Source organism: Lithobates pipiens, unplaced genomic scaffold (genome assembly GCF_037356315.1).
Source record: "Lithobates pipiens isolate NorthernLeopardFrog02 unplaced genomic scaffold, aLitPip1_a1.2 Scaffold_16, whole genome shotgun sequence".
NCBI classification, from domain to species: Eukaryota; Metazoa; Chordata; class Amphibia; order Anura; family Ranidae; genus Lithobates; species Lithobates pipiens.
Genome location: NW_027507748.1, coordinates 41,547,694 through 41,619,782, shown reverse-complemented (window position 1 = coordinate 41,619,782; position 72,089 = coordinate 41,547,694). Strand labels below are relative to the sequence as shown.

The following is a 72,089-nucleotide window of genomic DNA, read 5'->3' as shown; positions in this document are numbered from 1 at the left end:
ATACAGGTGTGGGTGCATGGCCCCAAACGCACCCTGGGTATGTTTGGGCCCTATCCCCAGCACCCACACAGATGTGATATTGAGACACAGTGGCTGTGTCTGTGCAGCTGCTGTGTCCCTATAGATTGGAGACTGCTGGCACAGGGATGCCCGAAACATTTGTGCATCCTTGTGCAAATAAACACAGCAATGCACATGGCAGGGATGTGATCACACAGTGTGAATGAAGCCTAAAAATTACATGGATTTAATGATCATGAAACCAAAAGGATACAGTCCCTTGAAAAATAATCACACCCCTTGAAAATTTCCACATTTTGTCATGTTACAGCCAAAAACATAAATGTATTTTATTGGGATTTTATGTGATAGACCAACACAAGGTGGCACATAATTGTGAAGTGGAAGGAAAATGATAAATGGTTTTAAACATTTGGTACAAATAAATATGTGAAAAGTGTGGGGTACATTTGTATGGCGCCCCCCGGAGTCAATACTTTGTAGAACCTCCTTTCTCTGCAATTACAGCTGCAAGTCTTTTTGGGGATGTCTCTACCAGCTTTCCACATCTAGAGAGGGACATTTTTGCCCAGCCTTTTTTGTAAAATATCTCAAGCTCTGTCAGATTGGATGGAGAGTGTCTGTGAACAGAAATTTTCAAGTCTTGCCACAGATTCTCAATTGGATTTAACTCTATTTGCCCGTCCGTCCTCTCTCGCAGGGGATGAGAGAGAACACACGGCTGATCTAACTGCTCCCCCTTCTCCCCTCTCCCCTCTCCTGTGTGCTCTGTGGGCAGTCAAGTGTGAAGCTAACAAGCTCACATTTCCCATGGAGTACACAGGGGAGGGGAGGGGGGAGAAGGGGGAGCAGTGAGATCAGCTGTGTGTCCTCTCTCATCCCCTGCGTGAGAGGACGGACGGGCAAATAGAACGTTAATGCCATTGCCTCTGTACTACTGTTCCATGACACACACGACCTCCGCTCAGAGCCGTGCTGTCCTGAGAAGGCAGACGGCGCTGATGGACATTAATAGCATTCACTGATGAGCACTTATGGAAGGCACCGATGGGCACAGATAGGCACTGATAGAAGGCACTGATGGTCACTGAAAAAAGGCACTGATAGAAGGCACTAATGGACACTGATAGGAGGCACTGATGAACACTGATAGAAGGCACTAATGGGCACTGATAGAAGGCACTAATGGGCACCGACAGAAGTCACTAATGGGCACTGATAGAAGGCACTAATGGGCACTGATATGAGGCACTAATTGTCACTGATAGAAGGCACTCATGGTAACTGATATAAGGCACCAATGGACACTGATAGAAGGCACTAATGGGCACTGATAGGAGGCACTGATGGGCACTGATAGGAGGCACTGATGAGCACTGATAAGCCACATTGATGAGCACTGATAGGAGGCACTAATGTGCACTGATAGGCAGAACTCAGGCAGAATTGATGGGCTTTGATGGGCAGAATTGAAGAGTGCTGATAGGTGGCACTGATGGATGCTGTTAGGCAGCATTAATGAGCACTGATAGGTGGTGCTGATAGGCAGAATTGATGGGCACTAATAGGCAGCATTAATGAGCACTGATAGGTGGTGTTAATAGACAGAATTGATGGGCACTAATAGGCAGCATTAATGAGCGCTAATAGGTAACACTTGTAGGTGCAAGTGATGGGCACTGATAGGTGGCATTGATGAGCACTGATAGATGGCACTGATGATTGGGGTGCTGGTTATCAGTGTATACAATTTACTGACATTCTTGACAGTTGATGGCAGTCCTTTCCTCACACAGACACAGCGTGGGAGGAAAGGGCTGCGGATAACCTTCAAGTCTGTTCACATGCGATCAGCTGATCACATGGTAAAGGGCCGCTATGATTGCGCTGGATGCATGTCCCAGGGGTCATGCGGGAAGCATGGTTTTGGGAGGATGTCCATGGACACCCTCCTAAAATTGGAAGCCCGGGGCTGGGATGGAAGAGGGGCAGGGGGGCCAATCATGGTTTCTTACATCAGGGCCCTGAAGGTTCTAGTTACGCCTCTGCATGGGGGAATAGAAAACTTGATTTAAGGAAACGGGAAGTCTATTGGATTAATCAATTAGAAACTCTATACCCCTAGGGACTCTGAGTCTGATTTGTATTTATTTCTTTGAAAAATATTTTTGTTTGTTTATTTTTTTTATTTTCATTTATTTTAGCATTAACTCCAGATTATGATATGTATGTATCTTGTGATGTTGTAGATATACATACAGTATAAAGGTTTATTTTTTTCTTGATAATAGGTCCCCAGCGGACAATATCCTCATGAGATATGGGGAACCTGATACACCTGGTGCCCCTCTCGTTTCAACATTATGTTATGTTGGATGTTAATAGTTTTTTGATTAATCAGTTATCTAATTGTTAATTGGTTCCATATTGTCTAATTGATATATATATCAAGCCGGAAACTGTTAATCTTAAAAAATTATGTAATTTCTTGGTTTTTAATTTTTCATGAAATACTTCTTGTGCAGAAATCCCATTGTTTTTTTTTGTTTTATATATATATATATATATATATATATATATATATTTTTTTTTTTTTTTTTTCATATACATTTATATAAAGTATGGATTTATTAACATATTTGTTATTATGACTTCTTACCAAGCAATTTTTTCTTAAATCTCCCTTCAAGCCAACAAGGACTATCAGACCGATCACAGGTATCACAAAGGGCAGAAGTAACAGAATATGTGAAGAGGCTTCTCTTTGGTCTGGCGGGTCATTATCTCTTATCTGTTATTGATGTAAGAAAACAAACAATTATACCAGTTATAAGCACATTTACTTGTAGTAAGAAATTATAAAAAAAAATGATCTTCCACTCTAACGTTCCAACACAGTTCACAATGTGAGATAGAGGATACACTCTAAGTAGACACCTTTCCTTTCAAATCGCTTAAGGACCACCCCATGTACATATACTGCGGCAGGGCAGCCTTTTAGCGCAAAATCACGTACCTTTACGTGATTCTTGTGATCAGCTCTTGTGCACGCGCCGTGGAGCCCCACTCCCACGGTGATTGGACACAGCGGGAGGCAATCAGTGGGGCCGGTGGCTGTGATGGCCACTAGCCACCTGTGACCGTTCAGGGGAATGACAGAAACAAGGCAGACCTTCGTTCTGTCAAGGAGGGAGAGACAGATCTGTGATTCCTGCTAATAAAGAACACAAATGTGTCTCTTCCTCGAGTCAGTCCATCCCCCACACAGTAATAAAACACACCAAGTGATCACAGTTAAAGTGTTTGTTAACCCCCCAAAAAAAAAAATCATTCAGAGACCTGGTCCCTTAAAGCTGTTTAAACAGCACAGTGCTTGTGCTGTGTAATCTGCCCCCCTCTAAACTGTAAAAAAAACCTCCCTGAACTTGCCACTTCCTGTATCCCCTCTCTGTACTGACCACAAAAATCAGGACTGCTGAGCCCTGGCCACTGTGGTCAGAGTGCGTCCCTCTGCTCTCCTCTCTCCCCTCCCTTCCTCCCTCCTCTTTGCCTGTTAGCTCCCTCTCTGTGTCTCCGTCCCGCCACTATTATTAAAAATTAACTGCCAGCCCCTCTGTTAGAGCCTGGCATACCACACTGGGAGACATAGGTGCGCGCAGCCTATTGCATTAGGGTGTGCACCCCAAAGCTCCAACACACATGCGTTTAACATATTTACTGGCCTCTTCCCTGCTCTCCATCCTGAAACAATGGGTGGAAGGGGGTGCAAGGGAGTGCATGGAGGGCCCGGGCAACAGAAGGAAGAGGAACAGGGAACAGAGGGGTGGCATATATTAGTAACGATCCCCTATATTTTTCTGCTGTGGCAGCTGCATATTGACAAAAAGGGAGAGGAGGAGAAGCATACTTTCAGCTGCTGCAGGAGGAAAATACAGATTGGTTCCACTAAATTCCACCTCCGCCACCTTTCCTGTCCAGGTTCTGAGGCTCGGTATGGTTGCCAACCCCAGGAAAAGGGTGTGCCCAGGCATATGGGCACTATGCTGTGAGACTCATTTCTAAAAAAGAGCGTTGTAAATACCTCTTAGAGCTATCTTCAGGCCGGTCACGTGGCCGCTTTAGAGCTATCTTCAGGCCGGTCACGTAACCGCTTTAGAGCTCCAAGACAGGGCTTCTGTGGGGGGCCAAGTAATCTCCCTGACGTCAGAGGGAGAGCTCAGCCTCCCGCAGAAGCTGTAAAGTGGCTGCGAGTCACGTGACTGGCCTGAAGATAGCTCTAAAGAGGTATTTACAATGCTTCTTTTTAGAAATGACCTTCATAGTATGGTATGCCAGAATCTAATAGAGAATCTGGCAGGAATTTATAATTTAGACTTTAAAAACACTTTAACCCTTTCATTGCCCCTGATGTTAACCCCTTCCCTGCCAGTGCTTTTTATACAGTGTCAGTGCATTTTTTTTTAGCATTGATCACTGTATTGGTGTCACTGGTCCCCAAAAAGTGTCAGTTAGTGTCAGATTTGTCTGCCGCAATGTCACAGCCCCACTAAAAATCACTACAAAAACAAGCAGGTTCCTCTATGGGACTTTTCTCCTGACATCTCAAGAAACATGGTTAGATCTCATAGTGTTATTCTATTATATGTTCAATATGTAATGCTTATTCATATATTCTGTTAATTGCTTATTATATTTGTTTTTGCTTTTTATTAATTTACAGACAACCAATGAACCACTATACCCTGAAGAAGAGGTTTAATTGCTTCAAACCTCGAAACGCGTCGGGAATCGTCTTACCCAGTTTACTACTAGCCAGTCTCAAGATTTTTTACATTTTTTTATTGAATATGCATTATAGTAGAAAATCAAAAATATGTCTTTTTTTGTTTATAGCGCAAAAAATAAAAACCACAGAGTTGATCAAATACCACCAAAAGAAAGCTCTATTTCTGGGTAAAAAGGACAATTTTATTTGGGTACAGCGTTGCACGGTTATGCAATTGTCAGTTAAATTAATGCAGTGCCGTATAGAAAAAAATGGCCTGTCAGGAAGGGGGTAAAACCTTCCAGAGCTGAAGTGGTTAAAGGGCTATTTCACTTATACAGAAAAAATATAAAGGTGAACTAACACCGGACACGTTCTCTAGCCCTGAGGTCCACCGATCTACTTATCTCTGGGGTTGCCAACATTTTAGTACCCCCACATCCGCTCCAGTGGTCTGGGGATTTGAAATCCATGCTCTTCTCCCTCTTCTCTGTGCAGTGCTTTTGTGATGGACCAGATTAATTCACTGTGGTGGCACTGACCAATCAGAACAGATCTGGACCATCCCAGAAGCACTGCACAGGGAAGAGGGAGAAGAGTGGGGATTTCAAATCCCCGGACCACTGGAGAGGCAACTCTGGAGGTACAGTAAGTACAATGGGGACCCGAGAGGTGGATAGAGTGTCCGGTGTTAGTTTCACATTTTTCTGTAAAGGTGAACTAACACTTAAAGCATGATTTTCTGACTCTGGCCTATTATACTATTTGGCCAAAAGTTTGTGGACACCCAACACCTTGCTCTTCCCTAGGTCCTGACTGGGTATTTTAAGAGAGCTGAAGTGGGAAGGGGCCTTCAGCACCAAAATGTTGAAGAAAGTGCACGTACCTGCAAAACAGATATCGAAGAATTTGGATCAGTTTGGTAATCCATTCTTGTGTAATGTTCTGCTGTTTTTGAACCTAAAAGAACAATTCATAGCTATGATGCTGTTAAAAATGTGATTTCTCCAAATTCCACATGAAATATATGGTGAGATATGACAGAATTTCCAGCTCTGCCCAACTGCTGAGACCATTAGAAAACCAGATGATAGTTGCACAAAGATGAATTTTCCATAACGTAGAAGAAACAATTATCTGGTCCTCGGGGCACTATCTCTCCCACTGACACCAACAGTGGGTAACCATTCCTCTCACTGACACAAACAATGGGGCACTATTCCTCCCACTGACACCAGCAATTAGGCACTATTGAATGAATGAATGAATGAATGAAATACTTGTATAACGCACAATGCGAACTGAATCGCCTCTAGGCGCTGTGGCGAGCTTTGATCATCTGCTAAAAGAGGAAGGTCTTGAGTTTCTTCCTAAAAGCCAGGTGATTTTCTTCCAGGCGGATGTTGATTGGTAGAGCATTCCATAGCCGAGGCCCTTGGACAGCGAATCTCCGATCCCCCTTGGATTTATACCGGGCTTTGGGCACGAAGAGGAGGTTTTTGTTGGCTGATCGAAGACTGCGGTTTGGTGTGTAATGATTTATTTTCTCCATTAGGTATTGCGGAGCTTCTCTATGCACGCATTTGTGGGTGAGGCAAAGGGTCTTGAACGTGATCCGATTTTTTACGGTTAGCCAATGTAAGCTCCTCAGCGAAGGAGAGATGGATTCCCAGGGTTTTTTTCCTGTTATCAGCCTTGCTGCCGTGTTTTGGATCAGTTGTATTCCTCACACTAATACCAATGATGGGGCACTTCTACTGGCTACAGACACTATATCATTTTTTTTACTTCCACTGACACTGGAGCATTTGTGTAGAAAGTTTAGATACCTCTGCTCTTGTCAAACCCAGCCAATAGTGGTACTTCCAACAGCCTGGGTCAACTGAACCTGTCTTCAGCAACCATCAGAATGGCCAGCTTTTTTCAACTCCACCAAGAAAATATTTCAGAGGTACCTCTAACAACATAGGTCTACCAAACATTCAGCAACCACCAGAATGGTCAACTTTGTAATGACTAGGCTCCACATAACCATGAATGATAGCCTCATAGTCTCCTGCTATGGATCATATTCCAGCACAATGTCTATTTTTGCTCAGTGATCGTGTCTTCCATGCCTTAAGTAAAAATGGTCAGCTGTCCTAGACTCGGGGCTACTCGCTTTCTGCTTTCTGCAGCCAAAATTTCCCCAAGAGGTTTATGGGCGTGCTTAAAATTATTGGCAGAACACATTGGGACATCAAAATTGCTTGAAACATGACACACGCCTACAGATCCCCTATGTTGCTAAGAAAAGACTATCTATCTTCTGGCTGATGCCCTAAAGTCCCTTCCTTGTGCCACAAGACAACACTGGGTAAGGAACCAGAGGCCACTATGCCACATCCACCTGGGACATGACATATGCGTAGAAATCCCCTATGTTGCTAAGGCAAGACTAACTATCTTCTGGCTGATGCCCTAAAGTCCCTTCCTTGTGCCACAAGACAACACTGGGTAAGGAACCAGAGGCCACTATGCCACATCCACCTGGGACATGACATATGCGTATAAATCCCCTATGTTGCTAAGGCAAGACTAACTATCTTCTGGCTGATGCCACTAAAGTCTCTGCTTTGTGCCACAGGACAACACTCGGTAAGGAACCAGAGGCCACAATGCCACAACCACCTGGGACATGGCACAAGACTATACATTTCCTTATCTTGCCAAGGCAAAACTATCTTTTGGCTGATGCCACTAAAGCCTCTGCTTTGTGCCACAGGACAACACTGGTAAGGAAACAGAGGCCACAATGCCACAACCACCAGGGGCATGGCACAAGACTACAGATTCACTGTTTCCAAGGCAAGACTAGATATCTTCTGGCTGAAACCACTAAAGTATCCCAATTGTGCTATAGACCATGTAGCAAATTCCCATCGCACACATTCCTGGAAAATGGCAAGAAGTAAGCGAGTACTGTAATTCATTACCAGCTGGAGACTGGTAACATTATACGTCAAAGCATTGGTCCCCAGCACACCATGGGTACTCAAGGTAATGTCCAAACATTTATTAAAGTGATCACATCACGGTGGAAAAACTGCAACACTTTGGGGCCATATAGGGTCAGGGCCCCAAAATGTTGCACCTTTACCACTGCGATGTGATAGTTTACTAAACGTTTGGACATTACTTTGACTGTCCATGTGGTGCTCATATGTCTATATTTGTGCTACAGGTCAACACTAGTAAAGAAACCAGAGGCTAATATACCACACCCGCAAAACTATTAGCTTACAAATGCTTTGAATGTATCGGTCACATAAACATTGCACTGTGGAAACACCTATGTTCCCATAGCCTTGACCTTTAGTAATCTGCTGAAATTTAATTATGCATTGTATATACAATCCCAGCACTTACCATATACATCCAGACAGATTGTTCCAGAGTTTGCCCCCAGTGGGTACACATTAAATATACATTTGAAGCATCCCTGATCTTCCTGGTGGACAGGGTTTATTGTGATGGATGAGACATTTAGTGTGTCTGTTGTAAACTGTCTTGTCCGATTGGCAGCATAACCAAGGAGTCTCGCGCCATACACTTTGCTGCAGGTTGCCATTGGCCCAGAGAAGTTGCCTGTCTCCTTTTGCCATGTGATCTGGAAAACATTTAGACGGATGGTCTGCAGCTGACACCGAAGAGTGACCGTACCCCCTACTGTGGTGGTTTGCTTCTCCACATTTATCACAGAAGTTTGTCCTACAAAGAAAGCATTGATATGGCATGGATAGAGTGAGAAGGTGGTATTGAGCACAGTTGTTCACAAACAAGAACGGGCCAAATGATGTGTTTTCATGTTCACAAAATTTCAGTGTGAATAAGCATGACAAAATACCAATATTTTGGAGAACTGCATTTGAGTCAATGAGGAAGGCGAAATTAAGGTGTGTTTTGGTGTGCTTTAGGTGCCTTTGGTTTAAATGGCTCCTGAGGGTTACAGAAGCCCCTTGTAACTATTCTGGACCTGTTTTTTGTGTGAAGAAATAACCTCTCATTAGTCTACTATGTTTTATATTTTTCACAGAAAGCAAAAAACTGACAGCAAAAAAAGTCAAATAAAAAAGCAAAAAGAAAGTAACTGTACACAAATAACAAAGAAATACATACAAAAAATAATAAAATACAAAGAACGCTAACTTAACTAATTCGGCATTAGCAGTTTTTAAAATTTTTTTGCAAACATGTAAAAATCTTTATTTTTGGGCATAAAATTACCTAAACCTCTAGAGCATTATATATTTTCAGAAAGCAGAGACCCCGTAGAATAAAAAGATGATAGTTGCACAATATTTGCTCAAATGTTTTTCAGTATCACATTTTCAGGAAAAAATATATAATAACATTTATTTTAGTGCAAACACACACAATATAAAACCCATAAACATGTCAAGTCTTAAAATTGCATGCACCAGTGATATCGCAAAAAACAATGGTACCTAAAATCTCCATGGTTGACACTTTAAACGCCTTTACAGTTCATCATTTTAGAGTAACCTAGGAGCTCTTGTGCTAGAATAAATGCTCTCACTCTGACATTTGTGGCAATATCTCACATGTGTGATGTGACCATGGTTTACGTACACGTGTGCACCATGGGTTTGCAGGTGTGTGCAGGACAACAGGGGCTAGGGTCATTTTTTTTCAATATATTTTATTAGAATTTAATTTTTTAATTTTTTTATTTTATATATTTATTTTTACTTACTTTACATATATATATTTACTTTATTGCTATCACAAGGGATTAATAAACCCCTATGAGATCCGGCAGGTGAAAGGTACTCCTTTTGGAGACATTAGGGGTGTAATAGACCCCAGTGTCTCCCCTGCCCTCCAATGCATGTAACCAAGCACAGATCCACTTGGTTAGGTGTGCCCCTTGTCTGTGTCAGCCAGGAAATGGTAGACGTGAAACCGGAAGTCAAAACAAAAAATGTCACCAAAGTTTGGTGTGCTGGTAACATTTTTTGTTTTGACTTATTTATTGCCATTACAGCACCCACTTATATGCACAGTCATTTCAACAGGAACGTGTTCATTGGGATTAGAACATGTAAAACCAGAAGTGGCACATGGATGTGCCTCGGTCTCTCCCTGCTCTTCATTCTGAAGTGGGTTGATGTCTTAGGCTCCAGGTATTAGCGGGAGAGCCTGGGAACCATGCAATGTACTGTAGTATGTCCAAAGAGCTCAAACAAAAAAAAATAACATCCTCTAAATATAGAATTATCAGGGCTGAGCTCCTGTTACTTAATGAGCAGCTCTTTTCATTCAGTGCCAGAAGCTACTTAGCTGTCGTTTAATTACCAGTCACTTGTTACCACCATGACTCACCTGGTTACCATTTACCCGCCTCATTAGTCCAGCCTACAGCCAGACCCTTTTTGGTATTTAAGCAGATAAGCTCATTTTCTCCTTGCCCCTGTGTGGTCTATGACCTCTAAGCCCTTGTACACACGGTCGGAGATACAGACGGAATGTGTCCTATCGGACTGTTTTGTCGGATAATCCGACTGTGTGTGGTATGCATCGGACTGTTTCCGTCGGAATATCCGTCGGACCCAATTTTCCAACTTGTTGGAAATATTTTCCGACAAACTGGTCCGATCGGACATACTCCAATCATGTGTAGAGAAATTCGATCGGACAAAGTGCCATGCATGCTCAGATCAAATTCCTAGACCAAAGCTATTGGCTACTAGCCTGAACGTAGTCCCGTCGTAATGAAATAACGTCACCACGTTCTGAACGATCGGATTTTCCGACAACTTGGTCCGACCGCGTGTATGCAGTTTCGGACACAATCCGTCGGACAAAATCCGTCGGACAAAATCCATCGGATTTGGTTGGCAGAATGTCTGACCGTGTGTACAAGGGCTTAGTGTGTTCTTTCCTGTGCTCCTGTGTATGACTTGGCCTGGCTGACTTCCCTTCTGATTCCTGTTCCTGATTTTTGCTCCTCACTGTACTGACTTCTGGTTTCCTGACCCCGGCTCGTCTTATTACTCGCTCTGGCAAGTATATTGTGGTAGTGTGGTACCCCACCAGCAGAAGGATGCAGGGTTCTCAACCAGGCAGGTTGAGGGGCTCCAGGGGAGTTGTTTTTTGTTTGGGAGGAAACTGTCTTTTCAGTTTCTTCATTGTTTAAAAAAATCCAGTTGGGGACCTGGAGCCCGGAGATTCCATAGTTTTATGGGTGGGACGGAATCTCCAATCCTGGGACCGGGTTTTAAGAACCGCCAGGAGTCTGGCTGGCTGATTGAGCAGGTGGGTCCTGGGCTTATAGCAGAGTCAGGACCAGGGTTCTGGGCTCCACCCTCCCGAGGAGTCCAGGCAAGCAAGGGAGAAGCATGCATGTCTGCATGGTATAGTCAGAGGGCCCAAAGCTGTGGGCTAAGCAGCAAGCAAGCTGAAAAGAGGTACAGTAGTTGTACGGGATCTCTGTTATATGGCCAAGAGGGCTAAAGTATAAAGCCTAAATGGCAGTAATGCTGGTATTTTTCCATTTATTATTACATTGTGGCTGTGGAAAGCTGAAACCCCTGTGTGGGCAACCCTCTTGTTATTAAGACTTGTTTTCTTTTTTCATTTAATAAAAGTGGGCCAACAAGACCTTAAATGGCATGACTGGCGTGCTCACTGGTGTGCTCTACACAGAAGCTAAAGAACCCCCAAATATCATAATATTTTGAAGTATACTTACTTGTAGCTATTAGATGCCACAGGATGCAGAACACACTGAGATGTTTCAGCATAGTGATGGTGAGAAATGAGAATTACACAATTCTTTTTGGTCAAATTCTAGAAGAAAAAAAGAGAATAGTATGCAAAATAAAAACTGTCCCAGAGACAGATCAGAAAGTAAAAGGAAACCTCCAGTGAAGACAATTATGTTCCTAGACGGTTGTCACCAGAACACGTGTCCCCACTGGAAGATTTACCCTCATTTGGTGACAGCTCTAAAATTGTGTTTTTTTACATCACTTTCTTTCTCATTCAAGTAAGATAATATTTGACCCTTGCAATGGAAGTCACCTTGCAGTGCTAGAGTTAGTGGTCTCCAAACTGTGGCCAGTGGGCCATACATAGCCCTTTGTTTTCCTTTGTTTGGCCCTTGGAGCACTATTCCTCTCACTAACACCAACAATGAGGCACCATTCCGTCCACTGACACCAATGATGGAGCACTATTCCTTCTACTGACTCCCACAGTAGGGCACTATTCCTTCTACTGACACCAACAATGAGGCACTATTCCTTCCACTGACACTGACCAACAAAGGGGCAACATTCCTTCTACTGACACCAACAGTGGAGCACTATTTCTGTTACTGACACCAACAATGAGGCACTATCACTTCCACTGACATCATTGATGGGGCACTATTGCTTTCACAGACACCATTGAAGGGGCATGATTCCTTTCTATGACACCACCAATGAGGCATTATTCCTTCCACTGACACCAATGATGGGGCACCATTTGTTCCATTGAAGCCAATGATGGGACACTATTGCGCCCACTGACACCAGCAATGGACACTATTCCTCCCACTGACACCATTGATGTAGTACTATTCCTTCCTTTTAACACCAATGATGGGGCCTGGCACACCCACTGATTGGATCTGAGGAAGCTGATACCCAAAACGTCCAACCAGGCCTGGTTCTGGCCTATCATGTGCACCTCACTGGACACATGACCAGTCAGAAATCTAACACAGCCCAGCCAAACTGATGTCAAAGTTAACCCACATAATTAACCCTCAGAACCCCATTACCTTTCTGGGGAAAAAAACAAAATTTATACATGAATGACACTTTGTTCAAAGTGTCATCGCTACAGTTGTAACCTTTAGCAACCAATCAGTGAGCAGTAATGATGTGCACTAACATCTTGCAGCCCTTTACTGAGCAGTAAAGGATTTTCAGTAACCTCTAGCGACCAATTAGTAAGCAGTAATAATGTGCGATAACCTCTAGCAACTAATTGGTGATTCGGTAAGGATGTCCAGTAAACTCTAGCAACCAATCAGTGAGCAATATAGATGTACAGTAATATCTAGCAACCAATCAACAAGCAGAAGTCATGTGCTGTAACTGCTAGCAAATAATCAGTAAGCCATAATGTGTAATAAAATATGCGCATGTACAATTAAAAAATTCCGTTAAACACAGTACCTACACATTAACACCGCTACTAATGTGTAGGTACTGTGTTTAGCGGAATTTTGAGATTGTACCTGCACATATTTTATTATTTATGATTATTATAACAGCAGCTGTATACATAGAGAGAGATTTGTCATTGTAGTGCGCTTGGATCAGTTTCACGACTTGATTGTGTGACTGATAATTTCTGAAAGCCATAATGTGTGCTGTAACCTCTAGCAGCCAGTCAGTGAGCAGTAATGATTGCATGGGGTGGGGGGGACCAAGAAAATGTTTGCCAAGGGTCCAATCAATAAAGGCAGCCCTGTGTCTACCAGGAGATAACCAAATTACCATATGGCTTGAAATGCAAACAGTATGGGGTGTCTCACATGATTCATATTTTCAAAGATGGGAGGTTGAGGCCCTTTTCTGAGCTCAGGGAAGCCTTTTCGACTTCCTGCTTCCATGCACTTTTACCATTTGCAAATCCAACATGTGGTTGCTATTCAGAAGGGGGCGAATCAATGGTCCTTGGATTCAACGTCAGTCTTTAACTACCTGTATGAGGTTAACACTTACAAGGGGTTTATATCCTGCTGCTATGCCATGCTCCTGAATCTCTTCCTACAGGACGCCCCCTTGAAGACAGTATCCCAGTGGGAATAAGATGTGGGTGGATTTGAAGAGGAGCAGAGGGAGGATACCCTACAGGTGGTACCCCAGTGCTCCATGAACGTGGCACAGAGGCTGTCGCAGCTCTTCATAATCCATAGAGTGCACTACATGCCAGCTAGACTGGTCTATATGGGGTTGAGAGCTGACTCCTCCTGCACTAGATGTTGCAGAGACCATGGCAATCTCATACACCTTCTATGGAAATGCCCGAAACTACACCTGTATTGGAAGGCAATTACTGACACTAAACAGGGTCTTCCAGGTCCAAATACCATTGGATCCTAAACATTGCTTGCTGGGGATAATAGATGGCCTCCCGGTGGAGGATACCCCTAGAAAGGCTATCGCACAAGCTTTGTTTCAGTCTCGTAAACTGATTCTGAGATACTGGAAGGCCACTGAACCTCCCACAGTGCAGGAGTGGATTACTCAAATGGGTGATGCCCTCCCTTTGGAAAAACGTATCTATCAGCACGGGGGAGACACGTGGCAAATTTGATCAAATGTGGGCCTCATGGCTAGATGTCCTGGGCCTTGCATCAGTAGATTTGGTGTATGACCGTTTATTCCCATGATAGAGGGAAACTTTTCTGGATATGGAGGTGTGGGCAGGGGATCTGTAATGCCCCTATAGCTCTACCTGAGGAATCTGAATGTGCTTGTCACTTGAAAAGAAGAAGCAGGAGGTGTTTTTATATGGCTCAGTGAAGATAATATAATGTATTAAATCTTTTTCCTGTATGATCTAAATTAATAGATGTATACGCTGGTTATGCTCTGGAACTGTTGGCTGTATCTCTTATGTTCAATAAAACCCTTTTTGTTTAAGAAAAAAAAGATGGCCCTGTGTATGACCCAAGTAATCTCTTACCTTTGATGGTCCCAGTATGTTTAGGCTGATGTTCTTATTCAACAGTATATGTGAGTCCTCCAGCTGATGCTTCCCACTGCTGTCCTCACAAGTAATCCATTTGATCTTCATCTCACCATTCATATGTGGGAGCTTCTGCGTTCCTTGGTCCAAATGCCATCCTTACCAGACTGTGCCATTTTTAGTACCAAATACAATAATTTAATTTCCCTTAGATCTTTAGTGGTAATGAATCAGTCAATGTGTTCTACTGGAGAACTGTATCAAATTGGAACCTGCAGAGAAATTAACCTATTAAGTCAACATTTGGGCTATCAAATTACCAAAAATCTGGCAAGAAATGGTAAAAAGACATTGCAGAAAAAAACTTTCCATGAGCTGTAGGGCTGAACATAAATGTATATTATCAAAGAAGTGCCCAAATATAGCCCAGAGCAGCTTATTTTAATTGAAAGCCCTGACTGTGCAGAGGTGAGTGATTGACGGCTGCTACGCCCTAAATAAGGAAAGCAGCCACTCAATATGCTTTACAATAGGCTTTATTATGATACAATACAATACAGTAGGCTTCAATATCATGCTTGCACCGTGGACCATCATGAATTTGTATAAAGTGTTGGACCTAGGTACAGTCATTCTTAAAGCCTACAGTATATCTGACAAAACCAAAAATAACCCTATCCTGCGTCCTCCCTATCACTCAAAGCCATCTCCTCCACCTATAAAAATAGGAAAAAAAACTTCAAACTCCCCCTTTATTAGGGGTCCACTGTCACCCAACCCCCCATGGCGAACCAACACTGCAGTCTGGGCCTACCATCAACTGGTCTAGTTTCTGGCTTTCATCACATTGTCACTGGAGTCTCCAAGATCTTGTAAGGGCCCCACCAATGGATCCAATGGAAGTGCCCATGTCGCTAGACAGAGATGAGGTTACCCGAAGAAGGACGCTCCCACTCTGCACTGAAGAAGAAAAAAAGGTCAGGGACCTGGTGTGTCATGTAATTGCAGATTCAGGTCATATTTTTTAAATATAATTGAGGGATATCCCTTTTAACATTTTGTGTAAGGGAGTATAGCTAACTCTTTCCACAAAATAACTTTAAAGGGTTTATAAATACAAAAATGGCCATCACGTAACAGGGTCTTTCTCCACTGACAGTCAATGTAGGGTGTCCTTCTCCCACTGACCACCAATGTAAGGTCAATGTATTTCCCTTTTACATTGAATGTGAGTGAAATGTTCTATTGCATTGACCACCAAGATCAATAAGGGACCTAATAGTGACCTAATAGAAGAAAGGTGTGGGTCACTAGATATCTCATCTTAAAGCTGTAGCTGTTTTAGTCAGGTCTTAGACAGTAATGGAAAGAGTATATATTCTTAGGCAGCTCTACCGGGAATTATGTCAAAAGATCAACCCTTTGCTCAAGGGACTGGGTGTGTAAGCCCTTGTACACACGGTCGAACATTCCGACAACCAAATCCGTCTGATTTTTTCCGACGGATTTTGTCCGAAACTGTTGCATACACACGGTCAGACAAAGTTGTCGGAAAATCCGATCGTTCAGAACGTGATGACGTTATTTTGTTATGACGGGACTACGTTCAGGCTAGTAGCCAATAGCTTTGGTGTAGGAATTTGATTGCGTGGCACTTTTTCCGATCGGAATTCTCTACACATGATCGGACAAAGTCCGATCAGATCATGTTGTCGGAAAATTTTATAGCCAAGCTAGAAAACTTGGTCCGTCGGATATTCTGACGGAAACAGTCCGATGGAGCCCACACACGGTCGGATTATCCGACAATATGGTCCAATCGGACATTTTCAGTCGGAATGTCCGACCGTGTGTACAAGGGCTAAGGAGGAAAGTGCTTTATAAGTGAACTTATAAGTCTAGATTTTATTTTACTGAGACTCTTGCACCATAAAAACCTAACATGATTCTGGGGTTCAATGGTTCCCCTTACATCTGGGCTTCTTTCTATTGAACTAAGCACGTACTGGCCTGATATCATTTGAGGGTTGCTGAGGGGTATTAGTCAATGTTCACTTCCATGAATGGACAGTCTTTGTTGCTCAACAACAACCATTTGGATCCCAATTTCTATTCCAATGGAATAGCAGTTGGAACCTAAATGGTTGTTGTGTTGTAAAACAGACTGGTCTTATTTCATGGAAGTGAATGTTGACTGATTACCCCTTTAGGAACCCTCGCATTTTACACATCAGCTTAATATGATGCAATTCAATTAAATCTGGACTTGATACATTCCGCTTTTCCTTGAACAGCCAGTCGCCAGTGTAGGGGGGACATTACACTAATCAATTTTATATGGAGTCACTGCAGTGTAGGGTGTCAAATTTCCAATGACTACCAGAGCTGAGGAAACAACCACTTTCACAGTCTACATTTTGTTTATGGTCACTAATATTATTATTATTTGTTTCATTACATTTTCTATTACTGTAAAAAACTGTGTTGTACAGAGCAGCAATTGGTGTCCAGTAGGCTACATAAGCCAAATTCCTTATTCTTTAATTTAGCACTTCTGCCTTGCAGCACTGGGGTCCTTGGTTTAGCCCCTCCCCAACCAGGATACTATCTGCATGGAGTTTGCATGTTCTCCATGTGGTTTCTTGTGTTTTCTCTGAATACTCTTAATTTCGCTCACACTCCAAAGACATGCTGGTAGATTATTTGTCTCGTGTCTAAATTGGCCCAAATATGTGTATGTATGTCGGATAAGGACCTTAGATCAGGCTTTTTTTTCAGCAGGAACATGAGGGAACACAGTTTCGGCACCTTCAGTACTGAATGTATGTGGCACTTAGGGGTACCGAGGTATGGTGGAGGGCAGGGCCGTTTTTAAGGCAGGGCAAAAGGGGAAGCTGCCCTGGGCCCTGTTATTGTTGTGGGGCCCAAAGCAGCTGCCTCATACTTGCCAACTATCCTGGTTTAAATTTACTCATCCCTTGAGGTTTTAGTCCTGTGCTGTGCTCCAATATCTCTGTGTGAAGTGCTGCTACTAATACTGCCCAGCTCTGCCCTATTGTTGTGTACAGATGACTCATCTGTAGACCCTGTGTTTACATGTAAATGACCTGCATTCATATGTAAATAGTGCGGTATTCATATGTAAATAGCGGCGGCCGGCGGCATTGATATTTACATCATGCCCCTGAGGTTATATCCACAATAATCTCTAGCAACCAATCAACAAGCAGAAATCATGTGCTGTAACTTCTAGTAACTAATCAGTGAGCCCTAATGTGTGCTGTAACCTCTAGCAACCAGTCAGTGAGCTGTAATGATACACTGTAACCTCTGGCAACCAATCACAATAGCTGCCTGATCTGATTCAGTAAACTAATTTTGAGTCTAGCTGCTATTTATTGTGTCTCAGACCAGGTGGAGAGCAAAACTGCATGGGGGGCCCCACAAAAAGTTTTGCCCAGGGTCCAATCAATATTAAAGACGGCCCTGGTGGAGGGTCAATTATTGAGGGTGAGTTCTATTGTTGCTGGCTGCTGGAGGGTTTATTGATGCTACCTGCTGGGTAATCTGTTGTTGTTGCTTGGGGTCTATTTTTCAAGGGGTAGATCTATTGTTGCTGGGATAGTATTTTGTAACAGACGGTCCATTATTGCTGGGGGGGGGGGGTGGTATAATGTTGTGTGGAGGATCTATTGTTGATGGGGGGATCTATTGCTGCTGGGATGGGTCTAGTGTTTTTTTTGGGGGGGGGGGGGTGTCTATTATTGCTGGGGGGTTCTATTGTTCCTGGGGTGGATCTTTTATTGCTGGGAGTATTTATTATTCCTGGGGGGAAATGTACAGAATGTAAAATCACTTCCTATATTGTCACCTCAATATAAATAACTGTAATAATAATATTAATAATAATTTAACAGGCTTATGGCCAGATCACCAGGTGAAAATAAAGGCAAAACATCCTAAAAAAAGAAAACAAATACAGTAACCACATTTAAAGCGGAGCTCCACCCAAAAGTGGACGTTCCGCTTTAAGGACTTCTGACCCCCTGACATGCTACATTTGGCATGTAATTTATTTTTGTGGGGGGGTTTTGACAGGTACCCAGCTCCCACTTCCTCTCGGCCCCCCGGGGCAGCTTCTCCTCTCCCCCTCCCTCCCTGCAATCTTTTGGGACATGTCACAGGTCCCAGAAGACTGCCCAGCCATTCAGGACATGCAGCGTGACTCCACAAGCTGTCACAGTCGGGTATCCACACTAGTGATGCCGGCGCCCGGGAGAGGCAGGGGAGAGAAGTGAAGGTCCGGGCGGCCGCATCGCTGGACCGTGGGACAGACAAGTGTGTATTTATTAAAAGTCAGCAGCTACACTTTTTGTAGATGCTGAATTTTAATAAACACAAAAACTGCTGGAACTCCGCTTTCAGGATTGGTAAGCTTTTGGTTATCGGCTTTAATACCGTTATTGAGCATGCATGCATATAAATATCTTATAACAGTGGTTTCATCTATTACAAGCAAGCTTCAGCCAGAGTAAGAAACATCATCAATCATCAATACAATTTCATAATACTGAGCTATACACAGTTCTATTCCTACTTTTCTTTTTTGATTGTCTTCCGTCCCCTTAGCAAAGGCAAATATAGCAATCAAGAAAGACGTCATTGTATTCTCCTGCTCTGACATAAAAAAAAAATCAGCATTTTTCATTTTTAGTAGTTCAGAGAGTGAAGAGTATTCTTCAGTTCTCACCTTTCCAGCACCGTCACCAAGCATATGTGTGTAGTAATACAACACTACTATGTAACACAGCAACCGTCACTAATCAATAAAAAGGAATGTGCGTCTGTTCTTTAGATAAGAAAGAAAGGGAGGGTGGGACTCTAAAGCAGAGGGCCCCCTAAAAAATTACATTAACATTCTTAAAAAAAATTTTTTTTAAAAACTCACCAGAAACCCCTGTTGCTAGGCAGTCTTCCTAATCTGCCTCTTCCTATTCCGCTGTGCTGTTTCTTCAATTCCTCCTCCTTGACGAGCTGCCCCGTTGTCTTCGGGGACATGTGTGTGTCCCAGGAAACAACGGGGCCATTCACAAAGCGCCGTGTGGCTCGCACATGCGCAGTAGGAAACTGGCAGTGAAGCCACAAGGCTCCACTGCCTGTTTCCCTTAGTTAGGATGGCGGCGCCGGCAGCCGATCCGATGGACGGATCACCCTTGGGGGGGCGATATCATGGGCTCGCTGGACAGGTAAGTGTCCTTATTAAAAGTCAGCAGCTACAGTGTTTGTAGCTGCTGACTTAAAAAAAAAAAAAAACGGCCGGACCTCCCCTTTAAATGAGGACTTGACTTAGTAAGTCACGCAGCTGCAGTGGAATTGAGTGCTTCTATACAAAGACGGCATCAATTATTATTATTATTATACAGGTTTTATATAGCGCCAACTGTTTGATACAAAAGGTAATAGCTGTGGGCGGATGAGCTGATGGAGAAAGTAAAACCAAAACCAGAAGCAGGATAGGCTTCTTTGAAGAGAAGGGTTTTCAGGGATCGTCTAAAGATGGATAGATTAGGGGACAGTCAGACAGATTGGGGTAGGGAGTTCCAAAGGATGGGAGAAGCTCTGGAGAAATCCTGGAGGTGAGCATGGGAGGAGGTGACAAGGGAGCTAGAGAGCAGGAGGTCTTGGGATGACCTAAGAGAGCGGCTTGGTTGGTAGTTTGGGACTAGGTTAGTGATGTAGCTAGGGGCAGAGTTATGGATGGCTTTGTAAATTATTGTTAGTACTTTGAATTTTATTCGTTGAGTGAGTGGAAGCCAGTGCAGGGATTGGCAGAGAGGGGTGGAGGACACTGAATGGTTGGTAAGGTGGATGAGTCTGGCAGCGGCATTCTTTATGGACTGAAGGGGGGATAGTCTATGTAAAGGTAATCCAATGAGGAGGGAGTTGTAGTAGTCGAGGCGAGAGATGACCAGGAAGTGAATTAGAAGCTTGGTGGTGTCATTAGTTAAAAAGGGCCTATTCTGGAAATGTTGCGGAGGCTAAGGCGGCATGATTTGCACAGGGCTTGTATGTGGGCCTGAAAGGACAGTTCGGAGTCACCCTGACATGTGGGGATGGACTGATAGATGTGCCATTGATCTTGACAGAAAAGTCAGGCGAAGGGGCGGAAATATTAAGAGCTCGGTTTTAGATAGATTACGTTTGAGGAAGTGATGTGACATCCAGGCTGATATGTCTGTTAGTAGATCAGTGATGTGTGAGGAGATTGATGGGGTGAGCTGAGGGGCAGAGAGATAGATTTGGGTGTCATCAGCATATAAATGGTAGTGAAAGCCATGGGAGGCCATCAGCTGACCCAGGGAGGATGTGTAGATCGAGAATAATAGAGGTCCAAGGACAGAACCTTGGGGGACCCCAATGGAAAGGGGAGTTGGAGAAGAGGAAGTGGAGTTGTAAGTGACACTGAAGGTGCGATGAGATAGGTAAGATTCAAACCAACAGAGAGTGTAGCCATGGAGACCAAGCAAATTGAGTTTTTTGAGGAGGAGGGGGTGGTCAACTGTATCAAAGGCAGCAGAAAGGTCCAAGAGTAAGAGTATGGAATAATGACCATTGGTTTTGGCTGTTAGTATGTCGTTAGTGAGTTTTAGGAGGGCAGTTTCTGTGGAGTGCTGTGGGCGAAATCCAGACTGAAGAGGACCGAGAAGGTTATTTTCAATGAGGTAGTTGCTCAGTCAGTTGTAGACTAAACATTCAAGCAGTTTGTAGGCAAAAGGGAGTAATACAAAGACGGCATCAATGCACAGGCCTGCAGCCCCAGAGTCGATTAGAGCCTGTATCTCGACGGGCGACTCAGCCCAAAAAAGGGTAACCGAAACCAGGGGCTTATCCATCTGGATAATTGAGGACGAAACAACGCCACCTTAGGTCTATCCATGACAGGACCTCAAGGTTCGGACGTTCCCTGGAATGGGTAGGACAAGACTTCAAAAAGTGACCTGCCTGGCCACAATAAAGGCACAAGCTCTCCCTCCTCCTAAGGGTTCTCTAACCCGCAGAGAGACGCGTACAGCCCGAGTGCATGGATTCATCTTCACAGACCGATACAGTACCAGAAGGCATGGGAGGGGAGGGAGGGGAGGTGAAGGAGGCATGGGTGGGACTGTAAAGTTCGGAGACAAATGTACAGAAGGCTTCCGCAATCGCTCCTTAAAAGGAAGTCTTGCTCTGAGTCTGGAGTCAATGGGGATAGCAAACGTGAGCAACCTCTCCAGCTCAGTTTGTATATCTCGGCTGCTATCTCATCCTTGATGGTATTCGAGAGACCATGAGAAAAAGCAGCCACAAGGGCCTCATTGTTCCAAGCAACCTCTGTTGCCAGAGTACGGAATTCAATGACGTAATCGGCAACAGTTCTCGTACTCTGTTTGATGGACATGAGGCACTTGGCAGCATAAGTGGAACATGTGGAAATGTCAAATACCTTATTAAAAAGAAGGCACAAACTCTGGGTAACTCAAGACAACAGGTTTTTGCGTCTCCCATAGAGGGTTTGCCCAGACCAAGGCTCTCTCAGAAAACAAAGATATCAAAAAACCTACTTTGCTTCTGTCCATGTGAAACGCCTGGGGCAGCATCTCAAACTATATCTCAACCTGGTTGAGAAACCCTCTGCATTGGACTAGATTGCCCCCAAATCACTGGGGAAGATGAGCGGAACCAGACATACCTCTTATAAAGGTAATACTCAAGGTGGGTGCCTGCACAGAGACTGGAGCAGCAGCAGGGACGGCCTGCAACACAGGTTGTACCAGAGCAGCTACAGTGGGAGATTCCAGGTGAGCCACGCAACTCAGGAGCATTTGTAATGCCATGGCAAACTGATCCATGCGGTGATCCTGTCCATCCAATCTGGAAAAAATATTACCAACAAGTGGATTGACTACATCTTCTGAATTCATGGCCTTCATCTACTGTCAGAAACCATGAATCAGACTGAGACAGAAGTACGGTTAAATTACACTTGTTTAATAATAATAATAATAATAATAAAAAGTAAACAGAGGAAACATAGTCAAAACATAGCCAGAGTTCAGGAACCGGAACACATAGTCAGACAAGCCAAAACGTCAGGGAGCCAGAGATGAGTGTATTAGAACAGCAAGCAGGATCTGGAGCCAAAAGGAATGTCAGCCAAGCAAGTCTTTAACAGGAGCACAGGAGAGCATCTCTAGAGATGTGACCAAGGAGAAGGCAGACATCATCTGGGCTGGATGGCTTAAGTAGGCAGGAATGACGAGCAGGATATCATCAGCAGGTGAGACACTGTGGAGAGAAAGGAGCTGGCAATTAGCCAACAGCTGAGCTTTGAGAAGGAAGGGCGGAGCCCAGCCCTAACAAAATCATACATCCGATTTACCTTACAAGTCCCCCTTGGAAATTCCCGAAGGGCACTGGGAGCCGAGGACATGGTGAAAGTGTCACCCACAGGGGCTGAATGAATGAATGAATGAAATACTTGTATAGCGCACAATGAAAACTGAATCGCCTCTAGGCGCTGTATCAGGGGCTGTGGCAGTGGGATCCCGCAACAAATAACCAGACACAAACATCAATGGGCAAACCCATAGGTAGAGGTGTTGACCCAAGAGGGATGACTGGTAATAAGGTGATGATTCCAAGACAATTCTATAAAGAGTATTAATAAAATAGTATAATTTTGTGCATATGAATGTGTCTAGTGAAAACAAAACCCCCCAGGTGTAATATCAAAAGCTGTGAACCTAAGTGCAAAGTGGGAATAGAGTAATGTATAGAGTGGTGACAGACAATAGTTGATCACCATGTGGAACCACCATATGAAATAGATAAAGAAAGACTAAAAGACAGAATTCAGTAGTGGTTAATGATTCTTACTCAGATTGGTCTAATGTTACCCCAAGGTTCAGTGCTGGGACCCTTACTTTTTAATACCTTTATAGATGATATTGGATCTGGGATTAAAAGTATAATTTCAGTTTTTGCAGATGACACCAAGCTATGCAGTGGAATAACATCCTTACAAGATGTCTCCAATTTACAAGCCGACCTCAAGTCTAATTGGGCAACTATGTGGCAGGTGAGGTTTAATGTTGATAAATGTAAAGTTATGCACTTGGGGGCTAAGAATATGCATGCACCATACATACTAGGGGGACTACAACTGGGGGGAACCGTAGTGGAGAAGGATCTGGGGGTTTGGTAGATCATAAGCTCAATGATAACATGCAATGCCAAACTGCGGTTTCCAAAGCGAGCAAAGTCCTTTCTTGTGTTAGGAGAGGTATAGTATGGACTCCAGAGAGAGATATATCATTTTGCCCCCCTGCCGAGGTCAAGTCCTGGGGAAAAAAGTGTGGGAACTTCCACCCAAGATCCACTCCCCCACCAAAAAAAATAAAAAATGATACGCTCATATGCACGAACGCTTCAAAAGTGGTATTTTTCATCAATTTTTCGTATTGTGTGTATGAAGCTTAACTGTTAGTACATAAAAAAAAACAATCCTCAATAAACATAAATACGGTAATTCTCTGAAGAATCAGCATTCATTCAATTGTGCTTCCAGGCAAATGTGAACATTGTGTTCTGATCTTTATTGGGGAATTTTATTTTGTATATAGAGTGTTTATGTGGTGAGTTTACACTTTTTATTGAACAGAGTTTGGATAACACAGGGTTGAATGGAAAGGTCTTAAATTAACTGCACATTATCTGGACAGAATGCTTGGAGAGATAGTGATGTGTTCCTGCTTAGGAGATGTATGTTAGCTTGGGGGGCTGCAAACTCTGCAGGGCTCCAACACATCCAGCGCTGTCCATACATCCGTCTTCTGTCTCCCCTGCGGAGACACTACGGGGATCCCAGCGCTGACGTTTCTTATATTAGGAGGGCGGGGCCACCCGTCACCTGACCCCGCCCCCTCTGACGCTGGTGAGGAAAGCTATGGGGTTCCCCAGTGACATATGGGTGGCCCCGCCCCCCTCTGATGTAACGCAGGTTTTTACATCAGAGGGGGCGGGGTCACCCATACATCATTAGGGAATCCCTGGCTCCCCTCACCAGCGTCAGAGGGGGCGGGGTCAGGTGACGGGTGGTCCCACCCTCCTAATATAAGAAACGTCAGCCCTGGGATCCCCGCAGTGTCTCCGCAGTGGAGACAGAAGACGGATGTATGGACAGCGCTGGACTGAGAGATTCCCCCTTCGCTGGATATGATCATCCATCGCTGGATAGCAAGAGTGGATTAGCACCGCTGGAATCTTTTTTTATTTTTTTTTATTTTTAATAAAGGAATTTTTCAAGTGTGTTTGTCTTACTTAACCATTTTTACACTTTCTTTGTGAAATGGTAGGGGTACTTTTGTGCTTTGAGTCGTTGTCCTATTGCAACACCCATGTTCTGTTGAGCTTCAGCTGGTGGACAGATGGCCTTAAGTTCTCCTGCAAAATGTCTTGATAAACTTGGGAATTCGTATTTCCTTTGATGATAGCAATCCCTCCAGGCCCTGACGCAGCAAAGCAGCCCCAAATCATGATGCCCCCAGCACCATACTTCACAGTTGGGATGAGGTTTTGATGTTGGTGTGCTGTGCCTCTTTTTCTCCACACATAGTGTTGTGTGTTTCTTCCGAACAACTCAACTTTGGTTTCATCTGTCCACAGAATATTTTGCCAGTACTGCTGTGGAACATCCAGGTGCTCTTGTGCAAACTGTAAACGTGCAGCAATGTTTTTTTTGGACAGCAGTGGTTTCCTCTGTGGTATCCTCCCATTAAATCCATACTTGTTTAGTGTTTTACATATCGTAGATTTGTTAACAGAGATGTTAGCATATGCCGGAGACTTTTGTAAGTCTTTAGCGGACACTCTAGGATTTTTCTTCACCTCATTGGGCAGTCTGCGCTGTCCTCTTGCAGTCATCTTTACAGGACGCTTACTCCTAGGGAGAGTAGCAGCAGTGCTGAACTTTCTCCATTTATAGACAATTTGTCTTACCGTGGACTGATAAACAGCAAGGCTTTTGGAGATACTTTTATAACCCTTTCCAGCTTTATGCAAGTCAACAATTCTTAATTGTAGGTTTTCTGAGAGCTCTTTTGTGCGAGGCAACATTCAAAAAGCAAACCCAGAACTGGTGTGTGTTTTTTATAGGGCAAGGCAGCTTTAACCAACACCTCCAATCTCATCTCATTGATTGGACTCCAGTTGGCTGAAACCTCACTCCAATTAGCTCTTGGAGATCCTATTAGTCTAGGGGTTCACATAATTTTTCCACCTGCACTGTGAATATTTACATGGTTCAATAAAAACATGGTAACATTTAATTATTTGTGTGTTATTAGTTTAAGGAGATTTTGATTGCCTATTGTTGTGACTTAGATTAAGATCAGATCACATTTTATGACCAATTTGTGCAGAAATCCATATCATTCCAACAGGGTTCACATACTTTTTTTTGCAATTGTATAGGCCTATCTGTAGGTAAAAATCACCAAGCAGGGTATACAACCGCCTTAACTGATTTTGCCATATGGATTTGTACAAATCACATCTATAAAGTCCTGTATTTCCTACCTATACCCCTCTGTTGTTTGGTCACGTGACTACTTGCTCTACCCCAGTGATGGCGAACCTATGGCACGCGTGCCACAGCTGGCACGCAGAGCCATCTCTGTGGGCATGCGAGAGGGTCCTGGTTCACGGTGGGGAGAACATGGCAGCAAACAGCGGCGAGGTGCAGGAAATTAACTGCACGAGTGAGTGGGTGGGTGGCTCCGCAGCCTCCACGCGGAAGGCTACAGACCTGAGAGCATGCGAGGGAGAGAAGCAAGCAGCGGCGAGGTGCGGGAAACTGTCTGCACGAGTGAGTGGGCAGCCCCACATTCTCCGCGTAGTAGGCTACAGGCCTGACAGCACGCATGGGAGGGAGAGAAGAGCTTCACTGCTTCATTGTATGGCTGAAGAGGGGCGCAGCATCCCTGGCGCCTTCCGGAGCTTGGACTCCTCAAACCTCCTTCAACAGTGAGGCCCGGAGAACAGACTGACCATGGGCCCAGAAGATAAGGACAGGCGAGAGGCGCAGGCTGTGAGGGAGCCGCTGGATGGAACAGGGATGGAGACAGGTACCGGGCACAATTATACACTGAATACCTGCAGACAAAGACTGGGGCAGGGAGGCAGAGCAGGGATTGCAGATAAGGACAGAGCTAGAGGTCTCCCTTTCTCTCAGCTCTCCTCTTTTTCTGCCCCCGTGTCCCCCTCTTTCTGCTCCCCCTCTCTGTGCCCCCCTCTCTGTGTCCCCCCTCTCTCTCTCTGTGTCCCCCCTCTCTCTGTCCTCCCCTCTCTCTCTCTCTGTCCCCCTCTCTCTCTCTCTGTCCCCCCCTCCCTCTCTCTCTGTCCCCCCCTGTCTCTCTGTGCCCCCTCTCTCTCTCTGTCCCCTCTCTCTCTTTCTCTGTGCCCTCCCCTCTCTCTCTGTCCCCTCTCTCTCCCTGTCCCCCCTCTCTCTTTGTGCCCTCTCTCTCTTTGTGCCCTCCCCTTTATCTCTGTCCCATATCTCTCTCTCTGCCCCCTCTCTCTCTCTCTCTCAGCATCTCTCACACTCCTCCCCCTCCGTGTTCCCCCCATCTCTCTGTCCCCCCTCTCTCTCTGCCCCCCGTGTGTCCCCCCTCTCTGTGTGTGTCCCCTATCTCTATCTATCTGTCCCCCCTCACTCTGTCACCTCTCTCTCTCTCTGTCCCCTCTCTCTCTGTCACTGTGCCCTCCCCTTTATCTGTCCCATCTCTCTCTCTCACATCTCTCTCTCTCTGTCCCATCTCTCTCAGCATCTCAAACCCCTCCCCCTCTGTCCCCCCTCCCCCTCTCTGTGCCCCCATCTCTCTGTCCCCCCTCTCTCTCTGCCCCCCCATGTGTCCCCCCTCTCTGTGTGTGTCCCCTATCTCCATCTATCTGTCCTCCCCTCTCTCTGTCACCTTTCTCTGTGTCCTCTCTCTCTCACACCCCCCTTTCTCTCTCTCTCTCTCTCTCTCACAATCCCCCTCTCTCTCACACACCCCCTCTCTTTTGCTCAGCACCCCTCTCTCGCAAATTGCCGTGTTGGCACTTTACAACACAAAACCAACTTATTTATTTCAGTTTGGGCACTCAGACCCAAAAAGGTTCGCCATCACTGCTCTACCCTATTTAAATGTTCTTAACAATTATAGTACCAGCTTGTGATGCCACTTTATTACCATGCCATGTTTGCAATGCTTTGATAGTTTGACTGATACTCTGTCATAATCAGTAATGTAGCTAAGTAATTTTAAATAGTTTCTAAGAGACAAATAAAGTTTCTTTTTCATGGTTTTTAACCACTTCAGCCACGGAAGTATTTACCCCCATAATGACCAGGCCATTTTTGGCGATAAAACACTGCGTTACTTTAACTGGCAATTGCATGGGTGTGCGATGCTGTACCCAAATAAAATTGATGTCCTTTTTTTTCTCACAAATAGAGCTTTCTTTTGGTGGTATGTGATCACCTCTGTGGTTTTTATATATTCTGCTACATATTTTTGGTAAATAAAATTCTAATAAGTTTAAATTGATTGGTTTGCACAAAAGTTATAGCGTCTACAAAACAGGAAAAAGATTTAGGGACTTTTTTTTTTTAATTGTTTTTACTAGTAATGGCAGGGAACAGCGATTTTTAGCAGGGCTGCGTCATTGCAGCGGACAAATCTGACCCTGAGTACACTTTTTGGGGACCAGTGACACCAGTACAGTGATCAGTGCTAAAAACAATGCAATAATCAATGTATAAATGTCACTGGCAGGGAAGGGGTTAGCACTAGGGGGCGATCAAGGGGTTAAATGTCCCCTAGGGAGGTGTTTCTAACTGTGTAGTGGCTGGCAGTAGAGAGAGATCTCTGTTCCTGATCACTAGGAACAGCCGATCTCTCTCTCCTCCGCTGTCAGTACGGAGATCATAGACAGATCACGTCACTGGTTATCACACTTATGCGACTCGTCATGCGGCTTTGGACAAGAAAGTCGCATGACACGTATCAGCCTATTCTTTTCAAAGCCACCCATTCAAAGTCAGGGCAAAGTCAAGTCACACTCGAATTTGCACTTCATAGTCACACTGGAAATCAGCTGTGTATATGTAAGGGTTTTTAGTCTAGGGGAGGAATTATTATCTTAGTCCTTTTCTCCCACAGGGTCTCTCCCTGCTGTCCCATGAAACTGCACTTATTCACCGGTAATGCAACCAGGGCTGTTGCTAGAAACCATGGAGCCCCATACAGACAGCCTGACATGGGGCCCCTATACACTTCAGTTATGAATGAACACAGTAAGTGATCAGAATCCATCACTCATTGTGTTTATTTAAGAAAGGAAGAAGCTGGCAAATATGACTTATTCACCTAGCCCTTCCCCCCCATTCTCAATCTTGAAAGATCCTCTTGTGTGCACACAGGAGGGCCTGGGCAGCAGGAGGAAACGTATGGTGCACAAAGAGGGTAATCGTTGTGATGGTGGTGGGGGGCAATTACTAGAACTGAGATCCTTTGTATGGCTCCCTCTACTGCAGCTGAAAGCCAACGGGAGGGAGAGGTGAAGAAGCCAGCTTTCAGCTGCTGCAGGGAGAGCCATACAGGGGATTGGTTCCAGTAATTACCCCCTGCCATACTGATCACCCTGCCTGCCCACATACAATTCACCCTGCTGCCTGGACACCCCCCTGCTTCCCCGGGTCCCGTACAGGAGGACTGGTGGTACCCCTTTATCTGCGGCCCTGCATGCAACCACCTCTCTGAGGGCCATGCAACAGCATCTAAGACACCTTGAAAAAGGGTATGTATGTAAGTAAAAAAAAAAAAGAGTGAAGGGGTGCTACTATATGGTGGGCGTCCAGAAAATGTGGGGTAAGGAATCCCTTAGCTTGGAGTTGTGTTCTGCCCCACTTTTATGTATTTGTCATGTCTTGTACTGCGTGAAGTTATCATTTTTCTGTAGTATGCTGACATCTAGTGGCAGTTTTGGGCCACTGTAACTTGTTTACTAATGTGATTTTGGTATCTTCCTCTGTCATCCCCTTCTGTTTTAGGCCAGTTGGTTAAAGCTGGCCATACACCATACCATTTTCTTATTCAATTTCCTTTAGATTTACCTTCAACTGTGTAGTACAAGGGCCTGCCTGATTGCACACAAACTGAAAGTGTTTAGATTTGACCTCATATTATATGGTTTTGGTAAATCTAAAGAAAATCTATAGAAGAAAATCGTATAACGTATGGCCAGCCTTAGTCCTAGCTGGACACCAGCATGTTTATTTCCCTCAGTCAGTGTTTAGTTATTTGCAAAGACATGGTTTAGCAGAGTCAATGTCTTCTTACTCTTCAAAAGACTGGAAAAATATCCTCTGTACTGCAAATAGCTGAAGTAAAATTGCATTGGATTCAACTTTTGTGTTTTAATGAAGAGTAAAACTGCCTGTGGATGATGCCAGGTCAGCACATGACCAAATTGTTCAGCATTTAAAAGTTAGGCTTTCTGTATTTTGCTATGAAATAAATGTTTACATGCAGTGGCGGCCCGCCCATAGGGGGCGCCCGGGCGCCGCCCCCCCTCCCCCTAAGTGTAAAAAAAAATAAAAAGTAAAAAAAAATAAATAAAAAAAAAAACGGGCCCTTTAAGGCATTTAAAAAAAAAAAAATGTCATTTAACAATTTAACATAGTGTACTGTGGCGCCGGTCACAGTGCACTATGAGAAGCGCCACGTCGATGCAATTACAAGATTGCATCCATGGCGCTTCATTTGCGGGTTAAAAACCCGCCTTGCGGCACACTGCAGAACGCCAACTAGCTTCCGCCCGTAAAATCACTGTGATTCTACGGGCGGGAGCATTGTCATTCTTAGACAGGCAGGTCACTTCCGGAGCTGTGCAATAAAATATTTTAACCCTGTGTTGTGTTTTTTTTGTACTTTTTTTCACAGGTGAATGGGTAGGGGTACATTGTACCCCATACTCATTCACATGGGGTGGGGGGCCGGTATCCGGGGCCCACTTATTAAAGGGGGCTCCCGGATTCCGATAAGCCCCCCGCCCGCAGACCCCGACAACCAACGGCCAGGGTTGTCGGGAAGAGGCACTTGTCCTCATCAACATGGGGACAAGGTGCTTTGGGGTGGGGGGGCCGCACGCCCCCCCTCCCCCAAGGCACCCCCCCATGTTGAGGGCACGCGGCCTGGTACGGCTCAGGAGGGGGGGGGCGCCCGCTCGTCCCCACCCCCTTTCCTGGCCGGCCGGGTAGCATGCTCGGATAAGGGTCTGGTGTGGATCTGGGGGGGACCCCCACGCCGTTTTTTCGGCGTAGGGGGTTCCCCTTGGAATCCATACCAGACCTAAGGGCCTGGTATGCTCTCGGAGGGGGGAACCCACGCCAATTTTTTTTTCAGATTACATAAGGGGCGTGGTTTATGAGAAGTGGGAGGGGCCAAAATGATGGGCGGGGTCATGATGGGCGGGGTCTGGCGCCCCCCCATCCAAAAACTTCACCAGCCGCCACTGTTTACATGTAAAAACAAAAAAAAATAGTCAATTTATTATGCCCTGTAGACACGGTCGGACTCTCCGACGGAAAATGTGCGATCGGATCGTGTTGTCGGAAAATCCGATTGTGTGTGGGCTCCATCGGACTTTTTACGTCGGAAATTTCCGACACACAACGTTTGAGAGCTGGATCTAAAATTTTCCGACAACAAAATCCGATCGTTTAAATTCCGATTGTGTGTAGACAATTCCGACGGACAAAGTGCCACGCATGCTCAGAATAAATTACGAGATGAAAGCTGTTGGCTACTGGCCCGTTTATAGTCCCGTCATATGTGTTCTATGTCACCGTGTTCAGAACGATCGGATTTTCCGACAACTTTGTGTGACCGTGTGTATGCAAGACAAGTTTGGGCCAAAATCCATCGGAAAAATTCCGATGGATTTTGTCGTCGGAAAGTCCGACCGTGTGTACAGGGCATATTTATTATTATTCTCATACAGGTGAGATGGGGTCAGATAGTTTCAATTTATTTTCATCATAGCTCCCAACTGTCCCTGATTTCGAGGGACTGTGCCTGATTTGGAGCAATGTCCCTCTGTCCCTCATTCCTCCTCATTTGTCCCTCATTTTGGTCTGATCTATATAGATGAATATAAAATGCACTTTTTATCTATCAAAAAGTGTTTTCCAGCGCTAAACCTTTCATCTGATTTCTAAATTGCTGCATTTGTGAATTCCAAAAGCCAATATAAAGGAATAGTGGTGGTAAAAAAGCACTTGTGGGTTTAATCAATTTTTTTTTTGTACAATTCTCCTTTAAGGAGGCGTGTCCTATGCCTGTATACTTTTGCTGATAGGTGTTCCTCATTCCTATCTCAAAAAGTTGGGAGGTATGAGTTTTGTGGAAAGGACAGGAATTTTATTTATTTTTTAAAACAAACTTCCTTTGACCCATGTGCTCTTGTGATAACCATATTTTGTAAGCAAAAGTCGTATGTCAAAGTCATAAGCTTGTTGTGCGTGAATTCCAGAGAAACCACAGAGCTCGGGGAAATCCCCAATCTCTTCTTCCTTCCCTAAGAACTAAACATCACAGCTCAAACTTTTTTCACATTTCACACACCTTATATTTTCGGTAAAAAAAAAAAAAATTTAATTGCACCTTTGTGAGAATAATGAGTTCTGACGAACCTAGACTGAGAGAGTAGGAGCATGGGGAAGTCTTGTTGTACTCAGCACCACCCTCAATTCTAAGTAATTCGTAAGTCAGCGACAAAGAAATTCCATTTAAATCTTATATCTGAAGTCGTTGAGCAGAGAGCTGACCCTTTTATCCACTTGCCCTCTGGAAGATTTACCCCCCTTCATGACTGTTTTTTTATCTATGCTGCTGTACTACTTTAACTGACAATTGCATGGTCATGCAACACTGTAAACAAATTCAATTTATATATATTTTTTTTTTCACAGAAATAGCTTTCTTTTGGTGGTATTTTATCACCATTGCGTTTATTTTATTTTTTGCGCTATAAATAAAAAAAGACCGAAAATTTAGAAAAAAAAACAATATTTTTTACTTTTTGTTCATGCACACTGGACGTTTTTACAGCTGCTGTTTGGCTTCAGATCTTTTTTTCTACAGTCAGTAAACTCTCCAGCATGTTATCCTATGTGTCCATGCACACAGAGGCTGCTATCAACTGTTTTTGGCTGGGGCGTCTTTCAGCTGGAAAAAACCCCCCCAAAACTAGTGGGTTTTGAGAGGAGTTTTCTCAGCTGTAAAAACATTCTAATGCAGCGTACACACGAGTGGAATATCTGTCCGAAAAATCTTAGATGGTTTTTCCGACGGAATTTCGCTTAAGCTTGTCTTGCATAAAGTTCTCTTAAACTTCGACCGTCAAGAACACGGTGACATTCAACACTACGATGAGCCGAGAAAATTAAGTTCAATGCTTCCGAGTATGCGTTGAATTGTTTCCGAGCGTGTGTGATTTTTTCACGCGTCCGCATTGCATACTGACGATCGCATTTTCACATAGGAACTTTTCCCGCCCGAAAAATAGAGAACCTGCTCTCAATCTTTTGCTGGCTGGAATTCTGCCAGCAAAAGACCAACGGAGCGTACACAGGCTCGCATTTTCCAACAAAAAGCTCACATCAGAGTTTTGCTGGCGGCATTTCCGATCGTGTGTATGCGACATTACGTCAAAAAACGCCTAAAAACGCAGATAAACGCTCAAAAACGTGGCTCCCCTTTTTTAAACCCATTGATAAAAAAAACTCCTAAAAATGCAGAAAAAAAAGCTAAAAAACGGAATTGCAAAAAATGTTGAAAAACATTTAAAAACTCACTGCAAAGCTACTGCTGTTTTTATAATGTTATTAAAATGTTCAGTGTGTATGAGGCCTAAAACATACCCCATTTAAAAATAAATTGTCTTCCTAAAATGTAATATGCTGCATGTCTTTGGTAAAAAAAAAATCTCAAAAATCTCAAAATCTCAATATTAATTGATTGGCATGAAAACTATAGTGTCTACAAATGACGGTAAATATACTGCAATTCCTTTTTTTGTCATACTAGTAATGGCGGCGATCAGCGACCTATAACAGGATTGTGATAGTGCGGTAGGCAATCTGACACTAACTGACTAACTGCCACTGACATCTGTGAGACCATTACAGTGATCAGTGCTAATAAAATACACTGTCACTGGTCAGGGAGGGGTTAACCTCAGGGGTGATCAAAGGGTTAACTGTATGTCTAGGGAGTGTTATTGTCATGTACTGTGTGCTGTTTTACTAGGGAATGTGCCGGGTTATATTCCCTGCTTTGCAGGGAGACAAAAGCCGGCACATCCCTGCTATCAGGAGAGAGATCTATGTTGTCTACATACACATGTAGCCCTAACCCCTGAAGGAGCTGCTGATTTTATTGGGCTTACCATTACCTTCTTGCACCTCGTGTATGTCTAGGGATTTCCTGAGGTTGATGGCCCAAGAATTGCAGAGACTGTCACCAGATCCACTTGAGGGATTTTTATTTGCAAAAAACGAAATAAACAGCACCGTCTCTCGATGACGGTTAGAGGGTTTCAGGTAGAAAGTTCAGGAACTCTTGGGACTTGGTCAAAACAGGTAGCCTCTCACTATTAACAATCCAGAGCATAGCCATTCATAACTGGATCCTCACCCTTATCGGATAGACCTTCTCTCACTAGGCCTAGCAGCCGATAGAGTGCTCAGATAAATCGATGTCTCTGCCACAGACCTGCACATGGAACGGTTGAACAAAGTCTCTGCCACAGACTTGTTGTAGAAAATTTGTAGTAATCAAAGGATGTAGACCAATTTAGAGAGCTCTCATACGGTACCAGTATCTTGAAGCCGGCCCAGCGGTACCGTACAAGTGCAGATTCACTTGGGGTCTTTCAACTAAGCCTCCAGGCTCTTTTTGAAAAGCCAGCCTTCAGCGTGACCTTCTCCCGAAGAGTTCTCCCCTGGTTGCTTCTTCAGTTGCTGGGCCTCTCCACAGATGAGATGGCACCGGACCACCTCCGAATCCTCCCTCCAGTTACTTGGCCTCGGACTAGCCAGCTCCGAGACTTGGAATTGGATGGATCCGCACCCCAGGCCATGAGAGCCCTGGAGGCTGGTCAGGAGGACCAGGACCAAACAGCCAGAAAGCACTTCTGGACCGGAACCCCCAAGCATGTGATGTCAGTACCTTAAGTACCCTCTTCCAGAATGCACAGAAGGAGGACACACCCACTGAGTTGGTTCCGAGAAAAATGGTACATAATGCACCCGGCTGAACTGCTTTCTCACACCTGCCAGAGATGACAGCGCTACCTATAGCCAAGCAGACTGGTACTGAGACCATAATTTGATGTAATTAAACCCAAAACCAAACTGTGGTTCCAGGAATGGTAAATGAAAAAAACACATGCTCTTCAGGAGCCGGCGCTACACACAGATCTCTCTTCCGTCACTCACTGTGTAGATTGGCAGGTCCTGGCCATGAATCATTGGCCAAACCAATCTATTAACCTTCTATGAGGAGGTGAGTTGCTAGCTAGATAAGGGAAGGCCCATAGATGTGGTGTTTGCAAAATCATTTGACACAGTTCCCCATAAACGTTTACTGTACAAAATAAGGTCCGTTGGCATGGACCATAGGGTGAGTACATGGATGGAAAACTGGCTACAAGGGCAAGTTCAGAGGGTGGTGATAAATGGGGAGCACTCGGAATGGTCAGGGGTGGGTAGTGGGGTCTCCCAGGGTTCTGTCACGGGACCAATCCTATTTAATTTGTTCATAAACGACCTGGAGGATGAGGATGGGGTAAACAGTTCAATCGCTGTATTTGCGGACGATACTAAGCTAAGCAGGGCAATAACTTCTCCGCAGGATGTGGAAACCTTGCAAAAAGATCTGAACAAATGAATGAGGTTCAATGTAGAAAAATGTATGTAATGCATTTGGGTGGCAAAAATATGAATGCAATCTATACACTGGGGGGAGAACCTCTGGGGGAATCTAGGATGGAAAAGGACCTGGGGGTCCTAGTAGATGATAGGCTAACAAAGCAAACAGAATATTGGCATTAAAAAGGGGATCAACTCCAGAGATAAAACGATAATTCTCCCGCTCTACAAGACTCTGGTCCGGCCGCACCTGGAGTATACTGTCCAGTTCTGGGCACCAGTTCTCAGGAAGCATGTACTAGAAATGGAGCGAGTACAAAGAAGGGCAACAAAGCTGATAAAGGGTCTGGAGGATATTAGTTATGAGAAAAGGTTGTGAGCACTGAACTTATTCTCTGGAGAAGAGACGCTTGAGAGGGGATGCGATTTCAATTCATAAATACCGTACTGGTGACCCCACAATAGGGAGAAAACTTTTTCACGGAAGGAAGTTTAACAAGACTCGTGGCCACTCATTAAAATCAGAAGAAAAGAGGTTTAACCTTAAACTACGTAGAGGATTCTTTACCGTAAGAGCGGCAAGGATGTGGAATTCCCTTCCACAGCCGGTGGTCTTAGCGGGGGGCATCGGTAAATTAAAAAAACTATTAGATAAGCACCTGAACGACCGCAACATACAGGGATATACAATGTAATCCTGACATATAATCACACACATAGGTTGGACTTGATGGACTTGTGTCTTTTTTCAACATCACCTACTATATAACTGTCCGGGACACAGTGATCGGCATGTAAGGGAGCCAATCACAGTGCAGCCGGGTGGGCTGGCGGGCATGCCCCCGACCCGGAAAAGCAGAATCATGTATATGCCTTGAAAAAGTATTCATACCCCTTGGCATTTTCCACATTTTGTCATGTTACAACCAAAAATGTAAATGTATTTTATTGGGATTTTATGTGATAGACCAACACAAAGTGGCACATAGTTGTGAAGTGGAAGGAAAATGATAAATGGTTTTCAAAATTGTTTACAAATAAATATGTGAAAAGTGTGACATGCATTTGTATTCCGCCCCCTTCTGGTCCTCATAAAGACTTTGCCCAGTGGGGGATCAATCCGCTGATCCCCGCTGAGCATGCGGGTGACAGGTCTGTCTCCGCTCACTGTGCAGAGGTCCCTGTGCAGAGTCTCGCTCTCCTCTATAGGGAGATCGGGTGAAAATGGAGAGGCGGTCCGTCCCAACCGATCCAATCCAATCCGCCATACGAATGGAAAATAGGGTCACCATCCGTCTGGATTTGGCAGACAGGATCGGATTGGATAGCAGCGGGTGTCAGCAGACATGTCAGCGCCGACATCCGCTGCCCCATAGGAGTGAATGGAGCGTCAGATCAGGTCTGCCTGAAAAACGGACCTGATCGGAAAGCCCGCGTGAAAGGGCCCTTAGCCTAGGTTCACAGTGATGCGATTTGACATGTCAAATCTCATGCCAAATCGGCAGCGGCACCGTCCAGATCGGCGTGACGCTGCCCCAATTCCCAAAAGTAGTTTCTGTACTACTTTTGGTGACATCGGGTGCGATTTCAATACATGTCTCTGAAGTCACCCCCGAAGTCGGACAGACGTGCGGGTATGAAATTGCGCAAGTTCAGATGAACTCGCACAATTTCAATCCCGCAGCAGTGTGAACCTAGGTCCACTCTGATACGCCTAACTAAAATCGAGTGGAACCAATGGCCTTAAGAAATCACCTAATTAGTAAATAGAGTTCACCTGCATGTAATTTAATCTCAGTATAAATACAGCTGTTCTGTGAATCCCTCAGGGGTTTGTTAGAGAACCTTAGGCACAATATACAATTTTCTTTTGTTTTTTTGTTCTTTTGTTTTCTTTTGTTTTTTAAATTTACCAAAACCATATAATATAATCAAACCTAAACACTTTAAATTTGTATGCAATCCAGCAGGTCCTTGTACTACATAGATAAAGGTACAGTTAAAGGAAATTTAACAAGAAAATAGTTTAATGTATGGGCAGCTTTAGTGAACAAACAGCACAGGTATGAATACTTTTTCAAGGCAGACGTCTCTGGTGCCAGACGGGCTATTTAACAATTTCTCTGCCAGTTTTGCGTTTTTTTTCACACATGTTTAAAAAGGAATTTTAGGCCTGGAGATTACACAAAACCCACAAATATTTTATATTTTCTAAAAGCAGACACCCTAGAGCAGTGATGGCGAACCTTGGCACCCCAGATGTTTTGGAACTACATTTCCCATGATGCTCATGCACTCTGCAATGTAGTTGAGCATCATGGGAAATGTAGTTCCAAAACATCTGGGGTGCCAAGGTTCGCCATCACTGGCCTAGAGAATATAATAGTGGTAGTTGCAATTTCTTATGTCACATGATATTACCGATAAAGGTCTAGTAAACGTCATATTTCAGTCAAAAAACACACTAACGTGCTTTTTAGTGCAAACAAAGGCAATAAACTACCCACATTTTTAGTAAAATATAAAAGACGAGGTTGCACCGAGTAAATAGATACCCAACATTTTGTGTGCCTGTGAAATGGCATCACACTTCAGTACCCTATATTTTCTATAGGCGACACTTCAAAAGCCCTCTATAGGTATCAGTTTAGTGTTATGGAGGAGGTCTTGTGTTAGAATTATTGCTCTCACATGTGTGTCGCAATCAAGATTTTCACGTGTGGGCACCCCGACGCAGGCTTTTACGTCCCTGCATGTGTATATGTGAGGGGGTCCTCAATTTTTTTTGGGGGGGGAGGGGATTTTATGTGAGTGTAACTTTGTTTTTGCAAAAAACAGCCCCCCCTGTATTCTAGAAGCTTCCGGAATCACGGGAGGAAAGGCAGACCAGTTTGAATATTTATGGGGACTTCCTGTGGAGGTGTATCCAGTAGGTGGCTGGAGAGCCTATAAATAGTATGAGGCCTGGAGCAGGAGCTGAGTTGGTCCTGGGTCCAGTCCTGCAGGAGGAGTCCTCGACCTGAGGGGGCCCTGACCCTCAGGGCTATTCACTAGAATGCTGCTTGAGGGTCATCAAGGTCTCAGCTGCTACTTCAAAGTTTGGTCTGGAATTTTGGTCTGCAAAGCTCGCTGAAGAGTACTTGGTGGAAGTTGGGGGGTTCCAGCTGTCCTGTGGTATTGTGAGCTTTGTACCTCCCTTACTAAAGAGTACCTGGTGAATTTTGAAAGGAGACAGCTGATGGTCCTGAGGCTTTGTGAGTACTGACCTGAATTCAGAGCCCTAGTGACCGTGTGCAGTGCTTTTTCCTTTGAAAGGCCCTAGTAATTGTACAGTCAGTGGGAATCTTAACTTAATCTCATCTACATCTTCTGCCATGTGACACACGGACAGTTTAGTTGGAAGAGGAGTGTCCTCCATTTATTCAGTGTTCTTGGGGTATCCCATGCTCTCCCCAGCCCATCCAAGTTTAACCCTCAATAAAATAAAAAAAGACACTCCCTAGAGCAGTGATGGAGAACCTTGGCACCCCAGATGTTTTGGAACTACATTTCCCATAATGCTCATGTACTCTGCAGTGTAGTTGAGCATCATGGGAAATGTAGTTCCAAAGCATCTGGGGTGCCAAGGTTCGCCATCACTGCCCTAGACTATTTTTTGAGCCAGAGAAAGGAAGGAATACAGCGTGCCTGGCTGCCTCTGCACTAAAATTTGGGACAGGACCCAGTTTATTCACAAGGGCTCTTGGGGGTGCCTTATATATGTCTGAACATAAGAACAACATTTTGATCTATTGCATCTTACTGGTCCTGTTTTTGTATTTTTTAGGCTAAATTCGGCAAGTACAGTGTTGAGGCCAAATAATTCAATTAGTCTCGGCTGGCCATAACACCTTTTTCCATGTGGCCTCAGAATCTTAAAGGTGCGTTTTTGCAAAGCTCAGTGGTGACTGCATGTGGCTTTTCTTGAACTCCTCCCATACAAGCCACATGTGTGGAGAATTTGTGATATTGTTGTCACATTACCACAATGACCACTATTTGTCATAAATTCCTGCAACTGCTTCAGAGTTGCTGTAGGCCCCTTGGTAGCATCTCTGACCAGTTTCTTTCACCCAGTTTAGAGTGATATCCTGATCCAGGGAGGGTCTGTGTTGTACCAAACACATTCCATTTAACCACTTTCAGACCAGACCATTTTGCTGACTTAAGACCAGACCACTTTTTGCGATACGGCACTGCGTCGTTTTAACTGACAATTGCACGGTTGTGCGACGTGGCTCCCAAACAAAATTGACGTCCTTTTTTTCCCACAAATAAAGCTTTCTTTTGGTGGTATTTGATCACCCCTGCAGTTTTTATTATTTTTTACTTTTTGCTATAATAAATATCCCCCAAAAATATATAAAAAAAATGTTTTTTTCCCTCAGTTTAGGCCGATACGTATTCTTCTACATATTTTTGGTAAAAAAAATCGCAAAAAGATATTATTGAGTTTTTTTGCGCAAAATTTATAGCGTTTAAAGTTTTATGGCATTTTTATTAATAATTTGTTTTTTTACCAGTAATTAGCGGCGATCGGCAATTTTTTTTTTTTGTGACAGCGACATTATGGCGGACACATCGGAAATTTTTGACACATTTTTGGGACCATTGTCATTTATACAGCTATCAGTGCTATACAAATGCACTGATTCCTGTGTAAATGACACTGGCAGTGAAGGGATTAACCAGGGGGTGGCAGAGTAGGGGTTAAGTGTGTCACTAACTTGTTGCTAGGCAGAACGGGGAGATGCCGTTTACATCGGCATCTCCCCGTTCAGCCTCCCCGTGAGACGATCGCGGGTACCCCCGCGGCGATCGAGTCCGCGGGACCCGCAACCGACTCATGGGGGTCCCGAACCAGCGCATACACATGATGGCAGGGCGGCAATTTCAACTGGATGTACCTGTACGCCAGTTTGCCTGCCCGTGCCATTCTGCCAACGTACATCGTCGCACGCCGGTCAGGAACTGGTTAATAATAAACTTCACTGTGCTTCCAGGCATTGATAAAGCCTTTGAAAAAAAAATTATCTGTCTCCTGATTTGTGCCTGTCCACAACTTTATCCCGGAGACGGTGCCTTGCCACCCTTAGTTGATTGTTCGCTACAGTTGCACTAACAGGGACAGGAATGCTCCAGGAAAGCTCTTTTCATGCTGAGCTGATCACATCAAGAAGGTGATTAGCTACACCTGTTGACTTTAAAAGTCATTTTTATGAGGGGGTGATCCTTTTCCAAATCAGTGTTTCTGTTTTTGTGCATACCATGTGTAATTGGTTGTATCTGTATGGTTGAATGTATGTACAATACAATTTATCTTTTTTAGATTTTCTTTTTTTAAACATTTCTTGTGTGTTTATATTGATAATTGTATTCATTATATGTACCGTGTAAAGTATTCATACCCCTTGAAATTTTCTACATTTTGTCATGTTGCAACCAAAAACATAAATGTATTTTATTGGGATTTTTTGTGATAGACCAACACATAATTGTGAAGTGGAAGGAAAATGATAACATTTTTTGCAACATTTTTTACAACTAAATATGTGAAAAGCATGGGGGGTACATTTGTATGGCTCCCCCCGGAGTCAATACTTTGTAGAAGCTCCTTCTCTGCAATTACAGCTGCAAGCCTTTTTGGGGATGTCTCTAACAGCTTTGCACATCTACAGAGGGACATTTTCACCCATTCGTCTTTGAAAAATAGCTCAAGCTCTGTCAGATTGGATGGAGAGCATCTGATCAGCAATTTTCATGTCTTGCCACAGATTCTCAATTAGATTTAGGTCTGGACTTTGACTGGGCCATTCTAACACAAGAATATGCTTTGATATAAACCATTCCATTGTAGCTCTGGTTGTATGTTTCGGGTCGTTGTCCTGCTATAAGGTGAACCTCCACCCCGGTCTCAAGTCTTTTACAGACTTTAACAGGTTTTCGTCTAAGATTGCCCTGTATTTGGCTTCATCCATCTTTCCATCAACTCTGACCAGCTTCCTTGTCCAGCATCCCAAATGATGCTGCCACCGCCATGTTTCACGGTGAGGATGGTGTGTTCAGGGTGATGTACAGTGTTTGTTTTTCCCACACATAGTGTTTTGCTTTTAGGCCAAACAGTTCACATTTGGTCTCATCTGACCAGAGCACCTTCTTCCACATGTTTGCTGTGTCCCCCACATGGCTTCTCACAAACTGCAAATTGCACTTCTTATGTCTTTCTTTCACCAATGTCTTTCATCTTGCCACTCTCCCATAAAGGTCAGATTTGTGGAGAGCACGACTAATAGTTGTCCTGTGGACAGATTCTCCCACCTGAGCTGTGGATCTCTGCAGCTCCTCCAGAGTTACCATGGACCTCTTGGCTCTTCTCTGATGAATGCTCTCCTTGCCCAGCCTATCAGTTTAGGTGGACGGCCATGTCTTGGTAGGTTTGCAATTCTCCCATACTCTTCCCATTTTCAGACGATGGATTGAACAGTGCCCTGTGAGATGTTCAAAGCTTGGGATATAGATTTTTATTTTTTTAACGTAACCCTGCTTTATACTTCTCCACAACTTTACCCCTGACCTGTCTGGTGTGTTCCTTGGCCTTCATGATGCTCTCTGTACACTAAAGTTTTCTACCAAACTTCTGAGGGCTTCACAGAACAACTGTATTTAAAAAGATTAAATTATACCAAGGGGGACTCTGTTTACTATTTAGGTGACTTCTGAAGGCAATTGGTTCCACTAGATTTTAGTTAGGGGTATCAGAGTAAAGCGGGCTGAATACAAATGCACACCACACTTTTTACATATTTATTTGCAAAACATTTTAAAAACCATTTATCATTTTCCTTCCACTTCACAATTATGTGCCACTTTGTGTTGGTCTATCACATAAAATCCCAATAAATGACATATATATACGTTTTTGGTTGTAACATGACAAAATGTGGGAAATTTCAAGGGGTATGAATACTTTTTCAAGGCACTGTATGTATCAATATTAGTTTTCTTATGACAATGGCATCTATCTATTGTGAAGAACACAGGGGATACAATATCTGCAATTGATGATTTGCTCTTTTTTAAATTAAGCAAACTATAGTGCATTTAATTAAAGTACATTAAGGACATTTTTAATTCTAGATCAGCCTTTCTCCACCTTTTTAACACAGCAGAACCCTTGGAATAGTTCTCCGGTCTCAGGGAACCCCTGCTAAAAATTCGAAATCTACAACTCATGATACATTAGTCTGATGGTCAGTGGGAAGAATAATCCTTACACTTGTGGTCATTGGGAAGAATTACCTCCGTACAGATAGCTAAAAAGATCAATGGTGTCGGTGGGAACTTATCTGAGAGGCAGAAATTGCCCAATGCTGAAGGAACCCCTACAGCCTCTGGAGGAACCCTAGTTGAGAATCACTGTTCTAGACACTGCAAACCTTTTATTTATATAATAATTATAAATTATATAAAATTCAGTTCACACAAAACATTTTTTAAATAAACATTTTTATTCTTTAAAAAAATATAAATGGAAAAAACATGGTAAGTAAAAAAACATAAGACTATATTTGTCAAAGCATTGCATTTGGATGACTGTGTATACCTTTCTCCACATTGTTTTTATTTTGTTTTTGTACTTGTCTCATGTACACGCAATAAATTATCATAAAAAACAACGTTTACCAAAATAATATTTCCTTTAAAAACAAAACTAAAACCTTATTATTGCACAACAACACAACATAATATAGAGACCAAGTATTTGTAAGCTTAGTCAAAGTCATAGTACAGAACCCACAGTAATAAACAGAAGAGGGCGCTGTTCTCAGTGATGGAGAGAGTGGCATGTTGTGGATGGGGGAAGGGTAGGAGGGGTTCAGCAGTTTTTTAGCCTCTCCTGTTCTCAGTGCTCCCAAGCAAACTGACCACTACAGACAAGGTTTGGGTTCACCACTACCATTGTGAAGGTTTAAGAAATCCCCCATACATGCTATTTAACCACTTGGGATCCGCGCTATTGCAAAATGACGGCAATAGCGCGGACCCACATTTTCGGGACTACGTCTATTGACGTAGTCCCGGTTACGAGCGGCCTGCGCGCCCCCTGAGGGGCGCGCGCGGCGCGCTCTGTGATCGGCGAGTCCGTGAGACTCGCCTGATCACTGATCCGTGTAAGGGGTCGATCCCGACCCCTTATCACGTGATCAGCTGTCAGCCAATGACAGCTGATCATGTGATAAAACGGAGCCGGTAATCGGCTAGTATTCCTCCTCGCGCTGACAGCGCGAGGAGAAAAAAAAAAAGCCGATCGCCGGCGGCCGTGTTCGGGACATCAGTCCCGATCACGGCCAGCAATTTAAAAGGACACCTGCCCCCTGCCAGTGCCCACCTGCCACCCGCAGTGCCATCCTGAAATAAAGTAAGTGCCCCCCTGTCAGTGCCACCCAGCAGTGCCCATAGTGCCCACAGTGCCACCCAGCAGTGCCCACAGTGCCACCCAGCAGTGCCCACAGTGCCACCCACAGTGCCACCCAGCAGTGCCACCCACAGTGCCACCCAAAATCTGCCTCAGGTGCTGCACCCCAGTGCCGCCCATCAGTGCCCAGCAGTGCCGCCCATCAGTGCCCAGCAGTGCCGCCCATCAGTGCCCAGCAGTGCCACCTATCAGAGCCACCTATCAGTGCCACCTATCAGTGCCCATCAGTCCCATCTATCTGTGGTACCTATCAGTGCCCATCCGTGCCACCCATCCGTGCCACTTATCCGTGCCACCCATCCGTGCCATCTTATCTGTGCCCATCTTTGCCCATCAGTGCCGCCTTATCTGTGCCCATCGGTGCCGCCTTATCTGTGCCTATTAGTGCCGCCTTAACTATGCCTATCAGTGCCCACCAATGCAGCCCATCAGTGCCCACCAATGCAGCCCATCAGTGCCCACCAATGCAGCCTATCAGTGCCGCCTAATCAGCGCACTTCAATGAAGGAGAAAAATGACCCGTTTGCAAAATTTTATAACAAACTATTAAAACATGATTTTTTTTTTTTTTTTTTTGCATCTTTTTTTGTTTGTTTAGCAAAAAATAAAACTCCGAGCTGTAACTAAATACCACCAAAAGAAAGCTCTATTTGTGGGAAAAAAATGATAAAAATTTCATTTGGGTACAGTGTTGTATGACCGCGCAATTGTCACTCAAAGTGCATCAGCGCTGAAAGCTGAAAATTGGTCTGGGACTGAGGGGGGTTTAAGTGCCCAGTAAGCAAGTGGTTAAATGAATTTTGTATTTTTATTGTTGCCCCTTGAAAGCTGCAATAAAATACCTTCTCTTAGTTGAAAAAAAATTTTTTAGATATTTTTTTTGCATTGGTACATATTCCCCATTGCACCCCCAGCTACCCATGCCCTTGCAAAGATTGCAAGCTGGCCGTGATTTGATACACTAAAAATCATTCATCCAACCTCTATATTTTTGCATTTGTTATTGTAAAAGTCAGTATTAGGGGAAATTTAGTGGTGGGAAAAAAAGCACTTGTAGGTTTAACCAATCATTTGCATATTATTTCTTTATTGTATAGCTGAGGAATGGTTGCAGTCCTATTTTGAGAGTGTCCCCAGCAAACAAAATGTTCCCAGTGAGGTCCATGGCAGTAGCGTGGTATCTATGGGGTAGAGCAGTCCGCACTAGGTACTCCTGGTTAGAGGGTGCCCCAGTGCGGCCACCAACGATCCGCAGAGTGACACTAATGTGCCGAGTACTGGAACACTCTCTGTTTTCCAGCATCTGCCACTGAAAGAAGCTGGAGCTGTCAGGGGGAGCGATCTCCATCCAACAGTTGACTTAAAGTCTTGGCTCTACTGGAAGAGAGAGTTTGGCTTGGACAGTAAATAAACACTAAACACCAATGCCGGGGAGGGGATATGTTTACAGCTAGCCACTGACTACCAATGTTTGGGGGTGTAGGGTTTCTGTTACAACCAGCCACTGACCACCAGTGCTGGGGAGGGTTATTCTACAGAGAGCCACTGACCACTAATGCTGGAGGGTTGTAGTTACAGCCTGTCACTGACCACCAGTGCTAGGGAGGGTTATTCTATAGCCAGCCACTGACCACTAATGCTGGAGGGTTGTTGCTTTAGCCTGTCACTGACCACCAGTGCTGGGAGGGTTTATTTTTACAGCAAGATACTGACCACCAATGCTAGGGGTTATTTTACAGCCATCCACTGACCACCAATGCTAGGGGAGGGATTTATTTCTACATCCAGCCACTGCTGGGGAGTTATTGATACTACCACTGATCACCAATGGTTATGGTGGTTTAATGTTACAGCCAGCTGCTCATCTTCAGTGCTGGAAGGGGGGGGGGGGGGTATTTTTACAGCCTGCCAATCTCCACCTAAGTTGAGGGGGGTTGGGAGTTAACATTACTACCAGTGACCACCAATGTAGGGGGCATAATTACAGCCATTTACATCATTGCTAAGGGATTTTACTGCTGCCAATGACACCACTGCCGAGGGTTATTACTGCTTCCAATAACACCAATGCTGGGGGTTATTACTGTTGCCAATAACAGCACTGCTGGGGGTTATCACTGCTGCCAATGATGCCATTGCTGGGGGTTATTACTGCTGCCAATGACTCCACTGCTGGGGGTTATTACTGCTACCAATGATGCCACTGACGGGGGTTATTACTGCTGCCAATGACACCAATGTTGGGGTTATTACTGTTGCCAATGACAGAATTACTGGGGGTTAATACTGTTGCCAATGACAGCACTGCTGGGGGTTATCACTGCTGCAAGTGATGCCACTGCCGGGGATTATTACTGCTGGCAATGAGGCCACTGATGGGGGTTATTACTGCTCTCAATGTCACCAATGCTGGAGGTTATTACTGTTGCCAATGACAGCATTGCTGGGGTTTTTTTTACTGCTGCCAATGATGCCACTGCTGGAGGGTGTGTGATTTTGTGGATGTAGCTGTGGGAGGGAGTGTAGTTAAATATGGGCATGGGTGGTAGGGTATCTCTGTATTTAATTTTGAAAATATGCAAACCATAGACCGAGAGCATTGCAAGGATGGGTGCATTGCTTATATACTTTGTGCTAAAAGGTGTCCCTCATTCTCATTCTGGAAAAAAAAAGGAGGTATAATGTAAGAAAAACAAACAAGCATGGATAATACAAAATTACATATACAAATACAATACAATACAAAAAGTCATAAAAAAATTACATATAAAGTATTTACAATTATGTATGCCTAAATCGCATATAGTAACAGCATAAACAGCAATAAGAAGACACAAAAGTACAGGTCCTGGGTTTACAATGTTTCATTTAAAATGTCTTTTTGAATTTTCCATGGAGAATACTCACCATGAAGCAATTTAAAGTAAAAAGTGGTTGACATATACAGTGGGCCAGCCATCGTACATACTTGAGTTTTCATAGCACAGCCATATTATTATTCTACCAGTGCATCAGTTTCACAGTGTAATACATTTCAAAAGCAAAAACACAAAAGATTACTATTAGTCCCCATTCACACTTGAGCACAGCATCTGTATATGGTTTTGTGTTTTTTGTTTGTATGGCTTTCCCATGTTTTAAAGTGCAAAGTGCCATACAGGAGCTTTTTTTGGGTCAGATTTTGTGTTTTTGGACCCACAGACATTTAATAGGGGAAAACCTCAGGCAAAGTGTGTTTTTTTAATTTTTTTATTTGCACAATCCTATTAAAGTCAATGGGGCCAAAAACGCCTCATTCTGATTCAAAAGGAGCTCACGTACCTTCTTGAGCTTCAGGTGTCTTAACCTCCCTGGCGGTACAATTATTTCGGATTTTAGGTGCTAAAAGCGGTACCATTATTTTGCATGAAAATTTGGCGTTTTATATTGTAGTCCTGTAATTCTTAGGAATAACTCACTTAAATCTGTCCAAACCAGAGTCTAGCAGACATCCCGGGTATGATAAAGTTTGAAAAATGAAATCATAAAATTATAATATAATAAATAACTATAAATAATTAATTATACCAAATAATAATATAACAATAATAAAAATTATTCAATAATGTAATCAAATCAAAAACACTGAAATTTGCTCAGTTGCAGAATTGTCGCTGTCATTACTTTTCAGTATTTGATGACGGATCTCCCCACAAATCGCTATTCCTCAATTCTGCGAGTGATTCTAATTTATTATCGCTGTTTTCTAGTTGGTCTAAAACCATTTTTGATGTAAAGGGACAGTTTTGGTTGCTATGGACAATCTCCAGTTTCCAGGCATAAAGAACAGTTTTTATTATATAAAACTGCATGCAGGACACTGGGCAGACCACTAGGGACAAAGGGGATGTGAAATATTTACACACAGCAATGTAATCTGTAAGATTACATTATACTGTATGTATACTGTGGGTTTCTTTGAATTTGGCGCCGATCTCCATCCCCGTGCGTCGCAACGCTCGCAGGGAACGGAGATCGGGTCCGTGATAGATCGAGCGAGACACGGCTCGCTCGTACAGCGGGGAGACAACGCTGGATCCGAGGCAGAAGGTAAGTAAACCTCCTCCTGGATCCAGCGATGCAGTCCCGAGTCTGGCTCGGGGATACCGCTTTTGGTATAAAAATTCCACCCCGAGCCAGACTCGGGAATACCGTCAGGGGGGTTAATGCTTAAATGTGAACGGGAACAATTTCAAAGCATGGGGTTTGGTTGAGCATTTTGGAGCTCTGATCTTGAAGGTACAAAATGCTCAGGTGCAAATCTGGGCACCATAATGGATTCTGATCCGATGCTGAATCTGTCCCCTGCCAGCTCTAACACGGAGAACCGAGCGATCAAACACCACCGATCACTCCATTTTCAGAGTTCCATGAGCAGAGAGACGCTCACTGTCCATCACCAGCTCTCTGCTCTTCCGCCTTCTCGCTCACTGGAGCACTGGGCTGTGGAGGGGGAGGGAGAGGCCAGCTCAGGCTCTCAGTGGGGTAAGACTGCGTAGGTTAAGCATTTTAATAAATAAATAAATGTGGGCGGACCATATGGTCGCAATCTTTCCCGAGCCTGGACTGGCTCTGTGACATCAGCAGACAGTAGACTTCAGCCCGTTGTCTGCTGAAAACGGGTCAAAAGAGTGTAGAACGAACAAGCTTTGTCTGTACTTCTCCTTTAAATTATATCTGAGTCCAAGGACAAACCATACCAGTCGTTTAATGTGGTGGCTGCATTTGTTTCTGTTTTTCAGGCTGAGAACATTTTCAGCAAGTACAGACAATAGCCATAGATCCTACCAGAAATTATGTGTGCCTGCCACTCCCTGTGAGCAAAACATAATATATTTTTTCCGTAAATGACTAATTTCTACATTCCCCATGAAAATGAGATGAATAAAAGGCTGGCATGTTTGAAATCTAGTCTATACGACAACAGTGGCACCCTCCGTAGATTCAGTGCAGGAGTAAGTGTAGCCACCCAGGGACCAGAAATATATTGCTGGCGTGAATAAGAGGTAAAAATATAGGGAAAAGAAGCTTTAAAAGAGAAAACCAATGCAGTTACTACTTTTAACCACTTGCTTACCGGGCACCTAAACTCCCCTCCTGCCCAGACCAATTTTCTGATTTTAGCGCTGTCACTCTTTGAACAATTGCACAGTCATACAAAACTGTACCTAAATTACATTTTTCCCCCCACAAATAGAGCTTTCTCTTGGTGGTGTTTGAACACAAAGCCGACAGCTGATCACATGGTAAGGGGCCGAGAACGACCCCTTACTCCGATCTGTGATCACCCACGGCGTAACATCATCTTTCACACTATACAAAAAAAATTGGGCTAACTTTACTGTTTTTTTATTTTTATTTTTTATTAATTCATTAAAGTGCATTTTTTTCCCCCAAAAAATTGTGTTTGAAAGACTGCCGCACAAATACAGTGTGACATAAAATGATGTTTGGGGGTTCTAAGTAATTTTTTAGCAAACAATACAGAATTTAACTTGTAAGCAATAGGTGTCAGAAAAAGGTTTAGTCTTTAAAGCGGGAGTTCTGCCGTTTTTTTTTTTTTTTTAAAGCCAGCAGCTACAAATACTGCAGCTGCTGACTTTTAAAATAAGGACACTTACCCACCCAGCGCGCCCGCGATGTCGGCACCCGAAGCCGATCGTCTTTCGGGTGCTGCCGCCGCCATCTTGGGTATGGGAATCAGGAAGTGGAGCCTTGCGGCTTCATTTCCCGGTTCCCTTCTTGCGCATGCGCGAGTCGCGCTGCACAATAAGGATGGTCCCCGCTGTCTCTGGGATCCGTGTGTTTCCCAGCAGACAGCGGGGGACCTTCGGAAAGGGGCGTAGATTCTGCGGAAAGGGGCGTACCTTCTGCAGAATCTACGCCGGAAGTGGGTGCAGATACCTGTACTGTACAGGTACCTGCACCCCCCCTCCCCCCTGAAAGGTGGCAATTGTGGCGCCGGAGGGGGGGAGGGTTCCAATGAGCGGAAGCTACACTTTAGGGTGGACCTCCGCTTTAAGTGGTTAAACTGACCTAATTTACAGACCGAACTTCATTCCTTTGATCTAAATGAAAGTGTAATGTTTCTCTTTATCTCCACCTGCCTGATGTTGTGATAAACTTGACAGACTGCCTGTTTTTTTTTTTTACAGCTGTCAGCATTGAATCTGGATTGCGAGGGGGTAGAATCGCAATCTCGATTCTTTAACGATTATTTGTACAACTGTATTTAAGAATTATCAAAGTTAAATAAAACAAATAACACTGAACCAAAACTATTGGGCTGAACCCTGGGACAAGCAAATATTTTCTAAATCTATTCATCATGTGTATTCTTCCTTGAATTGGGAAATATATTCGAGTGAAAATTTTTGTGTCCAGGTTTCAGCAATTTTGTAAACAAGTGACTGGAAGCCACTTCCTTGGCCTATTAGATTGGCAGCTCCCCGTACTTTTGACATTGGCTTCCATTTGGCAATAAAGCCTTCTTAGAGCTGATTGTAGAGCATCTGCTGTCTTGAGAATGAGAATCCTGGAAAGCAAAATGAGACGCATTTATATATTTATAGAACACCAATCAGGATTGGGCTTATACAAGAATCATACATATAAGAAAGAACTGGTGGAGAAACACCACTTTGATCTACTTGGCGGTATACATAAATAAAGCATAAATGTAATATTCATGAAAAAATAACCAACAAAACACGTATGAAAAAAGCACTGTATACTCCCTATGTACACCCCCCCCCTCCCACCCTATAAAACATAGAGAATATATAAAAAAAAAGTTATATATATATATATATATATATATATATATATATATATATATATATATATATATATACACACACACATATATACATATACATATATATATATATATATATACACACACATATATATATATATATATATATAAAAACATATTTCTTTCTTGTATGGGTGTCACCGACCAGGAATACAAAAACCCAACAGAATTTTAAACTCTTCTCCACTTTATCCAAAACTATAAAAAAAAAAAAAAAAAATAGGTCGAAGTGTCCCTGTCCTGTCTCGATGGTCTGTGGAGAATGGTAACATGGTGGGACAAAGAGATAATGGGGCTATGGGAATGGTGGGCTTTTCATGTTGTCACATACACGATATTACCAAAAGTATTGGGACGTTTGCCTTCAGGCCTGATTCACAACTATGCATTTTTGGTGCTTTTTTTTGCATTTTGCAGATTTGCTACTACAGTCCGTTCAACATGGTTTCCTATGGAACACGTTCTGTAGTGCAAATCTGAAACATGTAAAAAAAAATATATATATAAAAATAAAAAAATAAAGCACTAAAGAATGCATAGGTGTGCTATGGGGACACAGCGGATGGTGTGTGGGGGTGGCGGTGGCATGGTAGAGGGCTCCATGTAGTGGGAGTGTTTGAGGATTGGCTGGCGATGGGATGTCGATAACAGCACACTGTCTGCATCATATGATGGATGGATGGATATGGTAGGCGGAGCCTACTTGTGTAGGTGTGGCAGACTCTGATGGGTGTTTACCCATACATGTGATTGTGAGTACAACCCTTTACAATGACTTTAACCTAAAGGTAAGCCTAGAATAAGACTTACCTGTAGGTGCTTGAAATATCTCCCAGACCTGCGCGGTCTAGGAGATATTTGCAAATCGCCGTACGACGATTTCTTCTGTGCATGCGCCTTAGTTAGAAAGGGCACGATGTACCGTTTCTTGCTCAGGTCATGCCGTTAAAGGCGGCTCTTGCGCACATGCGTGGGAGTGACATCACGTGACTCCGGCCAGTCACAGAGCCGAAGTTCGTGGCCCCAAGAAGGAAGAGGGGTGAAGAATGGACATTCACTACTAGCGAGGAAGACAGGGACATTGCGGGCTTCTCCTGCAGGTAAGTGTCACATAATGGGCTACTTACCATGCGATGCATAGTAGTCCATTATGCTTTACCTTTGCAGGGAAACAACTAGGAAGTAACACCCATCAAGGTTTACTTCCTCTTTAAGTGGATACTAGAGGAGGTCATACCACCATTGCTATGGCTCTGAGGAAGAGGGTTCACCCTCGTAACGCATAAGCCGATTGCGATGTCATCTGGGTCCTCCAAATATCTGGTTCAGGCAGTAGGTGTCCAAGCCTTGTTTTAAAGCTCGTTTGTGAGTATATTTCTTGTTATTTTATGAATAAATGTTATCTTTGGTAATGCACAAGGTCGGTGCGCCCCCCTGTTCTTTTTGTATGTTTCAGTTATAAAGGATACCGATTATTCTGAGGGCAGCAAGACCTGCAACATTCCACTGACTTTGCTAAAAGGGTTGGCTGCGCCACTTACTTAGCTGACCGGGCACCCGTGCGCAGGAGATTGCTTTGTGTTGTTAGGTGTGAATCAGGCCACGCACATGAACTTTAATGGCATCCCAGTCTTAGTCCGTAGGCAGGGCCGGACTTACCATTGGGCTTGACTGTGCTCAAGCCAATGGTCCCCGCCCAATAGGGGGCCCCGTCGAGATACATAGCCAAGTGTATTCAGCTGGGCTCCGCTCACAGTCACGCCCTGTCCCGCCCTCTGATGGACATAACACAGGGACTGAGCTTGACTGTGAGCCAAGCCAAGTACACTAGGCTACTCTCGGCTCCGCTTGGGACTGCAAGAGGACCCAAGAGCTGCTGAAATACAGAGGACTCTGTATCTCAGTGGCGCCATTTTTATACTTCAAGGCTGCAAATGACACTGGGGCAAGGCTGCAGATGGACACTGATGAGGCTGCATTGATGGGCTTTCAAATAAATGTAAGTTTTTTCCTTAAAACTTCCCTCCTAAACTTGGGATGAGCGAGTTTGGGGTGAAGGAACTTGACTGGCCTGACCTCACCCCGATAGAACACCTTTGGTATGAATTAGAGTGGAGACTGCGAGCCAGGCCTTCTCATCCAACATTGGTGCCTGACCTCACAAATGCTCTTCTGGAACCCTACGGACGAAGACTTGGATGCCATTAAAGTTCAAGTGTGTGTAAAGGCAGGTGTCCCAATACTTTTGGTAATATAGTGTATAAACGAGTGAGTTCTTTTTCAGTTTACAATGCAGGTTATAGCCTCATACAGCACTGTGTTCCGGGTGCGAGACTTCCGAGACTTCATACCCGTAACACAGGGGAGTCTACCACAGCGGCGCTCAGCCATTCACAGAAACCGGTGTATTTTATCAATGACTACATAGCTTCCTCTAATTGGCTGATTGTGACATCAGCCCGCTTCTCTGACTCAGCCAATCAGAGGAAGCTTTGTATTCATTGATAGAATACACCGCTTTCTATGAATGGCTGAGCGCCGTTGCGGTAGACTCCTCTGTGTTCCGGTGTTCTGGCAGATAGTGTCCTGCCATCATATAGTGTCCGCCCCGTACTGCGCATGCGCAGAAGAAGCTTCAGAAAATCTCTGAAGATGAACGGCGCCTGCGCCGTGAGTGGAGGTGGTAGCCCCGCCATCCAAGCGGACATAGGGTTGGGAAAATGAGAGGGCCCCTCACGGGCTCGCCACGCTTCGGGCACGGCCTCACTGCGCTCGGCTCTTTTATATTCCTACTCTATGTCCACTTGGATGGTGGGGATAGAACCTGGACTCACGGTGCAGGCACCGTTCATCTTCGGTTATTTTCGGAATCTGTGTGTGCTTTGTACTGCCCATGCGCAGTGCACAGCGGACACTATCCGATGGGAGACAGTATATGATAGGACACCGGGTATGAGACAGGAAGTCTCGGCTCACACCGGGAAAACAATGCAGTATGCTCTATGAGGCCGCAGCTACATACAGTTTATACCGCACATCCAGCAGCCAATCACAGCGGGAGCGGGGCTCCGGCGACACGCATTCGTGCCCCTAGAGCTGGAGAAGGAAATAATGTACAAGTATGTGATTTTGCGCTTAAGGGCCAGCATATGTACGCGGGGCGGTCCTTAAGCGCTTAACGAAGATGTGATTCTGCCGCGATCGTTGCGCGACATGACCGCAGAATAACACAAGTTTTAAAAACCCGCTACGCTTGTCGACCCTAAAAGGAGCATTTATGGGCATTATACAGGCATAGGGCAGCCCAATGTGCGACATGCAAAATCGCGCAACCAAAATCACAAGAGAACGCTTGTTTCTGCTACACGAAAGTGTGAATGCCGCCTAAAAGAGGCATTTTTTAAAGCCCCCCCCCCCATGTGCATGAACCCCTATCACATTTACACCGCAACCACCTACATGTTGTTGCAACAAACATATGAAATAAAAGAACCCAATATAAGAATTCTGAATACTCACCAAACATGCATGCTTGTGAAACTTTATCCTCCATAAATATTTAACACATATAAATGAGAAAATGATGAAAACAATAATGACAATAATGACAATGATGACAATGATAGCGGGCTTAGGATCCCCAAAAGAATCTTCAGTTGCTGTTGAATAAAAGAATGCTATTAGTAACAAGATAAAAAAATAAAAAATAAAAATCACATGAAAGTCAATTTTTTTTTTTTTTTTTAACTAAACCCTAAAACAAAAAATCTAATATATCACAATCATATATCCGGTCCTTAGATGTGGTGGCTGCATTATTTAACTTTTTTTTTATCCAAGCGAAAAACATTTTTAGCACATACACAAATATGGAAGAGCCCCGGGGCCATCATTAAAAAATAAAAAAAAAAAAAAAATACAGAATTATGTTTTTGAAAAAAACAAAACAAAACACCTGTTGATCCTGCCAGAAATGCTGTGTCTATACCTCTTTCTGTGTGCGTAACTGGAAGCATAAAACAATATTATCTTCCAGCTATAATCTACTAATCTCTATATCCCCCATATAATGGAGATGAACAAAAGGCAGACATGTCTGAAGTCAAATATGTCAAAAGAACAGCACTGATTCTAACCAATAATAAATGAACAATATTTAAATACTTATGTAAAAAAAAAAAAATATATATATTATATATCTATCTACCTATATATATATGCACACACAGTGTATATATATATATATATATATATATATATATATATATATATATATATATATATATATATATATATATATATATAATTACAATCCTCCACCAAAAAAAATTAAAAATAAATCTATGTGACGGCAAAAAGTCGAAAGGTGTATGATGCTTAACCACTTGCTTACCGGGCACTTAAACCCCCCCCCCCGTAGAGACCAATTTTCAGCTTTCAGCGCTGATGCACTTTGAATGACAATTGCGCGGTCATGCTACACTGTAACCAAATTAAATTTTTTCCCCACAAATAGAGCTTTCTTTTGTGGCATTTGATCACCTCTACAGTTTTTATTTTTTGTTAAAAAAAAACATTAAAGAGATCAAATGTTTTGATATTTTGTTATAAAATTTTGCAAACAGGTAATTTTTCTCCTTCATCGATGTATGCTGATGAGGCGGCACTGATGGCCACCGATAGGTGGCAGTGATGGGCACTGATGGGTGGCAATAATGGGCACTGATCAGTTACACTGATACACTGCTAGGTGGCACTGATTGGCACCACTGGTGGGCATTGATAGGTGGCACTGTGGGCACTGGCAGGTGGCATGGGCAGGGGGTACTGGTGGGCACAGATGAGGCATAATTGCCTCTTCGGGACCAATGTCCCTTACACATAAGCTGGTGATCGGTTTAAAAACGATTACCGTGTATTTGTTTACATCATGTGATCAGCTGTCATTGGCTGACAGCTGATCACGTGGTAAGGGGCCAGGACCGGAACTGTGATCACCCGAGTCTCCGAGACTCGTGATCACAGTGCGCTCCTGCAGGGCGCATGCGGGGAGCACACAAAGGGGAGGACGTCATATGACGGCCTCCTGGAAATTCAGGTCTGCGCTATAGCGCGGAAGGCAAGAGGTTAAATTTCATCCACCGTGATACCGATAAAAGAATCTGTATTGTCACATGGTGGAGGAAATTTAAGGATCATACACCGCAGCATGGAGGGGTTTTGTTCATGTTTAAAGTCAAGCCGGGGTGACAACCAGGGTTCTCTTCATAGATACAGAAGAGGAGTGAGCCACCCAAAGACAGGAAGTGTTTTTATCACAAGGCAAAAAAATTGAAAAAAGAAACCCAATACAGCCAATACATTGAAGGACTGGTAAGCTGTACTAGATTTGCAACATATACATTTATGTTTTGGGGTTTAGATACACTTTAAAGTGATAATAAACCCAAAAACAAAAATTTAATGGCTGTATTTTTTTTATATGCTTTTTTCCCCTCTATTTTCACCTGGTGATCTGGCCAGTAGCCAACCTCCTGTATTAGAGTGTCCCCACTCTGGAGGAAGGAGAACAGGAGGGGCACAACAGACAGCAGCATTGTTATGCCCTGTACACACGGTTGGACATTCCGACCACAAAATCCATCGGATCCATCTGACTTTCTTGCTCGAAACTTGTCTTGCATACACAGGTCTCCAAATTTTTTTCTGAGCACGCGTGGCATGTTTGTGCATTGGAATTCTCTACACACGATCGGAAAAAGTCTGATCGGATTTTTTTGTTGGAAAATTTTAGATCCTGCTCTCAAACTTTTTCTGTCTGAAATTCCGACAGAAAGAGTCCCATTGGGGAGATCTCCCTTTACTTCCTGTCCCATAGCCCATAGAGAGGGAGAGGAAATTTCTCCAAAGAGAGTTGAATTGCTGGTTGTCACCGGGGTCACCAGAACAATTGTCCTATAAAATTGGTGCCATCTAGTGGGCATATTGTGTTTTTTTTCTTGACTGAGGTATTTCTGGGAAACACATTGCGGCCACTAGGTGGCGCTGACAATAAACTAAATACACAAAGAAAACGCGGCAATTTTTATCACATCCACATAATGAATGTTTTATACATAGAGGGGGTAAAGGTAAATCTCACTAACGGGGGGGGCACATATAGCTATAAAAGCCTGAAGGGTGTTCTAATGCCTCAGCACTAGAAACATCCAAAACTGAAAACAAATGTGATATTAAAGGCTCCCGTTTTTTAAACATGTCATACGTACCTGCTCTATGCAGTGGACTTGCACAGAGAGCAGCCCTAATCCTCTTCTTGGGTCCCTACGCCGGCGCTCCTGGTCCTACCATGTGACCCCACAGCGAGACGCTTGCTATGGGGGCACCCGAGCAGGCTCGCTCCTGAGTATTCACACACAGAGCCACAGCTTGGCCCCCTCTCTCCTCATTGGCTCACTGGCTGTGATTGACAGCAGCGGGAGCCAATGAGGAGGTAAAGCCCCTGAAGAGCCGAGGCTCTTGTGCACATTGTTGGATTGCAAGGAGCTCAGGTAAGTATTGGGGGGGGGGGGGGGGTCTGCTGAACACAGAAGGTCTTTTTACCTTCATGAATAGAATGCATGAAGGTAAAAACCTTGAGCCTTTACAACTCCTTTAATTCTCAGAAATAAAAATGGAAGTAAGGGGAACCCTATCACAATGGGTACGCAGGTAGCAATAAAAGCACATTTTCCAGTTCAGTCCGGAAAGGTTTATGTTTTTTTTTTTTGCCTTCCTCTGTACCATCTATGGATTTAGGGTTCTGCTGATGCAGCAAATTAAAAAAAAAATTGTTTTTGTTTTTTAATTATTTTTTATTTAACCACTTCACCCCCGGAAGGATTTACCCCCTTCCCGACCACTTTTTGCGATTCAGCATTGCGCCGCTTTAACTGACAATTTTGCGGTCGTGCGGCATTGCACCCAAACAAACTCAAATTGACGTCCTTTTTTCCCCACAAATAGAGCTTTATTTTGGTGGTATTTGATCACCTCTGCGGTTTTTAGTTTTTGCTCTATAAACAAAAAAACGAGCGACACTTTTGAAAAAAAAAAAGCATTTTTTTTTACTATACCCCCCCAAAAATGCCAAGTTTAAGTCGATATGTATTCTACATATATTTTTGGTAAAAAAAAAAAAAAAAAAAATCGCAATAAGCGTACATTGTTTGGTTTGCGCAAAAGTTATAGCGTCTACAAAATAGGGGATAGATTTATGAAATTTTTAGTATTCATTTTTTTTTATTAGTAATGGCGGCGATCTGAGATTTTTATCATGACTGCGACATTATGGTGGACACATCGGACACTTTTGACACTATTTTGGGACCATTGTCATTTATACAGCGATCAGTGATATAAAAATGCACCGATTACTGAATAAATTACACTGGCATGGAAGGGGTTAAACACTGGGGGTCGATCAAGGGGTTAAGTGTGTCCTAGGGAGTTATTCTAACTGTGGGGGGGGAGGGACTACTACTCACATGACAGCGATCACCTCACCCGATGACAGGGAGCAGTTATCTCTGTCATGTCACTGGGCAGAACGGGGAAATGCCTTGTTTACATCGGCATCTCCCTGTTCTTCCGCACCGTGACACGATCGGGGGCACCCAGTCAACATCGAGTCCGCGGAACCTGCGGTCACGGAGCACGTGCGTCGTGCGCTCCAACAATGCCGCATCTTAAAGGGGACGTACCTGTACGCCGATTTGCCCAGCAGTGCCATTGTGCCGACGTATATCGTCGTGCGCTGGTCGGCAAAGGGGTTAATGTGCACAAATCTTAGTTCAACCTATGGGATACATAAGTGAACTAAACAGTGTTTTTGGAGTAGCACTTTAAAAAAAATGATCTAAAGTCGAATGCAATGCAAGGGGAACAAAAGGATAACACTATGCGGGTAGGTAGGTAGGTAGGTACATTCGATTGATAAAGTTCTACAGTCGGTGTGACAACTTACTTGTATCCTTTAGAAATTTGGAGAGATATTTGTCGGAGGGGAGTGCCGGGTGTCTCACCACACAGACCACTTTCTCTTCCATTCCCGGAGGGACTCGGAGAGTGAAGTTACTTATGGTGGTCACTGTTCCATTTGGATAGTCAATGGTGTACACCTGAGGCATTGATGCCAAACTACCCATAGAGTTCCATGAGATCTCCGGAGCCGGCCTGCCGGTGGCTGAACAGGTGACAACATGCGTCTTCTCTGAGCTGTCCGGAGATTTGGCCGGATGTATTTCCAGAATAGGGTCTGATATATTTCTTTCTAGATATAAAAGAAAACCAAACAACCCATTAGATAATCATTACAGGAGAAAAACACTTGGGGGGGGGGGGGGGGATTCAATAAAGAAGCTACTACACTTCTGGCTGTATGGCCCCTTTCACATGGAGTGTGCCGAATTCAGCAAAGCTTTGAAACGGTTTTGGAAGAACATCTAAAACACGTGTGGCAGATCCAGGTATTTCTTACTTTTGATACTTAACTAATCTGTTGCTATGGTTGTGACAGATTAAAAAAAAGAATCTCTGCACTTTGCACATAAGCAAACCGGAGGTAATTTAATCCAAGTCTTAGGTTGGCATACAAAGAGACACCAGTGCTCGGAATGGGGTATTTTATGCTGGGAAGCTGTCAGGAATGTGGCCTCCTGGTTGCTAGGACGCCATGGGTCACTGGCTTCCTAGCAACCAACGATCCCCAGCCTGATTCGGCCGCTGAGATTATCCAGATCACAGCTGAATGTAAACACATGGGCAGGGGATACTTGCTGGTGTCATTACCCAAATTTGGCAATGCCCATATTTGGGAAATGACAGGAATCTTCCAGATTATTGGTAAATGCATGATTGAAAATTGTGATGTATGAATAATGTGTGGAGTAGAAATGTAATTTAATTGCGATTTATTTTAACAATGACAATAAATCTTATCTTATGGCTGCTGAATGGTTGCTACGACGGGGCTGGCTTCTTAACAAGCAATGCCAAGAGTGTCCTCAGTGCCGCCCCCACCATCACCCCCACCATGCCTCCGATAAGTTCATGTACCTGTCTTCAACAGGCACATGAATTTCTTGCAGGTACCGTCATTTGTTATGTGGAGGCACAACAGTATTCTAAAAAAGTGTCATAAACTCCCTTAATACATCGCTCAGGCTGTGGTCAATTTATTACATTTTACTTTAGAAGTACTTTTTGGATATAGTATTTTGGATAGAGTAAAGGGAGGGTTATACCCCCCGCTATTTTTTTTTTGCCCTGTCTTACATCGGTAGCCGAAAGGAAGAATGTCCCTTACATTGGTGATCAGTGGGAAGAATGCTCCTTACATTGGTGGTCAGTGGGAAAAATGCTCCTTACATTGATGGTTAGTGAGAAGAATGTTCCTTACATTGGTGGTCAGTGGGAAAAATGCTCCTTACATTGATGGTTAGTGAGAAGAATGCTCCTTAAATTGGTGGTCAGTGAAAAGAATGCTCCTTACATTGGTGGTCAGTGGGAAAAATGCTCCCTACATTGGTGGTCAGTGGGAAGAATGCTCCTTACATTGGTGATCCGTGAGAAGAATGTTCTTTAAATATGTGGTCAGTGGGAAGAATGCTCCTTACATTGATGGTTAGTGGGAATAATGCTCCTCATGTTGGAGGTCAGTGGGAAGAATTCTCCTCACATTGATGGTCAGTGGGAGGAATGCTTCTCACGCTGGGGGTCAGTGAGAAGAATGCTCTTTACATTGGTGGTCAGTGGGAAGAATGCTCTTTACATTGGTGGTCAGTGGGAAGAATGTTCCTTACATTGGTGGTCAGTGGGAAGAATGTTCCTTACATTGGTGGTCAATGGGAAGAATGCTCTATACACTGGTTGGTCAGTAGGCAGAATGCTCTTTGCATTGGTGGTTAGTGAGAAGAATACAGTTTAAATTGGTCATCAATGGGGGGAAAAATGTCTCCTTGCAGGGGTGATCGGAATGTTACCCTTACAGCCAACTATAAAGATCATGTCATGCAGCGGGCTCTGCCAAGGGGCATGACTATGCAGGCACCATCAGATGGGAGGTCAAACAGACACAGCTCACAGAACCCTGAAACCTAGATGAACCCTGGAGCTCCCTTACTGAGAATAGCTGCACTAGAGGTTAAATTCTACTACTGAATAGATTTCATTCTACTTGAGGAAGTGAAAACAGGGATGACAGATCACTTTATTTGATCAGGAGAGTAGAACTGAAATCCCCCTTCAATAACCATTAATAGATATTGACTTTTGAAATATGAGTCAACTTTTTTAGTTGTTGAAATTCCCTTTTAGGAAATTCCTATTATAAGTGAAACTGAAAGTAAAGCTGAGAACACGTCATCACGTCTCTCACTATTTCTTCTTACTGGGCATGTTCTGGGAAATCGGGCAGTTCCATAGTAAACCACCCACTCATATCTCCCTTAATTAAAGAAACCCCCGATGTGGAATGTCTCGTACAGCGACCTCTACTTATCTTTGGTGTAGAGATCTGTGTAAATACATCTACTATTTAATATTTCCTGCTTCCTTCAGATTATTGCACTGATTATTTTTCAACTAGTTATATAAAGGAAAAGTAACGGTGGGAAAAAGCTCCAATACATTTAAAACGATCATTATCACATTTTAACATATGTAGGAGAACTAAAACTTTATTTATTGGTTTTAATCTGTCTGGGTCAAAAAGCAGGAAGCAATAGAAAATCATTACAAAACAAAGAGGAAATTCCGTCTTAGCTGTCGGCTGATCTGGTGTCACCACTGGAATGTTTATTCTTACTTCCTGCTCATGTGACTAAATTGATGTTTTTCCCCAGTGTGTAGAAACTTTCCAGGAGACAAATGGTCACCAGGAACAAGAAAGAGGAAATCTCACCAGTGGGGACACCGCAGGAAAAACCTGGAAGAGATTTTACAACTGCCTCATTCTATCCAAACCTAAAAAAAAAAATTTGGCTTTACACTTTGGGGGTCTATTTCTGAAAAAAACCCCCAAAAAAACAAACACTGTGCCATGTTGATGATAATGTTTATCATTGATATCCAGGTGACTGATGAGGCATTGCTTCATCGAAATCCAGATACTGAGAGTCAATGTCAGTTGATGGTGCATCATAGGTGAAACACAGTCTATTGCATTAGGGCCGGTTCACACAGCGATGCGCGGCGAGGCGTCTCCGACTTGCCTCGCCGCGACCTGCACGGACCTCAGCGGCGACTTGCAGAGGACTTCTGTATAGAAGTCAATGCAAGTCGCCCCCAAAGTCGCCCCAAAGTAGTACAGGAACCTTTTTTCTGAGTCGGAGCGACTCGAGTCGCTCCTCTCAGAACAGTTCCATTGTACAGAATGGGGGCGACTTGCGGGAGCGAGGCGAGGCGAGCCGTGTCGCCTCACGTCGCAGTGTGAACCGGCCCTTAGGGCGTGCATCTCAAAGTGTCATTTTATATATATATATATATATATATATATATATATATATACACACACTCACACATACATATATACATACATACATACATATATATACTAGGGCTGTGGAAATGAAGAAATGAAAGATGAATTCCTCGATTAATTGATTCATTCTTTTGATCGGTACTCACCTCTCTGCCGGCTTCTGAGTCTTCAGGGAGTTCCGACGGAGATCCGGTGACGTCACGGACATTGACGTCACTGGACTCCTCCCCCCTTCCCCAAGTGCCTCCATCTGCTAACAAAGGGAAGGAGGAGGAGTCCGCGACATCGAAGTTCTGATTGAACGTAACACGTACAGGGGGGAGGAGCTACGCATGACGTCACCCGCTGCTGCCCCATGGAACTAACACGGTTGTTGGCTTTACATGCTGTGTTTTTATCATCTTTCTGTGAGTGGTTTGTGTTTGAACACAAAAATTAAATCTCATATTTAAGCGGTGAGCACTTAGATCTTTTCTTTCTACCCATGACCTGGCGTCCTTGCTGAGATCTAAGGAGACGTGAGAGAAGTTTATGGTTCGTGTTAACCCTTTTGATACCCGCTTGCATGACTACCTGTGTGCACAGGGGTCCATGTCATAAGGTGAGAGTGATTAGTTAGACCAGAGGTGGAGGGATTGTCACGCTACTGTGGGAAAAAAAAATGACTTACGTCAGTGCTACAGTTTGAATTTAAAACGTATTTGTGTGAACTGTGAAGTTAAGTCATGGATTGTGGTAACTAACTAGTGTCGGGTGATTGTATATAGTGTATACCACATTTACCACTAATGCAGAGTTACAATGCAAGCTAAAAGTAGTTGGATCTGTATGTGCATTATAATTAATCAAAATTAGTCGATTAATCGATTAAAAAAAAAATTGATTAATCGAACACGAAAATTGTAATCAGTAACAGCCCTAATATATACAATACCTCACAAAAGTGAGTACACCCCTCATATTTTTGGGAATATTTTATTCTATCTTTTCATGTGACAACACTGAAGAAATGACACTTTGCTACAATGTAAAGTAGTGAGTGTACAGCTTGTATAACAGTGTAAACTTGCTGTCCCCTCAAAATAACTCAACACACAGCCATTAATGTCTAAACCACTGGCAACAAAAGTTAGTACACCCCTAAGTGAAAATGTCCATATTGAGCCCAAAGGGACAATATTTTGTGTGGCCACCATTATTTTTCAGCACTGCCTTAACCCTCTTGGGCATGGAGTTCACCAGAGCTTCACAGGTTGCCACTGGAGTCCTCTTTTACGAATCCATGGTGACATCACAGAGCTGGTGGATGTTAGAGACCTTGCGCTCCTCCACCTTTCAATTGAATTATTGAAATAAATTAACTTTTTGATGATATTCTAATTTTATGAGATGTACTGCCTGGAAATGACATGCGTTACCTCCTGTGACTACTGGGGGAAGGACCAGGCTATTTAGAAAATCCCCTTGATTGTACATAGTGGTTCACTGGGATTTTTAGTTTTGTGATCAAGAAAAAAAAAAAAAAAAACCCTCTGAACTTAGTTTTGACCTTTGCCATGTGGTAAAGGGGAAACAAACACCCCCTTGCAGCCTTACAGCAATTAGCTTTTTGTGAAATCAGCAAAAACTTCATGACCTGAGAATGAAACCTCCTACTCACTCTATACAAATCAGACCAAAAAAGAAAGCAAAACAAAAACAAAGGTTTGTCTACAGCTATAGTATGTTATAACTAATTCTATGGCCTCTCCTGACATGACCTCTCCTAAGGTGGCATTTTTCAAAGCAGGCTTAGCAAACTATCTGGGCCCTCAACAATGCGGGTTGCGTAAATCCAAACTATCCACTTCTATACAAATCGGCTTCACTAGCAGGAGAGAAGCAGAATCCAGGAAGAATACTTGCCATTCAAACCTTTAAAGCTTCCTCCGGGGAATATATTATTTTGTCAGTATTTGTGACCATCACACCTATATGAGCTTATTGGACGTCCCATTACAAAATGATGGCCATTGCTATTGAGTTGGGTCCCACTTTGTGGATTATACAGTCTTTACTCTTCTGAGAAGGTTTTCCACATGAATTTGTGGTCGAGTGTATCATAATTCCAAAATTATTGGCATTGCTATGGAGTTGGGTCCCCCCCCCCCCCCCATTGTGGATTCAACAGTGTTCATTCTTCTGGGAAGGTTTTCCACAAGAACTTGTGGTTGAGCGTTCCATAATTCCAAAATTATGGGGAGTTGTGTCCCACATTGTGGAATCAACAGTCTTCACTCTTCTTGGAAGACTTTCCACAAGCATTGTGGTTGAGTGTTATTAAAGTGGTTGTAAACCATTACAAACCACTTTGACCTACAGGTAAGCCTAGATTAAGGCTTACCTGTAGGTCCAAGAAATATCTCCTAAACCTATATGGTTTAGGAGATATTTACCTGAAGACAGCCACCGCTGTCTACGGCGCATGCGTCGTAGACAGCGGCGCGCAGGTGCACTGGGTAAGTCGCAGATCGCGGCGATATGCCGCGAGTGTTGGCTCCCGTGCGCATGCACGGGAGTGACGTCATCGCTGCTCTGGCGAATCACAGCACCGGAGCAGTGAGACCCACGGAGACCCACCAAGAAGATGGACGCTCGGAACTACAGGGGACAGCGGTGACTTCGCTGGCTCCCGTGTCAGGTAAGTGACACATAATGGGCTACTATGCAATGCACAGTAGTCCATTATGCTTTACCTTTGTAGGGAATCAAAGAGGAGTTACTTCCTCTTTAAGTGGGTTTGTGGGAAATTGTACCCATTCAGCCTAAAGAGCCTTTGTGAGGTCGGCTATTGATGTTGAATGAGAAGGCCTGGTTTGCAATTGAAGTTCCAAGTCATCAAAAAGATGTTCAGTAGGGTTGAGGTCAGGACTTTTTGAAGGCCACTCAAGTTCCTCCACACCAAACTCTTCAAACAAGGTCTTTTACATGGGCACAGTCATGATGGAACAGAAGAGGACCTGTTTCCTCAAGATTGGATGCTCACAGCTATGTAAAATGTCTTGGTGCACTCCAGCATTACCAGTACCCTTTACAAGAAACACCTGAACTTAATAATTTGATTTTAGAAGCGATTGTCCAGCCATCTCATATAGGGGTGATGGTCAGTTGTCAATTAACTTTGGGCTATATAATATACATCATATGTATTATGAAAAAACACAGATGGCACAGAGGTTTGGACAGTACCCTCAGTCACATATTGCATTTCTTACCATGGACCTCCAGGCAGATCGTTCCAGAATTTGCTCCAGTCGGATAAACGTTAAAGATACATTTAAAACACCCCTGATCTTCCAGGGTGACTGGGTTGATGGTGATGGCGGACAAATTGAGCGTGTCCACTGTATGTTGTTCAGCCCGATTAGATAAGTGTCCCAGTATCTTCTCGCCGTACATTTTGCTGCAGGTAGCCACCGGCCCGGTGTGGTTGCCTGTCTCCTTGTGCCATGTAATTTGGAAAATTTGGCTGGACTGCAGCCTGCACTGGAGGGTCACATTGCCACCAACTGTCACTGCTTGCTTTTCCGTGCTTATTACCATGACCGAACCTTTAGTAACAAGACAAAAGAAGTAATAATCAATGGTATCATCAACATCCACAACGTGTAAGGATTAAGCGTTGGACAATCTACTCAAAGACATTCAAGTCAGACATTTGGGACCCAGTTCTTCAGCACCCAAAGAACACAACTTTCCTTCTTAAAGAGGGATTCCGCCCAAAAAAAAAATATTAAAAGCCAGCAGCTATAAATACTACAGCTGCTGACTTTTAATAAATGGACACTCACCTGTCCCGGGTTCCAGCGATGCCGGCAGCCGAGGCCGATCGACCGCTCGGGCCTCGGCTGCTGCCGCCGCCATTCGAGGTGAGGGAATCAGGAAGTAAAGCGAATCGGCTTCACTTCCCGGTTACCTACTGCGCATGCGCGAGCTGCGCCGCGCAATAGGAAATCTCCGCGCTGTCACTGGGACCCGTGTGTATCCCAGCAGACAGCGCGGCAGGGCAGGAAATGGCGTAGACTCCCGTGGGAGTCTATGCCCGGAAGTGGGTAAAAATACCTGTCTTTGACAGGTATCTCCACCCCTCTCCCCCCTGAAAGGTGTCAATTGTGACACCGGAGGGGGGGAGAGTTCCGATCAGCGGAGGTTCCACTTTAGGGTGGAATCCCGCTTTAATGATAGACCAGCATGGATGCATGGCATCTTACGGGAATTTTTAAATGCCCATCATTTATAGAGATGAGATCACCAGTGATATATTCACCAGTGATTTGGGCTCCTGCTTCTTATGGGCTGTGGGATGCAAAGTATCACAATACAGGGTGAGTGAGAAAATATATCTTGGATTACTTAAAATGGGACAGTAATATTTATCCACAATATCTCCCAGGATATATGTAAAGACTATTCTTGGTTTGTTTGATTCTGAACTCAACATGTTAGTTGAGAGGGCTGATCATACTGGCCTCTAGAACTGGGTAGGAGCCGGACAGTCTACTCCTACTATAGTTTGTTGCCTACTAGGCTGAGGAGGGAGGGGGGAGATCACTGTTTGTATTGTTAATTGCAATTAGCTCCTGCTACTGTGTTATACTTATGATAATATATAATCTACTGTGTGAAGCTCAGTGACAACAAGTCTGACCTGTAGTGAAATCCTGATTAATCATAAAAATGCTCAGGAGGGCACGGAGTCACACTGGCTGCTTTAAGGGATTAGTTAATTTGCTCATGTTAATTAGGTTTCTGGTTACAGTTGTATTGTTAGAGTAATATGAGCAGGAGGGGGGCTCCTCCTCTACTGTATATAAGCCCTTGTACACACGGTCGGAGATTCCGACAACCAAATCCGTCAGAGTAATTCCGACTGATTAATTCCGGAAGAGGTCCGGAAGTGATGTTGCATACACACGGTCGGACTAAATTGTCGGAAAATCCGATTGTACATAACGTGATGACGTTATTTGATTACGACAGGACTACGTTCAGGCTAGTAGCCAATCGCTTTGGTCTAGGAATTTGATCTGGGCATGCGTGGCACTTTGTCCGTCGGAGTAGGCTACACATGATCGGAGTATGTCCGATCAGAGCATTTTATCGTAAAATTTTACCGGCAAGTTGGAAAACTTGGTCCTTCGGATATTCTGACGGAAACAGTCAGACCACACACAGTCGGAATATCCGACAAAACGGTCCGATCGGACACATTCCGTCGGAATCTCCGACCGTGTGTACAAGGGCTTAGACTTGTATTTTGGTTCTAAAATAGAGAGTCCATGTTAAGCAACTAAACAAGTATCGTCTTGTTTTGTGCTTGTGAGCGGTTGGAATATCCGATATCTATATTCAGACTGGGAGGAAGCGGTATATGATAAAATCACTCAAGAGGAGTGTGGGGCATTCCGTTACAGGTCCGTTTTCTTGCAGTCAGCAAAAATGGAGAAGGATGCAGGTGGAGCTTAGACAGACCCTCTTAAAGCAGTACTAAAGCAATACTAAATCCCAAAACAAAAATGTAATATATTTCAGATAATCAGTTCTTAAAGTGGTTGTAAACCCATTACAACCACTTTAACCTACAGGTAAGCCTAGATTAAGGTTTACCTGTAGGTGTAAGAAATATCTCCCAAACCTGAAAGGTTTAGGAGATATTTGCACAAACAGCGACACCGATGTCTACGGCGTATGCGCCGTAGACATCGGGCGCAGGCGCACTGAGCGTGCCGTTTCTAACAGCAATCCGGGATAGGTGGCGGCGGCGGATGAGGCGAACAAATGCCAAAGCGGGGGCTTTGATCTCGGGTAATTCATAATAAGCTAGCTCATTATGCCTTTGTCTTGCAGGGTGTATTTTATTTTCAGGGGCTTTACTTCCTCTTTAAATGTGGTGATTGCTATCAATTAATTTTATTAGACCCCTTGCACACTGGGGCCGCCGTGCGTCAGCGGTAAATCGCTGTTAGTTTTAGCTTTACCGCTGTTTAAGCAGCGCTTTTTCGGCCGCTAGCAGGGTGCTTTTAACCTCCGCTAGCGAACAAAGGAGGAGTTAAAAGCACCCGTGTTGTGGTGCTTCCAAATCGCTTTTCAGACACTTTGGAAGCACTGTCCATTCATTTCATTGGGCAGGGCGTTTGGGAGCGCTGCTCAAATGAAAAAAAAAATGTAAAAAGAAAAAAAAATTGTAATAATATATAAATACATACATGTAAAATAAATACACAAACATTTAAAGAACATCAATAAATAAAATAAATATTATGTAATAATAAATACATAATAATTAACCCCCAACCTTAAAAAAAAAAATACATTATTAATGATAATAATAATAATAATAATAATAATAATAAATCAACACCCAAAATCGATAAAAAAATATAATAATATATAATTATTCGTATTAATTTATATATTTTGTGTTAGGGTTAGGGTGTTTAGTTATTTATTATTATTTTCATTTTTATAAGCGTTAGGGGTTAATTATTTATTATTACATAGTATTCATTTATTGCATGTATTTATTATTTATTTAGGATTATTTTTATTTATTTGTGTATTTATTTAAAATTTTTAATATTAGTATTATTAGTAGTGATATTATTAACACCCTAACAAAAATAATAATAATAATAATAATAAATAACCCTAACCCTGAATCCTAACCTAACCTTAACTCTAACCCCTAACCCTGCCCAAAAAAAACAATAATAAATTAATAATAACAGTAAAAAATAAATAAAAGCTGATGAAAAATCTAAAAGAATGGAAAACCCTACCAACAAATGATGCAACAGTTTCCTTTATTGGCCAATGATAATAAAAAATTGACAAGGCACCAAAATCGCGCAGAAAAATGCAGAAAAAACCCTCAAAGATGCTATGCTCAGGTGTGAATGCAACCTTAGCTATAAAGGTTTACATACCTAAATACAAGCTGATCATTGTAAGAACCCCTGTCAGTGGTAAATGGTTTGTCTCCACACTCTAACAGCCACATTTGCTGCACAGCTTGGAGGGGAATGCGTTTTTCATACGGTTTTTATCACATTGCCATACTTTGCACATAGGGCAGGTTGTTCATTTCGGCTGGATGCCCTGCATGCGACAAAGAAGCTCAAGTATCTTTTTGAGCTTTGCGCGTCTTTTCTGTTCAAAAGACTATGTGCCTCGCTTGCCACACTTGAAGGGCCATCAGCAATGAGTGGTAATGCATGCGTGTTCACGTGACACACACGTGTAAATCCAGCCTTAAGGGTCAGTTCACACCACATGCAGTTCAGCGCTTTTTTTGTTTTGCAAAAAAAAATGCATGGGAAATTATATGGGTTCCAATGGCATAGTTCGCACCAGCGCAGTTAGTTCCAGGGTATTCCAGTTCCAGAAACAAAAAGTAGACCATGCTGCATTTTTCCTGCACTGGACTGTACTGGAACGTGATAAAAACGTAGCAAAAATGCATTGGGACACATTAAAAATGCACTGGACCCCAGTACTGTGAAAAAAAACTGGAAAAATACAAGAAAAAAAAAAAAGCATCTGGAACGCATCCAAAAATGCATAAAAAATGCACTGGAATGCATCAAAAATGCACAGGAACTTGCGTTGAGAACTGGCCCTAAAGCGTAATCAGGGCCGGCTCACACCACAAGAACGCACTCCAGATACGTTCCGGATGCTTTTTTGCATGCACGTTTTTGGTGAGTGCCGGTGAGTTTTTGATGAGTTTCTAGAAGCATTTTTTTTTTCTTCTTCTTTTTCCTTTTTTTTCTTTTCACTGTATTGGGGTCAAGTGCATTTTAAAGGATTTTACTGCTTTCCAATACAGTCCAGTGCTGGAAAAATGCAACACGCTCTACTTTATTTTTTTTCTGGAACTGACCGCGCTGGTGTGAACTATGCCATTGGAAACAATGTAACCTACTTGCCATGCGTTTTTGATGCAGAGAAAAAAAAAAAACGCAATGGCCTGCATGTGGTGTGAACTGACCCTGAAAACCCAAAAGCAAAAACATTGATTGTAATGCAGCTTACCAATCATTTAGATGCGACGGCTGCATTCGTTTTCTTTTTTAGGCTTTCTTTCTTGTATTTTCACCTGGTGATCTGGCCAGTAAGTCTGTTGTTTTTGAAAAAACAACAAGCTGTCCTGCAGATGTAGCAGTGAGAGGACTGAAACAAACCATGTATCACTGGCAGGGGTGCTTACAATGATCAGCTTTTGCTTTTTCATGTAAAACCTTTATCCCAAAGGAAAAAAAAAAAGGAAAAAAAAAAACTGTTTGCTGCAACCGATTACAAAATGTGTGCTGGAGTTCGGCTTCAGTTGGTTAGTGTATCTAAATCTGCTAGTACATATAACACTCAACCCCCCCCAGACTGACAATGCTGTTGTCCAAAGGTGTCCCCTGTGCCCCTTCATCCAGAGTGTGATACTTACTGTGAGCCGAGCAGCAGAGAGAGAGGAGGAGAAGGCAGAGCCAAGTCATGTTCACAAGCAACAGCTGAGTGGTGTGTGAGGAACTGTCACTTCTATTATATATCATCAGCAACAGGAAAGTCCCACAGTACAACAGTACAACACTGGAAAAACCCAGCCAGATCTAGGATATAGGGGGGTTCTGGGATTTGCTATGCCCCCAGATTTTAGCTGTGCCCCCCCCCCCCACTGGATGTTGCCCCAACTGTTAACCTGGGGGCGAAGTCTGTAGGACCGGATGGCTGCATCTGTCAAGTGTCAGCTTCTCCCAGATTCCCCGCAGCCCCCCCCCCCAATAGACTGGAGAGGAAGAGCCGCTCCCGCTCCCCCCATAGACTGGAGAGGAAGAGAACGCAATTCTCCAGCTCCCCCCACGTCTGTCTGATGTGTGGGCCATCTTTAGGACTCCATTCACACCAATGCGTTTTTCATGCTTTTTCTTTTTTTTTGTGCAAAAAACGCAGAACGTTATATTTAACATGGGTTCCTATGGGACACGTTCACATGAATGCATTTCTGTGCCTCTGCGTTTTGTTTTTTTTTTTTGGAGAGGGTCAGGGACTTTTTTAATAGCAAAACGGTCCTTTTTTTTTTTTTTTTTTTTTTTTTGCTTTTTTGGTTCAATAGACTGGAGAAGCTGCAGAAAAGCATGTAGTGCGTTTTTTGTTTTTTTTACTGTGATCTTTGCCGCAATCTGTGTTTTGCATTTTTTAATCTGCCCAACAGCAAATTTTCCCCCTAAAAAATAAATAAATAAAAAAAAAAAAAAAAAAAACGCAAAACGCAAATTGTGACAAAATTTGCGGCAAACAAAAAACAAAATGCATAAAGCACTGCAGAAACGCATTAAAAGCAAAACTGCGACTACAAACTCGTGACGCGGTGGTACTTGACCCCACGTGTCTTACATACCTACTACCCGAACACCTTCTGCACTGTGCTGGAGATGTCCGATTGCTTCACATATTTTGGTCTTGCCCGAAGCTGTCACACTTCTGGTCCGTAATCAGAACAACTTTGCAGAAATTCACAAACTATGTGATCCCAAATGACCCGGCATTCTTTCTGTTACACGTAAATACAACGTCGATCAGGAAATACAAAAAAAAAAAACTCAGACATCT

At 43.6% G+C, this 72,089-nt stretch overlaps 2 protein-coding genes and 1 long non-coding RNA gene across 5 annotated transcripts in view; 1 reads left to right on the top strand and 2 right to left on the bottom strand.

Moving 5' to 3' along the window:
* LOC143981728 (uncharacterized) overlaps nt 1-4,946 on the top strand; it is an 8,560-nt gene extending 3,614 nt beyond the window's left edge. The window contains exons 2-3 of the long non-coding RNA XR_013274354.1: nt 2,712-2,823; nt 4,742-4,946. This is a non-coding gene — a long non-coding RNA (uncharacterized LOC143981728). The remainder of the gene's footprint in view (nt 1-2,711; nt 2,824-4,741) is intronic.
* The window catches only part of LOC143981727 (OX-2 membrane glycoprotein-like), a 22,143-nt gene extending 2,809 nt beyond the window's left edge, over nt 1-19,334 (bottom strand). Inside the window, exons 1-7 of one of the 3 annotated variants that reach the window (XM_077479775.1) lie at nt 19,290-19,334; nt 15,354-15,499; nt 14,537-14,811; nt 11,541-11,638; nt 8,195-8,536; nt 5,673-5,746; nt 2,681-2,812 (exon numbers count right to left, since the gene is read on the bottom strand). In XM_077479775.1, coding sequence (XP_077335901.1) covers nt 2,681-2,812; nt 5,673-5,746; nt 8,195-8,536; nt 11,541-11,592 — 600 coding nt within the window. In that variant the 5' untranslated portion in view covers nt 11,593-11,638; nt 14,537-14,811; nt 15,354-15,499; nt 19,290-19,334. The other 2 variants (XM_077479776.1, XM_077479777.1) reach the window with 2 other exon arrangements.
* A 25,339-nt stretch (nt 19,335-44,673) lies between these two features.
* LOC143981726 (OX-2 membrane glycoprotein-like) lies at nt 44,674-71,024 on the bottom strand. The gene is made up of 5 exons (XM_077479774.1): nt 70,927-71,024; nt 65,702-66,037; nt 58,932-59,237; nt 54,446-54,585; nt 44,674-50,644 (listed from the first exon to the last, which is right to left on the bottom strand). The coding sequence occupies exons 1-5, from the start codon at nt 70,973-70,975 to the stop codon at nt 50,543-50,545; spliced, it is 933 nt and encodes a 310-aa protein (XP_077335900.1). The 5' UTR covers nt 70,976-71,024; the 3' UTR covers nt 44,674-50,542.
* Between the last annotated feature and the right edge of the window lie 1,065 nt (nt 71,025-72,089).

Bases quoted from the DNA above. Each gene is read 5' to 3' on its own strand.
- LOC143981726 (XM_077479774.1), bottom strand. From the start codon at position 70,975: ATGACTTGGCTCTGCCTTCTCCTCCTCTCTCTCTGCTGCTCGGCTCAC. The intron at 66,038-70,926 runs GTAAGTATCACA...TTGTTACTAAAG, and splicing joins TCTCTGCTGCTCGGCTCACA to GTTCGGTCATGGTAATAAGC. The intron at 50,645-54,445 runs GTGAGTATTCAG...TTTGCTTTCCAG, and splicing joins TTCACAAGCATGCATGTTTG to GATTCTCATTCTCAAGACAG.